Genomic DNA, 71,470 nt, shown 5'->3' on the forward strand with positions numbered 1-71,470 from the left:
ACAGCAAGCGCGTTGCAATAAAAAACACAGTTCCACTCACCAGATGATGATAATTTGAAACTTAACTTCTTGTTGAAAGTTATTCTTGAAAAGGGAGACGCTAACAAATTAGCAACAACATCCTCTTTGATAACAGTTGCTGCAGCTGCTGCAATCCAGCCGACAACAAAAGCTATCTAGCTAAACTGTGGGAAAACTACTGCTCGCTACTGCGTTGGTCTTCAAGAAGGCAGAAGTTTCCATCGGTTTTTGTAAAAACGGTCCCACCCATTAACTCAAAATGTGATTGGTTGATTCCACTGTCACTCCACAAATGTGCCCTAATAAGTGGAATGGCAGATGCCTTTATCTAGCTTCTGATGGTCTAACCAATGGCTGACTTAGCTAGCTATATTTATCAGAACATCATTGAAAATAATAAAGTAATAATTTTATAAATCCTTAGCCCTTCTCTGAAGGAGGAGGCCCATTGTTCCCCACTGGGTTTGGGTTAGTAATAATTTGTAGAGTGGCTCTATTTTCCCTAAGCATGCATTTTTTCACTATTCTGAATGTCTAAAGAATCATTATGTTGTTCTGAAATATGAACACAGAAATACTAGACATTTTGAACTCTTATTATGGTGGTGATTTGACAAAATTACAATCACGGTCTCGAATTGGACTCACATTTTTCTGGTCTCTGTCTTGACTCGGTCTCGGAACCCTTGTCCCCCTCCCGGTCTCGTTCTTGACTCGGTCTCGCTTTGCTCCAGTCTTGGTCCTGAATCGGTCTTTCTTTAGGTGGTCTCGAACACAACACTGCTTCATTCCCTCTCCCCCTGAAAGTAGATATTCTACCTGTGTGCTCTTACGCTGCTCGCTCTCTCAGGTTAAACTTCAAAGGCATCCTCCACACAACAAAACACAAAACTGCTTTTTCATCCTGCTGTACTGTAGATACAAATTCTGAACATGACCTGGGGTGATGGTGGGTGGCACACAGTGGTTGTGGATGAGATGTATTTCCTTAGTAGTAGTAGTAGTAGTAGTAGTAGTAGTAAACATGATACACCACATGACCAAAAGTATGTGGACACCTGCTCGTTCGTGGACCTCGCTTTGTGCACGGGGGTATTGTCATGCTGAAACAGGAAAGGGCCTTCCCCAAACTGTTGCCACAAAGTTGGAAGCACAGAATTATCTAGAATGTCATTGTATGCTGTAGCGTTAAGATTTCCCTTCACTGGAACTAAGGAGCCCGACCCATGAAAAACAGCCCCAGACCATTATTCCTCCTCCACCAAACTTTACAGTTGGCACTATGCATTTGGGCAGGAATTTGACGAACTGACTTGTTGGAAAGGTGGCATCCTATGATGGTGCCACATTGAAAGTCACTGAGCTCTTCAGTAAGGCCATTCTACTGCCAATGTTTGTCTATGGAGATTGCATGGCCATGTACTTGATTTTATGCCTCAACCAATTGGCCATGCTCCCAGCAGGCTTTGCAGTGCCAATGGGAAAAGATGAGCGTCAACCACTTGATGCTTATGTCAATACATCACAGTCAATGGGAAAAGATGAGTGTAAACTAATTTAAGCTTATATCAATACATTGCATTCAATAGGAAAAGATGAGGGTCACAGGGTTGATGCTTATGTCAATACATTACATTCAATAGGAAAAGATGAGGGTCACTTATGTCGATACATTTCCAGTCAATGGGAAAATATGAAAAAATTAGACTCACAGACAGATAGACAGACAGAAACGTCTCTATCGCTCTCTCTCTCTATTCTCTAATCCCCCTCCCTCCCTTTCTTTGCCTCCCTCTGTCTCTTTCTCTACCTCCTCTTTATCCCCCTACTCTTCTCTCTCCCTCCCCCTTTTTTCACCCCCTCCACCCTCTCCCCCTCTCTCTCCCTAATCTCTCTTTCTTTCTCTCCTTCCCTCTCTCTTCTATCTCTCTCTTTCTCTGTCCTATCTCTATCCCCTCCCCTCCCCCTCCCTCCTTCATTCTCTCCTTCTCTTTCCCCTCCCTCCCCCTGCTGTCATCTCTCTTTCTCCCCCGCTCTTCCTCCTCTCTCCCACCTACAATACCAGCCAAAAGTTTGGACACACCTACTCATTCAAGGGTTTTTCTTTATTTGTACTATTTTCTACATTGTAGAATAATATTGAAGACATGAAAACTATAAAATAACACATATGGAATAATGTAGTAACCAAAAAAGTGTTCAGCGAATCAAAATATATGTTATATTTGAGATTCTTCAAATAGCCACCCTTTGCTTTGATGACAGCCTTGCACACTCTTGGCATTCTCTCAACCAGCTTCATCTGGATTGCTTTTCCATCAGTCTTGAAGGAGTTCCCACATTTTCTGAGCACTTGTTGGCTGCTTATCATTCACTCTGCGGTCCGACTCATCCCAAACCATCTCAATTGGGTTGAGGTCGGGGGATTGTGGAGGCCAGGTCATCTGATGCAGCACTCCATCACTCTCCTTCTTGGTAATATAACCCTTACACAGCCTGGAGGTGTGTTGGGTCTTTGTTCTGTTGAAAAACAAATGATAGTCACACTAAGTCCAAACCAGATGGGATGGCGTATCGCTGCAGAATGCTATGGTAGCCATGCTGGTTAAGTGTGCCTTGAATTCTAAATAAATCACAGACAGTGTCACCAGCATAGCACCCCCACACCATGTACAGTTGGAGTCTGAAGTTTACATACACCTTAGCCAAATACTGTACATTTAAACTCAGTTTTTCACAATTCCTGACATTTAATCCTAGTAAAGATTCCCTGTCTTAGGTCAGTTAGGATCACCACTTTATTTTAAGAATGTGAAATGTCAGAATAACAGTAGAGAGAATGATTTATTTCAGCTTTTATTTATTTCATCACATTCCCAGTGGGTCAGAAGTTTACATACACTCAGTTAGTATTTGGTAGCATTGCCTTTAAATTGTTTAACTTGGGTCAAACGTTCCGGGTAGTCTTCCACAAGCTTCCCACAATAAGTTGGGTGAATTTTGGCCCATTCCTCCTGACAGAGCTGGTGTAACTGAGTCAGGTTTGTAGGCCTCCTTGCTCGCACACGCTTTTTCAGTTCTGCCCACACATTTTCTATAGGATTGAGGTCAGGGCTTTGCGATGGCCACTCCAATACCTTGACTTTGTTGTCTTTAAGCCATTTTGACACAACTTTGGAAGTATGCTTGGGGTCATTGTCCATTTGGAAGACCCATTTGCGACCAAGCTTTAACTTCCTGACTGATGTCTTGAGATGTTGCTTCAATATATCCACATAATTTTCCTTCCTCATGATGCCATCTATTTTGTGAAGTGCACCAGTCCCTCCTGCAGCAAAGCACCCCCACAGCATGATGCTGCCACCCCCGTGCTTCACCATTGGGGTGGCGTTCTTCGGCTTGCAAGCCACCCCCTTTTCCCTCCAACCATAACAATGGTCATTATGGCCAAACAGTTCTATTTTTGTTTCATCAGACCAAAGGACTTTTCTCCAAAAAGTATGATCTTTGTCCCCATGTGCAGTTGCAAACCACTCCAATATATTGGTATACCCGTACCAGATTTAGTCAATGTGGAAGGGGGGTCATGGCACAGTCCCCGGAAGGGGAGGTGACATCCAGGACCGCTGAACCAACCACAGAGGGAGGTGCCACATTTACCCGATAGTACCTAGTAAAGGTGCAAGAGGAAGCCCAGCTGGCCGCAGCACAGATATCAGTGAGAGGCATTCCAGTGAGACAAAGAGCTGTTCTGTTTTTCTCACTGACCGTGTCCGCTCCACATAGGCAGCCAGTGCCCACACAGGGCACAGCATGCCGGAGGGAGGCCCAGACTCCCCCGCCACTGCCCGTGGGTCGTAAGCAGACAGGATAAAAGGGATGTTCACATGCCTGTCTGACAGAACCTTCGGGAGGAATGAAGGTTTGGGGAGGAGAGACATACTCCTCCCACCGGGGTTCCCCGGTCTGAGACAGCAGGTCGGGTCTCAGGGGCAGTTGCAAGGTGTCCCAGACAACAGGGACAGGAGAAGGCTGATCCAGGGTCGCCTGGGCCAGTATAGGGCCACCAGCACCAGACGACGCTCCGCCATCCTGGTCCTGTCCAGCACAGCCTGGATCAGGGGAAAAGGGGGGGATGCGTAAAGCCCCAGCCCTGGCCAATCGTGAGCCAGAGCATCCAAGCCCAGAGGCCCTGGTGGCTCCGACATGGAATACCACAGGGGGCAGTGTGCATTGCCCAGGGAGGCAAACAGGTCCACCTGCGCCCCCTCCCAAACTTGTCCTACAGGTGCTGCACCCCCTGGGAATGTAGGCTCCAGTCCCAAGGTGGTGGGCCATCCCTCGAGAGCATATCCGCTGCCACATTCAGGATGCCAGGTACGTACGCTGCGCGTAGAGACACTAGATGTCCCTGAGCCCAGAGAAGGAGCTCCCATGCCATAAGATGGAGACGGTGGGAACTCAGTCCACCCTGATGGTTGAAGTAAGACACCACTGTGGTGTTGTCCATTCTCACCAGGACATGTCTTCCCTTCAGATGTGGAAGGAAAGACCGCAGGGCCAGCAGTACAGCTCGGAGCTCTAGTGTATTGATACGCCTGCCGCTTCAAGGGAGTAGCCAACAGCCGCCGGCCGACCTGCCCATGGTCACACACCCTCAGCCGATCTGGGAGGCGTCTGTGCTGACCAGCTCCCGGCAGCACATCCTCAGCATCTCCACCCCACCTGAGAGAAAGGAGCGACAGCGCCACCTCAACAATACCCTGAGGCACTATGCGGTCACCCGCCTGGCGGAGACGGTGGCACTTCGGGTGCAGCCGTTGGGAGTTGAACCACCGTTGAAGAGGCCGGAGATGGAGCAGGCCCAGGGGAATCAGCAACGAGGCCGCCGTCAGCAAGTCCAACAGGATTTGGCAGGTCAGGGCGGCTACCACTCGCCCCTGCTGAAAGTGGTAGAGGCAAGATAAGATCGCCTGAACCGTTCTGGTGGGTAGGCATGCTCTCATGAGGACTGAGTCCAGTTCCATGGCAATGAAGGCCACCCTCTGGGTGGGCGTCAGACAACTCTTCTTGTTGTTTACAGTAATGCCCAGCCCGCCGATATTGGTCAGGAGCATGTCTTTGTCTGACAGGACCTGGGTCCTGGTCGGGGCAAATCAGCCAATTGTCCAGGTTATTGAGGATTAACAATCCTTGGAACGTGAGAGCCTTTTCTTTTTTTTTCTTCTATTTTTGTGGGGGTAGATCAGCTTAATATTGCTGATGGATTGTAACTTCCATCAATGTAATTGTCTGCATCACTTCCAATCCTCCATGTTTTGTATATATATATATACAGTGAGGGAAAAAAGTATTTGATCCCCTGCTGATTTTGTACCTTTGCCCACTGACAAAGGCATGATCAGTCTATAATTTTAATGGTAGGTTTATTTGAACAGTGAGAGACAGAATAACAACAATAAAATCCAGAGAAACGCATGTCAAAAATGTTATAAATTGATTTAAATTTTAATGAGGGAAATAAGTATTTGACACCTCTGCAAAACATGACTTAGTACTTGGTGGCAAAACCCTTGTTGGCAATCACAGAGGTCAGACCTTTCTTGTAGTTGGCCACCAGGTTTGCACACATCTCAGGAGGGATTTTGTCACACTCCTCTTTGCAGATCTTCTCCAAGTCATTAAGGTTTCGAGGCTGACATTTGGCAACTCGAACCTTCAGCTCCCTCCACAGATTTTCTGTGGGATTATGGTCTGGAGACTGGCTAGGCCACTCCAGGACCTTAATGTGCTTTTCTTGAGCCACTCCTTTGTTGCCTTGGCCATGTATTTTGGGTCATTGTCATGCTGGAATACCCATCCACGACCCATTTTCAATGCCCTGGCTGAGGGAAGGAGATTCTCACCCAAGATTTGACGTTACATGGCCCGTCCATCGTCCCTTTGATGCGTTGAAGGTGTCCTGTCCCCTTAGCAGAAAAACACCCCCAAAGCATAATGTTTCCACCTCCATGTTTGACGGTGGGGATGGTGTTCTTGGGGTCATAGGCAGCATTCCTCCTCCTACAAACACGGCGAGTTGAGTTGATGCCAAAGAGCTCGATTTTGGACTCATCTGACCACAACACTTTCACCCAGTTCTCCTCTGAATCATTCAGATGTTGATTGGCAAACTTCAGACGGGCCTGTATATGTGCTTTCTTGAGCAGGGGGACCTTGCGGGCGCTGCAGGATTTCAGTCCTTCACGGCGTAGTGTGTTACCATTTATTTTCTTGGTGACTATGGTCCCAGCTGCCTTGAGATCATTGACAAGATCCTCCCGTGTAGTTCTGGGCTGATTCCTCACCGTTCTCATGATCATTGCAACTCCAAGAGGTGAGATCTTGCATGGAGCCCCAGGCCGAGGGAGATTGACAGTTATTTTGTGTTTCTTCCATTTGCGAATAATCGCACCAACTGTTGTAACCTTCTCACCAAGCTGCTTGGCGATGGTCTTGTAGCCCATTCCAGCCTTGTGTAGGTCTACAATCTTGTCCCTGACATCCTTGGAGAGCTCTTTGGTCTTGGCCATGGTGGAGAGTTTGGAATCTGATTGATTGATTGCTTCTGTGGACAGGTGTCTTTTATTCAGGTAACAAGCTGAGATTAGGAGCACTCCCTTTAAGAGTGTGCTCCTAATCTCAGCTCATTACCTGTATAAAAGACACCTGGGAGCCAGAAATCTTTCTGATTGAGAGGGGGTCAAATACTTATTTCCATCATTAAAATGCAAATCAATTTATAACATTTCTGACATGCGTTTTTCTGGATTTTGTTGTTGTTATTCTGTCTCTCACTGTTCAAATAAACCTACCATTAAAATTATAGACTGATCATTTCTTTGTCAGTGGGCAAACGTACAAAACCAGCAGGGGATCAAATACTTTTTTCCCTCACTGTATACATATATACATACATATATACACACATACATATATACATACATATATACACACATACATATATATATATATTTATATACATACACATTCACATACATACACACATACACACACACATACATACATACATACAAACACATACATATCCTTAAAAATATATATATATTCCCCTATATTACTTTCCAACCCTGCCACCCTTTCCCCACTTGGAGTAAACTAGTGAACAACAACGCCTAGGCCTCTACTTCCAGCCCATACCCACTATCTACATTTTATGGACACAGTCAATTTTACAGTAATTACATTTTGTTTGTTCTTTCTCCTGAACTTCTTCTACTCTCAACCTCTCCGATCATTTTCATGATGTCCATCCGGTTTGCTTCTATATGCCATATCTTTCTAACTGTGCTCCTTCACAAAAGCTCCCAACCTACAACCCATACACTTATTATGGACACAGCGTGCCTACATTATTAGTTATCTTGTTATTGTTTGTTGTTAGTTGGTATTAGTCCCATCCTTCCATTCCATTCAACACCTCCCATCTATCTTTTAACACCATCCGTATAGGATTTCTATTTGCATATATATTTCAACTGTACTGTGATGTCTTACAAAAGTTCTGAACCTTTCTATTCTCATTGTTTCTACAGATTGTGAATTGAAAATAAACATTTTTGCTAATAGTATTATTATGTTATTGATCGATTGACTATGACTTTTCAGATCACCCAGTAGTGCTATCTGCAGGGTTAGCTCCAGGTAAATATTGCAATCCTTTAGCCATTCCTGGACCTGTGTCCAAAAACAAGCTGCAAATGGACAGTAACAAAACAAATGATCTAATGATTCTGTCTCTTCGCAGCAAGATCTGCAGAGCTGGGAAGATTGTATCCCCCATATAAATAACATTCTATTGTTAGCAAGAATTTTATATAATAATTTAAATTGAAAGATTCTAAGTTTTGAATCCGGTGTCGTTTTGCGTATCAGTTCATAAACACTATGCCATGGGATCGGTACGTCAAAAATCTCTTCCCAACTATTTTGCAATCTATATGGGACGGCTGTCAGTCCTTTGGTCCTTAAATGAAACTGATATACCTTTTTATTTATCACAGTTTTCCTTAACCAATGATGTTCTTTAATGCAAGGCCGACAGACAAGTTCCTTACTTTCTATTTGCATATATATTTCAACTGTACTGTGATGTCTTACAAGAGTTCTGAACCTTTCTATTCTCTTTGTTTCTACAGATTGTGAATTGAAAATAAACATTTTTGCTAATAGTATTATTATGTTATTGATCGATTGACTATGACTTTTCAGATCACCCAGTAGTGCTATCTGCAGGGTTAGCTCCAGGTAAATATTGCAATCCTTTAGCCATTCCTGGACCTGTGTCCAAAAACAAGCTACAAATGGACAGTACCAAAACAAATGATCTAATGATTCTGTCTCTTCGCAGCAAGATCTGCAGAGCTGGGAAGATTGTATCCCCCATATAAATAACTTTTTTATTATCACAGTTTTCCTTAACCAATTATGTTCTTTAATGCAAGGCCGACAGACAAGTTCCTTACTTTCTCCTCCTTCCACTTTCCTCTTCCATTTTTGCGGTAAGGCTGCAATTATTTGGTTGTAATTTTGGGTAGAGCAGACATTTCCATATGTTTTTGTTAGCTGCATGTGCGACATAACTCCACCAGTCCTACCGATGATATAATTTACAAAGATTATAAATTTTTTAAACATTTTGTCCAAAAAAAAAAAATTGGTCAATTAGTATATTTCAGTTTAACCACAATATTTGTTGCATTATTTGTTCTGTTGTTTCTAGAGGATTAAATTGAAATTGCAACCAACTTTCTATGGCTTGTTTTAGAAATAGTGTCACGAGTGTCAGTGTAATGTGGTGGATCGAAGTCAGACGCAGGACACAGAAACTCGTATGAAACATACTTTACTGTAGAAGTAAAGAAAACAATACAAAACACCTCCACACAGGGAGGAACAAACCCACTCACCAACGACACACGAAACGAAAAGGAAACATGCACAAAACACATTGGGAGCCACCGGGTTAAATAGGGAAGGAGTAATCACATAATGGGCAACAGGTGTGTAACAATCAGACAACAGGTGCAACATAGAAACATAGAACATAGATCGGCAGCAGCTAGTATTCCGGTGACGACGAACGCCGAAGCCTGCCCGAGCAAGGAGGAGGGGCAGCCTCGGCAGAATCCGTGACAAATAGTGATATCTGGGAGATGATTTCCTTTTCAAATAACTGAAAGTGAGTGGTTGTAATCTGAATAAAGGGAAAAAGGCCATTCTTGAACATTGGGTGAGACAATCTTACTTCGGATTTAAGTATAATTTTTGTATGACTGAAGCTTTTAGTGATAGGTCTAATGCTTTAATATTTAATAATTTCTGTCCTCCGAATTCATATTCATTATATAAATAGGCCCGTTTAATTTTGTCTGGCTTGCCGTTCCAAATAAAATGGAATATTTTTTTCTCATATTATTTTAAAAAACTGTTCGCTAGGCGTAGGCAAGACCATAAGCAAATAGGTAAACTGGGATAATACTAAAGAGTTAATCAGGGTGATTTTTCTACAAATTGACAGGCACCCGCCTTTCCATGGTAGCAAGATCTTATCTATTTTTGCTAACTTTCTATTATAATTTATTGAAGTGAGATCATTTATTGCATTTGGGATATGTATTCCGAGTATATCCACATCACCATCAGACCATTTTATTGGTAAACTACATGGCAATGTAAAATTTTTATTTTTTATTGATCCAATACGTAATATAGTACATTTGTCATAATTTGGTTGTAATCCAGAGAGGTTAGAAAATATATCTAGATCCTCTATGAGTGTCAGTAGTTCCGATGTGGATGTGGTGGAGGAGTCAGGCGCAGGACACAGAGGATACGTCCAAAAGACTTTAATAGTCCAAAGAGCAACAAACAAAACACAACATAGAAAACAGACGGAGGCGAGGCAATTACGCAAACACGCGTAAACAATAATCCCAAACATGGACAGAGTGCAGACACGCAGCTCTGCACGACAGGCAGAAAATAACAACACACAATCAGACTAATGCAAAACAAGGAACTTATAAGACAAGTAATCAACACACAAATGGACACAGGTGTAAAAGACAGACAAAAGCAATCACACTACGAAACATAGAGCGGTGGCAGCTAGTACTCCGGGGACGGCGAACGCCGAAGCCTGCCTGAACCAGGAGGAGGAGCAGTCTCGGCAGAATCCGTGACAGTACCCCCCCCTTGACGCGCGGCTCCAGCCGTGCGCCGACCCCGGCCTCGGGGACGGCCAGGAGGACGCGGACCCGGGCGCGTGGGATGCCCACGGTGGAACTCAGTCAGGAGGGATGGATCGAGGATGTCCCTCCTGGGCACCCAGCACCGTTCCTCCGGACCGTACCCCTCCCACTCCACGAGATACTGGAGACCACTCATCCGGCGCCTCGAGTCCAAGATGGCCCGGACCCTGTACGCCGGGGCCCCCTCGATGTCCAAAGGGGGCGGAGGGGTCTCTCCTATCTCATCTTCTTGGAGTGGGCCAGCTACCACCGGCCTGAGAAGAGACACATGGAACGAGGGGTTAATATTTTTGTACTCTATAGGCAGTTGTAACCTGTAACACACCTCGTTCAATCTTCTCAGGACTTTGAAGGGCCCCACAAAATGCCGACCCAGCTTCCGGCAGGGCAGGCGGAGGGGCAGGTTTCGAGTCGAGAGCCAGACTCGATCTCCCGGTGCGTACACCGGTCCCTCACTGCGGTGGCGATCGGCGCTCGCCTTTTGTTGACGGATGGCACGCTGCAGATGGACATGGGCAGCGTCCCACGTCTCCTCCGAGTGCCGAATCCACTCGTCCACCGCAGGGGCCTCGATCTGGCTCTCGTGCCATGGTGCCAGGACCGGCTGATAACCTAAAACACACTGGAAAGGTGTTAAATTGGTGGAGGAGTGGCGGAGAGAGTTCTGGGCCATCTCTGCCCAGGGGATGAACCTAGACCACTCCTCCGGCCGGTCCCGGCAATAGGACCTCAAAAACCTACCCACATCCTGGTTGACACGTTCCACCTGCCCATTGCTCTCTGGGTGGTACCCCGAGGTAAGGCTTACCGAGACCCCCCAAGGTTCCCATGAACGCCCCCAAACTCTGGAGGTGAACTGGGGACCTCGGTCAGACACAATATCCTCGGGGACCCCATAGTGCCGGAACACATGGGTAAATAGGGCCTCAGCGGTTTGTAGGGCAGTAGGGAGACCCGGCATTGGAAGGAGACGACAGGCCTTGGAAAACCGATCCACAACGACCAAAATGGTGGTATTCCCCTGTCCTTCTTCTTCACAAAGAAGAAACTCGAGGAAACCGGGGAAGTGGAGGACCGTATGTATCCCTGTGCCAAGGACTCGGCTATGTAAGTCTCCATAGCCGCTGTCTCCTCTTGAGACAGGGGATACACACGACTCCGTGGAAGAGCCGCTCCTGTTTGGAGATTTATCGCACAGTCCCCCTGTCTATGAGGAGGTAGCCGTGTTGCCCTCGATTTGCTGAACACAAGTGCTAAGTCCTCATACTCAGGGGGAATGCGCAGTGCGGGCACTGGGTTCGGACTCTCTAGCGAGGTCGCCCCTACGGAAACACCTAGACATCTCCCTACACACTGGGCAGACCACTCCATAAGAGCCCTCTGTTGCCACGCAATGGTAGGATCATGGGTGCTTAACCAGGGAAGCCCCAACACCACGGGTACGCAGGAGAGTCAATCAGATAAAACTGAATGATCTCCTCATGACCCCCTGCGTCGTCATCGTCAGTGGTGCTGTGACCTCCCTGATCAGGCCCGACCCCAACGGCCGGCTGTCTAAGGCGTGGACAGGAAATGGAGCTTCTACCGGCCGAAGGGGAATTCCTAACCTACAACAAAATGCCCGATCAATAAAGTTCCCAGCTGCGCCTGAATCTACTAGCGCCTTATGCTGGGAATGAGGTGCCACCTGTGGAAATCTCACAGGAATACTCATGTGACCAACAGAAAGCTCTGGGTAAGTGGGGCGCCTACTCACCTGAAATGACTCCCCAGTGCGTGACCTGTTGTCCCCTCTCCCAGGAGACCCTCCCCAGCAATCCTCCACGACCACAGTTGGTGCAGGGGATGGCCCCCCTCGGGTTCTCTCTCCTCCTCTCTCTAGCGCCAGCACTCCCGAGCTCCATGGGAATCGGCTCGGAGGTGCTGGAGGGTGGAATGGACGACCCCCACTCGGGACGTCCGCGGGTAGCCAGCAGGGTGTCTAGACGGATGGAGATGTCCACTAACCGGTTGAACGACAGGTTGGTGTCCCTGCAGGCCAGCTCACGACGAACGTCCTCTCGTAGGCTACACCGGTAGTGGTCGATGAGGGCCCTCTCAATACACCCCGCATCCGCCGCTAGCGTCCGGAACTCCAGTGCGAACTCCTGTGCGCTCCTCTTCCCATGTCGGAGGGAGAACTCCGCGTAGGTGATGGTAGCGGCGTCTATTCCCCTCCATTCGGCGTTGGCCCACTCCAACGCCTTGCCGGATAGACAGGAGATGAGGGCGGAGACGCTCTCGTATCCCGAGGGCGCCGGGTGTATGGTGGCCAGGTAGAGTTCCACCTGCAGGAGGAATCCCTGACACCCGGCTGCAGAACCGTCATATGCCCTCGGGAGCGAGAGCCGAATGCCACTGGGTTCCGGTGCTGAGAGAGGAGGACTGGCCGTTGGTGATGGGATGGTGTAAGAATGCGTGGGCACCTCTCCAGTCACCAACCGGCGCAGAGTGTTGGACACCTCGTCCATGGCGGCCCCAAGTTGCCGGATCATGGTGTCTTGGTAGCTGATCCGGTCTTCCAGGGATTCGGGTGCCGCCGCTGTTCCTGCTGACTCCATAGTTAGGTGTGTTGTTCTGTCAGTAGTTCTGATGTGGATGTGGTGGAGGAGTCAGGCGCAGGACACAGAGGATACGTCCAAAAGACTTTAATAGTCCAAAGAGCAACAAACAAAACACGACATAGAAAACAGACGGAGGCGAGGCAATTACGCAAACACGCGTAAACAATAATCCCAAACATGGACAGAGTGCAGACACGCAGCTCTGCACGACAGGCAGAAAATAACAACACACAATCAGACTAATGCAAAACAAGGAACTTATAAGACAAGTAATCAACACACAAATGGACACAGGTGTAAAAGACAGACAAAAGCAATCACACTACGAAACATAGAGCGGTGGCAGCTAGTACTCCGGGGACGGCGAACGCCGAAGCCTGCCCGAACCAGGAGGAGGAGCAGTCTCGGCAGAATCCGTGACAATGAGGCTGTGGAGTGATTCTAGTTGTGGATTTAAAAGGAAACATGAATCATCAGCGTACAATGACACCTTTGTTTTTAAGCCCTGGATTTCTAATCCCCTGATATTATTGTTGGATCTGATTTTAATAGCTAACATCTCGATGGCCACAATAAATAGATATGCCAATAGTGGACAACCTTGTTTCACTCCTGTTGACAGTTCTAAACTTTCTTAGAAATAGCCATTATTTACTATTTTACACCTAGGGTTACTATACATGATTTTGACCCATTGTATAAGAGATTAACCAAAATTGAAATGCTCCAGGCATTTATATATAAACCCCAGTCGTACTTTATCCAATGCCTTTTCGAAGTCTGCTATGAATAGCAGGCCTGGTTTCTTGCCTTATATTATCTCCAATGTATCTTCCATGTAAAAAAAACCTGTCTGATTAGAATGAATAATATCCGACAATACCTTTTTTATTCTATGCGCTATACATTTTGCTAGAATTTTTGCATCACAACACTGAAGTGTACGGGGCCTCCAATTTTTTTAATGGACTGAATCTTTATACTTGAATTGCTTGCAGGGTTGATAATGTATTATATATATTGTCAAAGAAGTGTGGATCATCATTATTTGGTCCGTAAATGTTAATGAGCCATATCTGTTTATTGTCCAATAACATATTTAAAATAATCCATCTACCTTGCGTATCTATTTGGACAATTTGCACATTCGGATCGAAATTACTATTAATTAATATCATCACCCCTTTTGAATTTATTTGCCCTTGGGAGAAGTATATTCCCCCCTTCCCCCCCCCCACCCCCCATTCCTTTTTCCACGCAACTTCATCTAGAATTGTTGAATGAGTTTCCTGTAAACAATAGATATTATATTCCTTCTCTTTGAGCCATGTAAATATTGTTCTTTTTGTTATTATCAGCTAAGCCATTACAATTATAACTGGCTATACTTATTTCACCATACACCATAATGAGATACAAGTTTCAAGTCTATTTATCATTATATATGTTTGTAAATTTACCATAAAAAAAACCCATAATGGTTGAGTGTCCATATAGCTGTTCCATGATATTTGCATTGCTACTAAGTATCCCTTCAATTGTTCTCCACTAATTCCCTCGCTAAAGCCCCTCCCCATCCCAAGTTGAGCCGTCATCCCAGTGATCGGCATCCCACCCACATCCCTCCGGATCCCTAGGGCCCCGAGAGGCCAGGACCCATCCATCGAAAAACAGCACACAGTGCCACGCACAAAACAGAAGCAGATTAACCGCCAAAAGCATTTCCAATGCTGTCACCTCTATACAGTGAGGGAAAAAAGTATTTGATCCCCTGCTGATTTTGTACGTTTGCCCACTGACAAAGAAATGATCAGTCTATAATTTTAATGGTAGGTTTATTTGAACAGTGAGAGACAGAATAACAACAAAAAAATCCAGAAAAACGCATGTAAAAATTTTTATAAATTGATTTGCATTTTAATGAGGGAAATAAGTATTTGACCCCCTCTCAATCAGAAAGATTTCTGGCTCCCAGGTGTCTTTTATACAGGTAATGAGCTGAGATTAGGAGTATACTCTTAAAGGGAGCGCTCCTAATCTCAGTTTGTTACCTGAATAAAAGACACCTGTCCACAAAAGCAATCAATCAATCAGTTTCCTACTATCCACCAGGGTCAAGACCAAAGAGCTCTCCAAGGATGTCAGGGACAAGATTGTAGACCTACACAAGGCTGGAATGGGCTACAAGACCATCGCCAAGCAGCTTGGTGAGAAGGTGACAACAGTTGGTGCGATTATTCGCAAATGGAAGAAACACAAAAGACCTGTGAGAACGGTGAGGAATCAGCCCAGAACTACACGGGAGGATCTTGTCAATGATCTCAAGCTGGGACCATAGTCACCAAGAAAATAATTTGTAACACACACTACGCCGTGAAGGACTGAAATCCTGCAGCGCCCGCAAGATCCCCCTGCTCAAGAAAGCACATATACAGGCCCGTCTGAAGTTTGCCAATGCACATCTGAATGATTCAGAGGAGAACTGGGTGAAAGTGTCATGGTCAGATGAGACCAAAATCGAGCTCTTTGGCATCAACTCAACTCACCGTGTTTGGAGGAGGAGGAATGCTGCCTATTACCCCAAGATCACCATCCCCACCGTCAAACATGGAGGTGGAAACATTATGCTTTGGGGGTGTTTTTCTGCTAAGGGGACAGGACAACTTCACCACATCAAAGGGACGATAGACGGGGCCATGTACTGTCAAATCTTGGGTGAGAACCTCCTTCCCTCAACCAGGGCATTGAAAATGGGTCGTGGATGGGTATTCCAGCATGACAATGACCCAAAACACACAGCCAAGGCAACAAAGGAGTGGCTCAAGAAGAGGCACATTAAGGTCCTGGAGTGGCCTAGCCAGTCTCCAGACCTTAATCCCATAGAAAATCTGTGGAGGGAGCTGAAGGTTCGAGTTGCCAAACGTCAGCCTCGAAACCTTAATGACTTGGAGAAGATCTGCAAAGAGGAGTGGGACAAAATCCCTCCTGAGATGTGTGCAAACCTGGTGGCCAACTACAAGAAATGTGTGTACCTCAGTGATTGCCAACAAGAGTTTTGCCACCAAGTACTTAGTCATGTTTTGCAGAGGGGTCAAATACTTATTTCCCTCATTAAAATGCAAATCAATGTATAACATTTTTGACATGCGTTCTTCTGGATTTTGTTGTTGTTATTCTGTCTCTCACTGTTCAAATAAACCTACCATTAAAATTATAGACTGATCATGTCTTTGTCAGTGGGCAAGCGTACAAAATCAGCAGGGGATCAAATACTTTTTTCCCTCACTGTATATAACTATTTAAAAATATATATCTATTCAAATATCTTGCATATCTTATTTTCAATCATTATCAATTAATATGCGTAATAATGTCGGCAGTTCATATGTAGGATTTCAACATATAATCCGGATTGCCATTGTATTACATTTAATTTATTGACAAGCAATCATTATCCTAGCCAATAATTACTGTGGTCCATCCCATACCATAGCAAATAATTACCGTGGTCCATCCCATCCCATACCCCCCCCCCGCCCCAACATCACCACCCCCCACAACAGATGCCGGACAAACACACACGCACATACTCACATACTCCAACACACTCATTCCCCCTCCTCCACAATCCACCATAAAATCAGATACTCAATGGTTGTTATATCCCAGATCCCAACTCAAGAAAGGACCTGATTTACGAGTGCACATACAGTTACAGCTGATTGAGAAAGCATGCAAGATTGAGCAGAAATTGACAACAATGTCAGATTTGATTAATCTACTTAATCTATGTCAAGTCCTAGGTGATGGAGATCAGATCCACCCTCCTCACCTGAGACACAAACACTCTGGTCCACCGTTGTAACCATTTGATTTGATTATTTTGTGCCACCTGGGCCACAATGATAAACCTTCTCTGATTGTCCGAGTGTGACCCCCTCCCCATGGGTTACTGCAGCCAGTGTTGCCAGCACTGCCACTACCTGGGTGGGGGTACCCCACCGGAATCCCCACCGGCTAGGTAAAAGTTCGTCAAGGTTCTCATTAGCAGCTTTGAGAATTTCCTTGTATATAATGCTCTCCCATCAGGGGGCTCTGGCTTTGTAGGACCAACCCTGCCAGGCAGGCTCAGAATCTTGAGGGGGCGGTGCTGCTCAAGTAGGTCTCTGACCGCATTTATTTCTCTGTTTAGGCTGCATACTCACAGCAGGTCCATAAAAGAGATGGGAACTTCTCTATGGTGTATGGGTCACTCAGGTGGGTGTCCAGGATATAGGGTTGGGGATCTTTCCATCATGATAGGACAATAAAAAATTAGATTAGATGTATACTATATTTAAAAATGTATATCCCTCATCTACACAAAGTTGAAAGCTTTCTCTCACTACCCCTGCTCATTGACACCCGTCGGCTCTAGGATATGCAACCATTTACCCTCTCACTCAATTAACACCGCACCTTTCCAAACACAAAAATGCACACCACATGGTTGACTGCGGAGGAAATGGGCCGAGCGTGCAAACGCACCCACATCCCACACCTGCTGCAAGGGGGAAAGGACGCCAGTGAGAACACAGTATCAACCGTCTGCCAAAACAACAATTGCCCGCCAAAAAAGCCATGTTCTAATTAGTTGTATTTGAAGATGTATTATTCTGCTTGTTATCTTTTCTTGTTATATGATTTTATCCTTTTTTAAATACTATACTTACTATAAATGTTATTTAATATTCCAATCCCTATCATTGGTAGTATTGGGTGTTCCATTATTCAACTCCTCTATTACAACTTTTAGAATAGCCATGGAGTAGTCTTTATAGTTTATCGACCACAAGTGCCACACGTTTCCCTTTTAATCTATTTTCCTTGAAGACTGGATACAGAACTTTGCGCCTTTCTGCAATCTCCCTCGGGAACTGATCATCCATGCCTATTTTCGTGCCAGCAAGTCTTTTTCCTAGGCTTTTAACCATAGCTTTATCCTTAAAAAATGCAAATTTGGCATCGATTGGGCGATCATATTTCTGTTCTCTTTGTCCGAAATGGTGTACACGTTCGAGTTGGATTTTATCAACAGCCTCGAGTGGTATTTGAAGCGCTGTATGCAGGAAATCCTACATAATATTTTCGGATATTTCTCCCTCCTTTTCCTGAATACCCGTAAGTACTAGATTTTCTCTCATCGATCTAGTTTGGATGTCAAGCCATTCTTTGTCCAGGAGTGAGGAGATCTCCAGCCGCAGGGTTTTCTTCTTCAGGGTGTCGGCCACCGTGGTGACACGAAGGCCCCTGAAGGACGGGGGCCGGCACTGACATTGGAGTCGGTACGCTTCGAGCATTGTGGACAACACCCAGGGGGACTCCACACCCTCCTCCCACTTTGCCCTTTGAGACCGGGAGAAGTGGCCGAAGCCGGGGAAGGGTGTGTCAGGCGTCCTGCTGGGGCCTGCCTTTCCTATGGTGGTGACAGTTGACAGGTTGTTGCTTCACCACACACTGTGCCCCTCCCCGCTGTTGTCCATCAGCATGAGGCGATGGAGCAGGAGAGGGACCCCCCCGGTCGTCCATAAGAACTTATCCATCAGAACTCATCCACCAGAAATCAGCCCATGTTACTCACTACTCACCCTACCTTCACCTTATCACACAAACAGTACAAGTACAACCCAAGTACAACAATACTGTATCCCTCTGTGTCCTAAAGGTTAAGGCAGAGAGAAGAAGAGAGGGGGGACTTACTCTTGCCCTTGCGTCTCCATGGGCCTTGGACCCGGGCCTGAGAAGGCGGCATGAACCGTCTCAGGGTCTCCCGGTCCCTACGCACCTTATCGGTCTGCTCCAGAATGTCATCAACCCCTGGGCCAAACGTCAGCCCTGGGGTGATGGGGAGAGTGGCAAATGTTCTCTGGAGAGCAGCTGGTAGAAGGTATTGGGCCATCCGAGATGTGCCATGGACCGTCCATTGGCGAGGACCACATCCCTCTGGAGCTGGGAAAAAAGGCGAGACACCTCCATCGCTTCCCTGTGGAGCTCCTCTGTGCCCTCCTGCGGCCGGGGCAACAGAGTCTGCAGGTAGGCCTGCAGTAGCATGGCCGCATTGGTAAGGAGGCCAAGAGAGCAGAGGGACCCATATGTGGCTTTCAAGTCTGCATCAAAGACTCTGGGGGGTCCCGGCTTCAGTTGCGGGTTCCACCCTATAATCTCCCGGTCTGGGAGGACCATGGCAGCTATCATGGTGTCCATGGTCGGGTACTCCCGGAGGCCGAGTGACTCCACGCCTGCAACATAACTCCATGGTCCAGTCTCTGCTGTATCAGAAGCGCCCCCTGGCAGAGGCCCAGCTATCCTGGAAGGCCTCGCGGAACAGATAGAGAGTCATCACTGTCCACCAGTTTGATGTCCAGTGTAGTGGCTACCCGAGTGAGTAGGCTGCTCATAGCCTCTCGAGCCGCTGGGGGCGATGAAGCCCCGTTGCCGGCTTCTGATGGTCTGTTAGCCTGGTGGCCCCGCTCATGGTGGTGAACAGTGCCAGCATCGTCACCCAGGAACAGCCTATCACTGGCCAACAGGGAACAGCTGTTGTCGCCACCGAAGCTATCAACCATGCTCCCTCCGTTCAAGGTGGTCCTCCGCGTGGCTCAAACCCAGGCAGTGCATACACGAGGTATGCGGATCACCAGGGGGGATGCCACCATCACACATGTCACAAAGGGAAGCCATAAGCTCAGCCAAGCCAACAAGGCCACAGAGCAGGGGTCTGACGCCCTGGGAGAGCTTATGTCGTGACCCGCTTGGAGGAATAGGAACCCAGTGAGGGATAAATTACTCAGTACCTCTGCAAAAACCGGGGAAGACCTATGTGGGAAAAGCAGGCAGACAAAAAAACTGCAACCAGGTAATGGTTTTGATTTATTCGTTTTTTTGTTTTTGTTTTACGCCAACTGCAATAGTACCTAGCCGGTTTAATATCCAAGCAGTAAACACAGCACCACATGATGGAGTAACTCCATTAAGGAACTCCAAAGTTAATGTCTCAATGTAGTGGAAAGCCCACCACGATACTCTTACACTCTGCAGGGGAAAGAACAACAAAAATAACTGCAGGGTACTTAACAGAGAACCTGCAATATGACGCGGGGAGTAGCATGTTAAGCAATTCACAACACACACATAGAACAAGCCAGTCGGCAAGTTGTGTAAGGTAAATTACAGTTTGCCATACTAATGGATGCACATGGAGTCATAGTGTAATGCTAACGAAACACAAGTACGACAAACCACGTGTGGAAGATACAGATCAACCGAGTGGAGCACTCAAGAGGAGGGGCTGGCCATGTGGCCAGCTGCTCCAGGTCTGCAAACAGCCAGTGAGTATACTTCCACGCAAGATATTACACTTACCAGTGACTTACCAAGCGAACTTCAGAAAGTTTGTACCTCAAACCATACAGACGTCCGCCAAGAAAATGAAAGAAAACGTGTGTCGCGGCCAAGGGGTCTATATATAGGGGCGGACCCCAGCCTTGACAGGTGTACACGGGAGTACATCTGTAAATCCTCACCTCGGATGTATCCCTCCGCCGCGGAGTGATACCAATATATTGGAGTAATCCAATATAGTGAAACATAACACCTCCTCCTCCATGCTTTATGGTGGGAACTACACATGTGGAGATCATCCGTTCACCCACACCACGTCTCACAAAGACACAGCGGTTGGAACTAAAAATCTCCAATTTGGACTCCAGACCAAAGGACAAATTTCCACCGGTCTAATGTCCATTGCTCATGTTTCTTGGCCCAAGCAGGTCTCTTCTTCTTATTGGTGTCCTTTAGTAGTGGTTTCTTTGCAGCAATTCGACCATGAAGGCCTGATTCACACAGTCCCCTCTGAACAGTTGATGTTGAGATGTGTCTGTGACTTGAACTCTGTGAAGCATTTATTTGGGCTGAAATTCCTGAGGCTGGTAACTCTAATGAACGTATCCTCTGCAACAGAGGAAACCCTCGGTCTTCCATTCCTGTGGCGGTCCTCATGAGAGCCAGTTTCATCATAGCGCTTGATGGTTTTTGCGACTGCACTTGAAGAAACTTTCAAAGTTCTTGAAATGTTCTGTATTGACTGACCATCATGTCTTAAAATAATGATGGACGGTCGTTTCTCTTTGCTTATTTGAGCTGTTCTTGCCATAATATGGACTTGGTCTTTTACCAAATAGGGCTATCTTCTGTATAACCCCAGACAGGCATGCAGACAGACAAACAGGCAGGAAGAAAGACGTATACAGACATACAGACAGAAGCATGCAGGCAGGCAGACCGACAGACGCAGACAGACAGACAGGCAGGCAGGCAGGCAGGCACACAGACAGTTTCAAGTGTCAAGTCAATCAAAAGAAAATTGACCAATATCCTCTTCAGAAATTATTCTAACAAGGCTCTTAGCTTCTAGAACTGCCAGACCATTGTGTCCAAAGGAGGTCAAAAATGCTTTTGGGTCGATTGACTTCAAATGTCATATGCCGGGTCTTTGACGGTCCCCCGGTCACAAATATGTACAATTTGGGAAGATTAAACCTTTAAAACCCGTTGAAATTGCCCCTATGATCCCCGATTAAGTCAATTCCTGTAATCGCAGCCTCCTGGGGAAACTCTTTAACAATGCCCGAGTTTCAAGTCTTTAGGTGCCTTTTGGCAAACTCTAAGCGGGCTGTCATGTGCCTTTTACTGAGGAGTGGCTTCCGTCTGGCCACTCTACCATTAAGGCCTGATTGGTGGAGTGCTGCAGAGATGGTTCTCCTTCTGGAAGGTTCTCCCATCTCCACAGAGTAACTCTAGAGCTCTGTCAGAGTGACCATTGGGTTCTTGGTCACCTCCCTGACCAATGCCCTTCTCCCCAGATTGCTCAGTTTGGCTGGGCGGCCAGCTCTAGGAAGAGTGTTGTTGGTTCCAAACTTCTTCCATTTAAGAATGATGGAGGCCACTGTGTTCTTGGGGACCTTCAATGCAACAGAAATGTGTGGCTCAAAACAATACTGTCTCGGAGCTCTACGGACAAATCCTTCGACCTCATGGCTTGGTGTTTACTCTGACATGCACTGTCAACTGTGGGACCTTATATAGACAGGTGTGTGCTTTTCCAAATCATGTCCAATCAATTGAATTTACCACAGGTGGACTCCAATCAAGTTGTAGAAACATCTCAAGGATGATCAATGGAAACAGGATTTACCTGAGCTCAATTTCGAGTCTCATACAAAGGGTCTGAATACTTAAGTAAATAAGGTATTTCTGTTTTTATTTTTAATACATTTGCAAACATTTCTTAAAACCTGTTTTCACTTTGTCATCATGGGGTATTGTATGTAGATTGCTGAGGATATTTTTTAAAAAATTCATTTCAGAATAAGGCTGTAACGTAACAAAATATGGAAAATGTCAAGGGGTCTGAATACTTTCCGAAGGCACTGTATATATATATATATATATATATATATATATATATATATATATATATATATATATATATATATATCCATATTTTGTTACATATATATAGAGTTAGTATACTAAACATTAGGAACACCTTCCTAATATTTAGTTGCACCCACCCTTTTGCCCTCAGAACAGCCTCAATTCGTCAGGTCAGGTCATGGTCACTCTACAAGGTGTCGAAAGCATTCAACAGGGTTGCTGGCCCATGTTGACTCCAATGCTTCCCATAGTTGTGTCAAGTTGGCTGGATGTCCTTTGGGTGGTGGACCGTTCTTGATACACAGGAAACAGTTGAGAGTGAAAAACCCAGCAGCGTTGCAGTTCTTGACACAAACCGGTGCGCCTAGCACCTACTACCATAGCCTGTTCAAATGCACTTAAATCACTTGTCTTGCCCATTCACCCTCTGTATGGCACACATACACAATCAATCACTCTATTGTCTCAAGGCTTAAAGAGAGAGAGAGAGAGAGAGAGAGAGAGAGAGAGAGAGAGAGAGAGAGAGAGAGAGAGAGAGAGAGAGAGAGAGAGAGAGAGAGAGAGAGAGAGAGAGAGAGACGGGTAGAGGGGTTGGGTTAATGCGGAAGACACATTTCAGTTGAATGCATTCAGTTGTACAACAGACTATGTATCCCCCTTTACCTTCGGAAAGTATTCAACCCCTTGACTTTTTCCACATTTTGTTACGTTACAGCCTTATTCTAAAATTGATTAAAATGTTTTTTTTCCCCCATCAATCTACACACAATATATCACATTTACATAAGTATTCAGACCCTTTACTCAGTACTTTGTTGAAGCACCTTTGCCAGCGACTACAGCATTGAGTCTTCTTGGGTATGATGCTACAAGCTTGGCAAACCTGTATTTGGGGAGTTTCTTCCAGAGAGAGAGAGAGAGAGAGAGAGAGAGAGAGAGAGAGAGAGAGAGAGAGAGAGAGAGAGAGAGAGAGAGAGAGAGAGAGAGAGAGAGAGAGAGAGAGAGAGAGAGAGAGAGAGAGAGAGAGAGAGAGAGAGAGAGAGAGAGAGAGAGAGAGAGAGAGAGAGAGAGAGAGAGAGAGAGAGGAGAGAGAAAAGAGAGAAAAGAGAGAGAGAGAGAGAGAGAGAGAGAGAGAGAGAGAGAGAGAGAGAGAGCGGTCTGCCTACGAGTCTTGTATTTTCATATTTTCCCATTGAATACAATGTATTGACATAAGCTTCAACCCAGTGACTATGACACACTCATCTATTCCCATTGAATGCAATGTATTATACAATGGGTGTGTCTAATCCTGAATGCTGATTGGTTAAAACCGCATTCCAGCCAGTGTCTATTCCACAAGTTACCACCGGTTAAATCTATGACGTTAAAATGTCTATTTACTCGGTTCCATCTGACTGCGCAATCCACTGTCACATCAGTACAGCCAAGCAATTTATAAACTCGATCTCCACTATAAAAAGCATCTAGACATTATCTCACATTTCTTTAAGATTAACATTTAGTTTTCAACAGCAGAGATTTGTATAAACCTTGCTCTCTGTCTCTCCGACATTTGCAACATTGTTTAAATATTCAAATTGGATCTCCAGCTGTCCCATAGTAATGAACGTGTAGGGGTCGGGACGAGACAGACAGGCAGCGTTTCTCAGCCAGTCGAAATCATGAATCAGTTGGCATCATTTTTATGGATATATACAAAGAAATGTCAATTGGAAAAAGGTCAAACGAAACGAAGTGCAGCTAGTTTGCAGTCTTTCCAGCTTCAGTTTGAAGTGATTGTGTTAGCTGTGTTGTTGGCTAGCTCCTCTGAACAACAATGTCCTAACGAGAGAGCACATTTTCTATGCCAGACGAAATCATGCCTCATTAGCTCATTGTTATGGATGTATCCGAATAAATAAATAAACTAGAAAACATCTTAAACAAATGCAAATGCAGCTACTGTTGTTATTCTGTCTGCACTGTTTGATGTGACTGTAAGTTAGCCTAGGTTGGCTGGTTAGCAAGCAAGGGCTAAGAACTTTGCCAGCCGGTATGGCAATGGAACATTTAGAACGAACGACTGGGTCGCGTTCATAGATACAGAACAAAAAGACTGAACGACTGGGTCACGTCTCTGGCAACCGAACCGATAGAACGAACGACCAGCCGGCTTGGTTAGCAACCCTAGATTTGTGTCGGGACTATATCTTGTGGAAGGATGAAATAGTATGAATAAATTCATCAAAATATCATTTTTAATGAAAATATGTAAATCATTATTTGAATATGTTGGTAACCCGTTGTATAAAAGTGATAGTGCCCTCGAAGCCGGTGTTTGGAGGATATCGACTTCGTCTCGGGCCTAACAACACCCGTGCCAATATATCCTCCAAACTACGGCTTCACGGGCATTACCACTTAATTGATATAAGCATCAATTGTTTGACACTCATATTTTCCCATTAACTGCGATGTATTGACAGAAGCATCAACTTTGTGACACTCTTCTTTTCCCAACGAATGCAATGTATTAACATAAGGGTCAATTGGATAACACTATCTTTACCCATTGACTGCGGTGTATTGACATAAGAGTCAACCTTGTGACACTCATCTTTTCCCATTGAATGCAATATATTGACAGAACCGTCATTTGGTTGATGTTTCTCTTTTCCCATTCACTGCAATGTATTGACATAAGCATCAACCCTGTGACACTCATCTTTTCCCATTTACTGCCCTGTACTGACATTATCGTCAACCCTTTGACACTCATCTTCTCCCATTGAATGCAATATATTGACGACATAAGCTTCTATTGGTTGACACTCATCTTTTCTCTTTGAATGCAATGTACTGACATAAGCATCAACCCTGTGTCACTCATCTTTTCCCATTGACTGGAATGTATTGTCAGTAGCATCAATTGGTTGATGCTCATCTTTTCCTATTGGCACCGCAAAGCCTGCTGGGAGCATGGCCAGTTGCCATGAGCATCAATTGGTTGAAGCATAACTTTTAGCAAAAACTTGACAGGATGACGTTTTGAGGTTGATAATGGTCTTTAGTAGTAGTAGTAATAGTAGTAGTGATATAGTGTAGTCATAAAGGCTGCTAAATTATGATGGACAGTCAATGTGAACATAATATCACATGTATTAACATTAATGTTATGTGGTCACATCGATAGCTTAGTTGAAAGAGAACTAAGCTAAAATAATACATCCCTCTCTGTGGAATAGCAAAGCTAGTGCGAGAGACAAAATAATAATTCTGCTGCATCATTGAAACCAAACAAGGTGCTATCTAGAACTGAACTTCTACGGGATCAGTGTCCCGTATACGGGACAGTTGAACTAACGTGCGATAATGTGATTAGCATGACTTTTGTAAGTAACAGCAAACTTTCCAGGACATAGACATGACTTATATGGGCAGAAAGCTTAAATTCTTGTTAATCTAACTGCACTGTCCAATTTACAGTAGCTATTACAATGAAAAAATACCATGCTATTGTTTGAGGAGAGTGCACAACAACAAAAAACTTATCACGGTAACTGGTTTGATACATTTACATTTGACATTTTTTTCATTTAGCAGATGCTCTTATCCAGAGAGACTTACAGTTAGTGAGTGCATACATTTTTTTTCATACTCTGAAGGTAAATAATGTACTTACATTCAGTAATCTTGCTCTGATTTGTCATCCTAAGGGTCCTAGAGATAAAATGTAGCATAGTTATGTTTGATCAAATCCATTTTTATATTCAAATGTAGGAACTGAGTTCTACAGTTTGAACCCCTGCTGTCTCTGGCTCCACACCCACCCAGCCCAGCCATCTAGATGTGTGAAAGTTAGTGTATAAGCTAATGATCCAACATGTATGACATTCCTTGGAGTGTGTAAACTTACATTTTGTATTACCATATCATTTTTGTATGTTCTCTATAGTTATGTACTTGAAAATGTATCAATTGACCAATTCGGCACATTTGGGCAGACTTGATACAAAATAGCCCAGTATTGCAATGCTTCACTGGATCAATCTGAAACTTTGCACACACACTGATGCCATCTAGTGGCCAAAATCTAAATTGCGCCTAAACTGCAATATTATATTGTGGCCTTTCTATTGCATTTCAAAGATGATGTAACAAAAAAACAAATAAAGAACGCATGTATTTTTTTGTATTATCTTTTACCAGATCTAATGTGTTACATTCTCCTATATTAGTTTCACATTTCCACAAACTTCAAAGTGTTTCCTTTCAAATGGTATCAAGAATATGCAAATCCATGCTTCAGGTCCTGAGCTACAGGCAGTTAGATTTGGGTATGTCATTTTAGGCGAAAATTGAAAAAAAGGGTCAGATTCTTAGGAGGTTAAAAGGGTTCTTCTGCTATCCCAATAGGAGAACCCTTTGAAGAACCTTGTTTGGTTCTAGGTAGAAACCTTTTGGTTCCAGGTAGAACCCTATTGGTAAATTAGGAGTCAAAGTACGGGTTTGGACTCCTTAACTGCTGTTACTTTTCCGACATAAGTAAAGTACTAGCCAAATGATATGTCTGTGTAGGCTATAGACCTACCTTAAGGTCATCTTTCAGGGTGAATATGTAGTGGCTATAGCAAACACACAAATACACACACACACACACACACACACACAGCTTGTGCTTAAAGCTGCTGATGAGGTACAATTAATCTGACCTAGTAGCCATGATGTCACTGTCAATTGATTTTTTTTTTTTTTTACTGGCAAATTAAGAAAATTCTAATGATTAATGTTGGAGAATTTATAGAGCTTTATTGAGCTATTTCAATATCAAATGTCCCCCTTTATCAGCCAAACATTTGTGGTGAACTGCCAAGGGCATATAAATTAGTATCCAATAGATGTGATTGCTTGAAAATACTACAAACATTTCCTTACAGAAATGTATATAGAGATATTTGACTACAAATGTTAATCAGCTGTACAGGTAGGTGCATAAGAACAGACATTGTAGGCTAGCTGTCACAGTTCCCTCAGCCAGAACCCAGAAGCAGACCAGGACAAGGAGAGTTGAACGAAGGTGAGGGTTTATTTAGATACAACCAAAGGTGCAGAATAATCCAGGGACAGAGCGGGCGGCGTGGATGAGTAGTTGGGGGTGCAGCACAAGGTCCAGTGATGGCTCGGCAGCCGCCGACCATCAGGCAGAGGTGGGGTGAAGGTTCCGGACGTGTGACTGCAGGTGGAACAAAAAACGGAGGTAAGGACACAAAAACTCAACAAAGTACAAAACAACAAAACTCACGCAAGAAACTCTAAACTGATACACAGAACACCTACTGTTCATGGCTAACGATCCGGCAGGAACTGGATGTTTGGCCAGAGCCTAAAAAGGGTGATGATGAGGGCCAGGTGTGCAGATTGCTGACGGGATGCAGGTCGCGGAAAACCAGAGAGCTCCCCGGAGCGTTCCCGAACCCTCGGGAAACAGGAGACTACGAACCCAAAACACTGGTCACCAGACAGGACCCGACTCAGACTGCCGGGATCGTTACAGTACCCCCCTCCGACGAACGCCACCGGGCGGACATCCCGGAGCGCCAGGATGGAGGCGGTAGAAATCCCTGATGAGGTCAGCATCTAGGACCTGTCGCCGCGGAATCCAACTCCTCTCTTCAGGACCATACCCCTCCCAGTCCACGAGATACTGGAAACCCCGGCCCCGCCGTCTGGAATCCATGATGCGACGCACCGTGTAGGCAGGACCACCTCCGATCATCCGAGGAGGAGGAGGAGGAGGCGGAGGAGGCAACAGAGGACTGAGGAAGACAGGCTTGAGGCAGGAGACATGAAAGGTGGGATGGACTCTGAGCGTCCTCGGTAGTTTGAGTCGAACTGCCACCGGATTGATCACCTTCTCCACCACAAACGGACCAATGAACTTCGGTAACAACTTCCTAGACTCAGTCCGTAACGGAAGATCCCGTGTGGCCAACCAAACCCTATCTCCGATGGTATAGGTGGGAGCGGGGATCCGGCGACGATTCGCCTGGAGCTGATACCGATCCGAACCTCTAAGGAGTGCCTTTCTGGCCCGATGCCAGGTCCGGTGGCAACGACGAATATGAGCCTGAACAGAAGGCACTGATAGCTCCCTCTCCTGAGAAGGGAACAGGGGGAGGTTGGTAGCCATACAGGCACTGGAAGGGAGACATCCCAGTGGCAGATGTAGGGGAGAGTATTGTGGGCATACTCAACCCAAGGCAACTGAGAGGCCCAGGAGGTGGGGTTGGAAGAGACCAGACAGCGTAGCGTGGATTCCATCTTCTGGTTGGCTCTCTCCGCCTGACCATTGGATTGGGGGTGAAAACCAGATGTGAGACTGACTGTAGCTCCAATGGCCAAACAGAAGGACTTCCAGACAGCAGAGGTAAACTGAGGGCCACGGTCGGAAACGATATCACTGGGCAAACCGTGGACCCTGAAAACCTCCCTAACCAGGATCTCGGACGTCTCCGAGGCAGAGGGAAGCTTGGCAATAGGCACAAAGTGGGCGAACTTGCTGAATCTGTCCACGATAGTCAGAACGACCGTGTTCCCCTCAGAAGCGGGCAACCCCGTGACGAAGTCCAGGGCCAGATGCGACCATGGACGCCGGGGAATAGGAAGGGGGTGAAGTAGTCCAGAGCTGGGCCGATTGGTACTCTTATTCTGCGCACACACTGGACAGGCAGCAACAAAACCCCGAGTATCCTCGGCCATGGCAGGCCACCAAAAACGTCTGCGAAGAAACGCCATTGTCCGAGCCACGCCAGGGTGACAAGCCATCTTGCTGGCGTGGGACCATTTGAGGACAGCAGGACGAACCGACTCAGGCACAAACAACCGACCGGGTGGACCGCTACCGGACCGGGCTGAGTCCGAAGGGCCGCCAGCACCTCCTCCTCAATCTTCCACATCACTGCTCCCACGACGCAGTTCCGGGGGAGAATAGTCTCGGTCTTGGACCCACTCTCCTCCGTCTTGGAGAACATCCGGGACAAGGCGTCCGCCTTGCCGTTCTTAGATCCAGGTCGGAACGTCAGGACAAACTTGAATCGTCCGAAAAACAACGCCCACCTGGCCTGACGGGGAGTTGAGACGTTTAGCCGATTGCACGTAAGCAAGATTCTTGTGGTCAGTCCAGACAATAAACGGTTGCTCCGCCCCTCCAACCAGTGGCGCCACTCCTCCAAGGCAAGTTTCACCGCGAGAAGCTCCCGGTTACCCACATCGTAATTCCTCTCTGCAGGCGAAAGGCGACGAGAGTAGTAGGCGCAGGGATGGAGTTTACTGTCCGTGGAGCATCGTCTGCGACAGGATGGCGCCAACTCCCACATCAGACGCGTCCACTTCAACGACCGAACTGACGGGCCGTGTCCGGTTGAGAGAGAATCGGTGCGTTGGTGAATCGCCTCTTCAAATCCAGAAACGCTCGATCCGCCTCCGGATTCCACTTGAAGGTCCTGATACTGGAAGTCAAGGCAGTTAATGGAGCGGCCACACGGCTGTAATCCCGGATGAATCTGCGGTAGAAATTCGCAAACCCCAAAAATCTCTGGAGTTGCAATCTCGTACCGGGCTGGGCCCATTCCAGAACCGCTCTAACCTTCTCCTGATCCATCCTAATCTCACCCCTGGAGATGATGTACCCGAGAAAGGATGTAGTGTGGGCGTGAAACTTCGCACTTCTCGGCCTTCACGAACAGGCGATTCTCCAACAATCGCTGCAGAACCTGCCGGACATGCTGGACGTGGTCGGAAGGTTCCTTCGAGAAGATCAGAATGTCATCCAGGTAAACAAACACGAAGAGACCGATCATATCTCTCAGGACGTCGTTCACCATACTCTGGAATACCGCTGGAGCATTGGTCAGTCCAAACGGCATCACCTGATACTCGAAGTGACCCATCGGTGTATTGAAACCCGTCAACCACTCGTCCCCCTCTCTGATCCGGACCAGGTGATACGCATTGCGTAGGTCTAGCTTGGTGAACACCGTAGCACCCTGTAAGGAGTCGAAGGCAGAACTCATCAAGGGCAGGGGATACTTGTTCTTGACCGTGATGTCATTCAACCCCGATAATCAATACACGGTCGAAGAGAGCCATCCTTCTTTCCCACAAAGAAGAATCCTGCCCCCAGGGGTGATGACCGAGGGACGAACGAGACCAGCAGCTAGGGACTCCTTGATGTAGGTCTCCAACGCCTCACGTTCAGGTCGGGAGATACTGTATAACCTTCCCTTGGGGTAGACAGCTCCAGGAACCAGGTTGATGGCACAATCATATGGTCGGTGGGGAGGAAGTGACAGAGCCTTCTGCTTACTGAAAACTTCCCCCAAATCGTGATATGTCTCGGGAACCAGGGACAAATCTGGGGGTTTAGCCTCAATCACCTGACTGGGAACCGAATGGGGGCAGGCAGTCTTGAGACAGTTAGCATGACAATCAAGGCTCCAACTCGTTACCTTGCCCGTCACCCAATCGAACGTGGGATTGTGTTCCTTCAGCCAGGGGTATCCAAGGACCAGAGGAACATGGGAAGACGGCAGAATGAAAAATGAAATCATCTCAGAATGATTCCCCGACAACCGCATCTTAACCGGTTCAGTCCTCATCGTGATACGTGCCAGACTACTGCCGTTCAGAGTGGTCGCTTCAATGGCTTCCGGCAATTGCTCCTTGGAAAGCCCCAGCTGTTCCACCAACTCGGCATCAAGAAAGCTTCCATCGGCACCTGAATCGATAAAGCGTTAAGCGCTAAGCTCTGATTCCTGTTAACAAGGGTAGCCGGGAAGCGGGGTCTGACAGAGGTACTGAGAGGTTGAAACTGGCTCGCTAAAAGTCCTCCCAACTTTAGCGAGCCGGGCAGTTTGACGACCGCCGGGAACAAGTGGAGATGTAATGTCCCGAGCGACCACAGTAGAGGCAGCAGTTGGTCTTACGTCTATGTTGACGCTCCTCCTTGGTTAACCCGTGCCGCCCCACTTGCATGGGTTCAGAATCGGGAGAGAGGTCCTCTCCCCTAATCCTTAGTGGTGGAGAATGATCGACGTGTTCTGGTCCACCACCCGACCCGACTGGGAACTGAGAAGCTGATCGATTGGACGGAACCCATTGCTTCACCCTCCTTCGCTCTCGGACTCGATTATCCACCCGAATAGACAAGGCTACCAAGCTGTCCAGGTCACTAGGCTCCGGATAGGAGATCAACTCATCCTTGAGCTGCTCCGACAGGCCCTGGTAAAAGGCCGCTTGCAAAGACTCCTCGTTCCATCCACTCTCCACAGCCAACGTCTTGAACTCGATCACGAAGTCGGCCACGCTACGAGTTCCTTGGTGAAGAGAAAACAGACGCCTAGCTGCGTCCCTCCCTCGGACGGAATGGTCGAAGAGCTTCCTCATCTCGGCCGTGAACCCCTGGTATGAAGCCATGCAGGGATCCTGTCGTTCCCAAACGGCTGAAGCCCACTCCAGCGCTCGACCACGCAGCAACTCAATCAAAAAGGCTATCCTAGCCTTGTCAGTGGCATAAGAGTAGGGCTGTAGATCGAACACTAATCCACACTGCATAAGGAAGGAACGGCATCTTCCCAGCTCCCCCTCATATTTATCCGGCGCCGGAACCTTGGGCTCACGGAGGGACACAACTTCAGAAGCGGCAGGCGAGATGGGTGAAACCGGTAGTGGGTCCTCCACCGGACACTGGCGTTGGTTCTGGACCTCCGTCAGGCCGGTAGAAAGGTTCCGAACTGACAACGCGATCTCCTGTAGTACCATGCTATGATGGCCCAACGTCTTCTCCTGCTGGGTAATGGCATGGCGAACAGAGTCCAGGTCCGCTGGGTTCATATTTGGCCGGATCGTTCTGTCACAGTTCCCTCAGCCAGAACCCAGAAGCAGACCAGGACAAGGAGAGTTGAACGAAGGTGAGGGTTTATTTAGATACAACCAAAGGTGCAGAATAATCCAGGGACAGAGCGGGCGGCGTGGATGAGTAGTTGGGGGTGCAGCACAAGGTCCAGTGATGGCTCGGCAGCCGCCGACCATCAGGCAGAGGTGGGGTGAAGGTTCCGGACGTGTGACTGCAGGTGGAACAAAAACGGAGGTAAGGACACAAAAACTCAACAAAGTACAAAACAACAAAACTCACGCAAGAAACTCTAAACTGATACACAGAACACCTACTGTTCATGGCTAACGATCCGGCAGGAACTGGATGTTTGGCCAGAGCCTAAAAAGGGTGATGATGAGGGCCAGGTGTGCAGATTGCTGACGGGATGCAGGTGCGGAAAACCAGAGAGCTCCCCGGAGCGTTCCCGAACCCTCGGGAAACAGGAGACTACGAACCCAAAACACTGGTCACCAGACAGGACCCGACTCAGACTGCCGGGATCGTTACACTAGCACAAAGCTAAGTCAGCACTTCAAAGAATCAGTGGAACTACAAAGGGCTGAAATTTGATACTCTTGGAAAAAGCACATATACAGGCCGGTCTGAAGTTTGCCAATGAACATCTGAATGATTCAGAGGAGAACTGGGTGAAAGTGTTGTGGTCAGATGAGACCAAAATCGAGCTCTTTGCCATCAACTCAACTCGCCGTGTTTGGAGGAGGAGGAATGCTGCCCATGACTCTGTAGCTCAATTGGTAGAGCATGGCGCTTGTAACGCCAGGGTAGTGGGTTCGATCCCCGGGACCACCCATACCTAAAAATTTATGCACACATGACTGTAAGTCACTTTGGATAAAAGCGTCTGCTAAAGGGCATATTATTATTATTATAACACCATCCCCACCGTCAAACATGGAGGTGGAAACATTATGCTTTGGGGGTGTTTTTCTGCTAAGGGGACAGGACAACTTCACCGCATCAAAGGGACAATGGACGGGGCCATGTACCGTCAAATCTTGGGTGAGAACCTCCTTCCCTCAGCCAGGGCATTGAAAATGGGTCCTGGATGGGTATTCCATCATGACAATGACCCAAAACACACAGCCAAGGCAACAAAGGAATGGCTCAAGAAGAAGCACATTAAGGTCCTGGAGTGGCCTAGCCAGTCTCCAGACCTTAATCCCATAGAACATCTGTGGAGGGAGCTGAAGGTTCGAGTTGCCAAACGTCAGCCTCAAAACTTTAATGACTTGGAGAAGATCTGCAAAGAGGAGTGGGACAAAATCCCTCCTGAGATGTGTGCAAACCTGGTGGCCAACTACAAGAAACATCTGACCTCTGTGATTGCCAACAAGGGTTTGCCACCAAGTACTAAGTCATGTTTTGCAGAGTGGTCAAATACTTATTTCCCTCATTAAAATGCAAATCAATTTATAACATTCTTGACATGCATTTTTCTGGATTTTTTGTTGTTATTCTGTCTCTCACTGTTCAAATAAACCTACCATTAAAATTATAGACTGATCATGTCTTTGTCAGTGGGCAAACGTACAAAATCAGCAGGGGATGAAATATTTTTTCCCTCACTGTAGATGATTGTATAGCTGATCTTAGTTCATAGCTTTATTGGAAACCCCCTCCCCAGAGGCATTCAATCAGACGCATTCAGTGTCAATTTTTTCAATACTATTTATATGAGAAGAATTGAAGATTCTACCTCTTTTCTGGTTCAATAGCTTGTCCTTTGATGCTGATGGAGACTTCAAGGGTTACAAAGCAGTGTCGTACCCACTGCAGTGTCGTATCCACTGCTGGCCATCAAACTAGTATCTTAATTCACTGCTGAATATAAAGTCATCCAGAGGTCTAACAGAGGGACATAGTTGAGAGGCCTGAGCACAGTATATCCAGACTTACAACAATAATCTACTGAGCCGTCCCAGGTGTGCATCGAAGTGCACCGCTGTGCGCTTATCATGTCTACTCTGTATTTCAAACCTGACTGATCACTCTTGGACTATCCATTATTTCAGTATCTTTTCAGTGATCCAACACACCGTACCCTTTCCTCAAATAGTCTCCACTCCCTCCTGCCACATCTATCTGAATGGGACTCACAGGAAAGCAATGTGAATGAGCACATTTCCTCTCACCCACTCTCTCACTCTCACTGTCTCTCTATCTCTCTGCCTTCCCTCTCACAAAAATGGCAATAAGCTATTGAATGGCAGGGGTGATACCATGTAGCTCAGTTTTTTATTCATACTGAACAAAAATATAAACGCAACATGTAAAGTGTTGGTTCCATGTTTCATGAGGTGAAAGAAAATATCCCAGAATTGTTCCATACGCACAAAAACGTTTTCTCAGATTTTGTGCACAAATTAGTTTACATCCCTGTTAGTGAGCATTTCTCCTTTGCCAAGATAATCCATCGACCTGACAGGTGTGGCATATCAAGAAGCTGATTAAACAGCTTGATCATTACATCTCCACTGTGATATCGTGTGATATAGTGATTAGAGTCATGGCTACAGTAAATGCACATGCATACTGCACGTCTCTAATAGAGATGTGTGGTGACTCTGATTGATGTGACATTCAATGTTGTGCATCACCAGTAGAGATCACTCCATACATATAGTATGCAGACTGTTGGTCTGTAGGGATCTCTGGATTGCATCAACCTTTATTAATGTATGGACAGGGTTGATGATAAGTTTTTCCTAACCACCTGATTTGAAGAAAGTCTCTGGGCCATATGGATCACTGATGAGTGTCACCACAATGAAATGCAGACTAAACATTGTTGAATGTAGCTAACACACTGGCCAGGTAAGTCCTTACCGTTTTTGAGGATCACCAAGCAATGATCTCTATTGCACTGCATGGTAGAACGAGAGCTTGATACTATGATATGAAACAATCGTATCTGCCTCGGGGCTTGGTGTGCTTGGAAAATTACCAGCACACACATCTAGTCCTGACGGATCGCTGCAATAACGGACCCCAGAAAATAAGTAAAAAGAGGAGCAACTCAGGCCTTCCCGCGCAAAGGCCCCTCACTCCCCCTAGTGGTAAATGGAGAGATAGACCTGTCTCATAAAACAAGTATACCTAATAAACTTACTTCAACAACTCATTGTATGTATCTCATGAGATAACCCTTTCAATGGTGAAACATATTTTTACTGGATGTTTTCTTCAATAAAACGGTTGGAATAAAACCCACACGCATTGCCAAGTTGGCATTGCTTGTCTATGCGCCCTACAAACGTCCGCAACCCTGACAGTGGCATTGCGTAATTGTGGTCAACTGTCTGTACTCCCTCCAAACCGAAAACAGAGCGCAGATTCCACAACACAGGGCGTTGCAACCTCTTCTTGGAGGCATCAATTTGGAAAATGAACAAGTATACTTTTTTATATATCCTGTGCATTTTGGTGAGTTGACTATCAACATCTTATTGTTGACATACTCTGTATAGGTTAAACTCATAGATGTTATTATTGTCAGAACCTGGGCTAGCAAAACAAACTCTCACAGCCATATTCGTCAAGTCAGTCAACTCTGCGCTGTGATCAACTCTGCGCTGTAATCTTGCATGGATGAAATACAGTATATACATCTACCAAACACGATGTATAAATATCTGATCTTTTTTATTAATATTTAATCGACAGGTAACACTCTGTAAGATAAGTGTATTTCTATAAACGAAAGTCTAACCTAGTCAAGTTGCTAAACTGTCTGTGCTGAAGTAGTTTCACTTGAGATTTTGACTTGTTGGAACTTGCCATACCAGCCTGGTCTCATAGTAAATTTACGCGAACGTCTAGCGACCCAACGGTTGCGTATTCGAATCTCATCAAGGACAACTTTAGCATTTTAACTAAATACCAACTTTGCAACTTCAACAATCAACAATGGACTAATGAAACAAATACAAGATAGTTTTTGGGTGGAGTTTTCCTTTAAAGGTGCAATATGCAGAAATCTCTCTGCCATTTCCTGGTTGCTAAAATTCTAATAGTTTGCCTAATTTCTGTTTATGTCACAAAACAAGCAAGTATAGTGTAGATAATCATTGTACCATCAACACCACTGTGTGATATATTTTTAATAACCAAAAATATTGTATTTTAAGCTGTTTGAAGCTGGTGTACAAAACCGAAAGTGAAAGATCAAAAACAAAACTTATGAACGGGAAGCATAGCAATAGTGCACATAGAACAGATGCTGCTTCTTAGACTTGCTTTCAATGAGAATGACAGATCTATAACTCATATTTCTATGTGAATTTGGTCAGGTCACCCAAAAAGTTATATATTGCAGCTTTAACCCTAACCTTAACCCCTAACCCTAATCTCTAGCCCAGCTAACTTCAGCCACCTAGCTAACGTTAGTGTTAGCCACCTAGTTAACATCAAATCAAATTGTATTTGTCACATGTGCCAAATACAACATGTGTAGACCTTATCATGAAATGCTTACTTACAAGCCCTTAACCAACAATGCAGTTTTAAGAAAATAGAGTTAAGAAAATATTTACTAAATAAACAACAGTAAAAAAAAAATTAAATAAGAAAAGTAACCCTACAAAATAACAATAATGAGACTATATACAGGGGATATACAGGGGGTACCGGTACCGAGTCAATGTGCGGGGGTACAGGTTAGTCAAGATAATTTGTACATAGTAGGTAGGGGTAAAGTGACTATGCAGAGATAATAAACAGTGAGTAGCAGCAATGTAAAAACGAAGGGGGGGGGGATGTCAATGCAAATAGTCCAGGTGGCCATTTGATTAATTGTTCAGCCACAACAAATTGGAATTCGTAACATATCATACATATGGCACATTTTTTACATATTGTAGGAATTGTAATTCATAACATATCATACGAAATGGATGATGGACATCCACAAATTAATACAGGTTTAACTTTACTATGTTACGTTTACACGCATATGCACTTTTCCTTAATAATAATAATTGATCTTCCAATGTCTCATACTTAAATCACTGATAAGTCTCTCTCTCTCTCTCTCTCTCTCTCTCTCTCTCTCTCTCTCTCTCTCTCTCTCTCTCTCTCTCTCTCTCTCTCTCTCTCTCTCTCTCTCTCTCTCTCTCTCTCTCTCTCTCTCTCTCTCTCTCTCTCTCTCTCTCTCTCTCTCTCTCTCTCTCTCACTCACTCACTCACTCACTCTCACACACAAACACACACACACACAAGTGCGCCTACTGTAACTGCCTACTGCTGTCAGTTTTAATAACACTCCATAATGTCATTGCATTTAACAGTGTATGGTTCGTTTAGCTACACCATTCAAAGCAGAGCGGAGTTCCCAAGACAACTTAATCACTAGCAAATTGCGCACCAAAAGGCAGAGTTGTCAAGATGGCACTTACCAGCATGAGGGAATGGCCTGCTGTCTCTGTGCTGCTGGTAAGCATCTAATGTTTAACATTATCTGTATCGAACTATCTCACATTAGCGTTCTTTTGGTCACCACCATGACAGCACAATAACATTATAATTGCGCAAGCACATTTACATTGGAGGGAGAACTGAAATGTTGATTAATTAACATGCACTTTCCCAGTCAACTCCTGTAAATTGCATGAATAAAATGAATGTATGCTACGTAGGCCTATGTCTTTCCCTCTGATTCTGTCTTGGTACTCTGTGTCCAGGCCAACATCTGAAGAGCCACTGCAGTGTGAGGCCAGAGGATAGGACCTGTGTTTACTGTGAGGCAGACAGGACCTACAACAGTGACCCCAACTCCCTGGACTCCTGTGAGCCCTGCACTTCCTGCGACCCTAAAGGTAGGCCTACACACACAACAGGTAGAACTGACACCTTAAAGGTAGGCCTACCTACTGTAGCAAATTAGGTTCTCTTTTGTTTTCGTAACGGGGTCGCCAAACAACCTATGGGAACTCCTTCCCCTTCACGCGATATGATTGCGATGCTTAATATCAAAGGATGTTTACAGTTACGCCTCACCCTTACTGTACCCACATGACCTGTCACTATAGAAGGCGGTGTGGCATGGCATGCTGTCTTTTGTTCACTGTCTTTTCTTCATTCTCACTTTGTGTTTTACATTACGAGATTATGAAAGTTTGTGTGACCACTGCGCTCAACAGGTGCGTCGGCCAAAAGGTAATAGAATTCCAAATTTGGTTAGCTGGTCCGCATTCAAAAAGGATATTCAATGTTTCATTTTAGTATTTATTTCATTCAGGGGTAGGTAGATAGACAAACGTTTCATCTTAAGCCTTCGTCAGTGTCATTCGCGTCTCCTCTGAAGGTGCGCTTCTTTATTGTGGGCTCGTTAAGGGTAACCACCGACAGGTGCGTTCGTGTGCGCGCTCCTGGAACAGACACACATGTCAATACTGCATCTCAAATATACAATAAACAGATTGCTATTAATCCCCTTCGGATTACTTCTTTACGGAATTAGGATTCTTCAACAAGTCGAGGAGGTGCTGTGAGTAGTTGATTTTGAGCTAATCTTCTCCCCTTCTCTCTCGTTATTGTGCCTATACTAGCTAACTTTTATTGCTTATTGTCAGGTATTTCAATCCATCCGTTGTGTGTTAGCTAGCTAATTAGCTTCGGGTCTGTCCCCTTACCTCAGAAGTTAGCTCGTATCTAGCTAGCGAGCTAAATAAGGCACACATAGCTACCTTAATTAGCTTGTTGTTGGCGCCTGTTGTTGGCACTTGTTTGCCTGCGGTGTCATGCCAGTCCTCTCTTGACTGGCACGTCAGCCTGTTGATCTGGCATTACCACTCGCTCGCTTGGAGATTTGCTGTGATCACAGAGCCCAGCGATGCTGTAGGCTATCAGTCCTCGCTTGACCGAGTCCACCACAGACTGACAGTCCACACTTGACTGTGCCAGTCAGATAACTTTATATAGGAGGGAGTCTCAAGGCCGGACCTTGATACATATTTAGGACGGAGTCTCGACCCCGAAGCACTATGGATCAGAGTCGGCGGTAAGTGTAACTATTCTCTCACCGACACCGAGGCAATCGAAGCAGTGACAGAGACACACAGAGACAAAAAGCTATTTATTTTTATTAGTAACCTTTACTTATGTGAAAATCTGTTCTTTAGCAGATTGATTTATTGCTGTAAACAGGTGTCATTCCACCAGTGTCAACAGTGTGAGAAACAACTCCCAGCCTCGGATGAGCAAAAACAATATTTTCTTGGGAGCTGAACATGCTCAAGCTCTTGAACTCACTGTCAGAAATTCAAACAGAGAGCTTTGAAATCACAACTTGCACGCTTTGGGGCAGAGCCTCCGGACTCCGGAGTCTGTCACACTGATCAATGAGCATAGACCTTCCTTTGCAGATCGTTCCAAGCGCTCCAAGTAGTCTAGCGGTTAAGAGTATTGGACCAGTAACTGAAAGGTCGCTGGTTCGAAATCCCCATGCCGGCGAGGTGGAAAAATCTGCCGTTCTGCCCTTGAGTAACGCAGTTAACCCCCAACAACAACTGCTCCCTGTCAATTAAGGCAGACCCCCCGCACCTCACTGATTCAGAGGGGTTGGGTTAAATGCGGAAGACACATTTCTGTTGAATGCATTCTGTTGTGCAACTGACTAGGTATCCCCCTTCCCTTTCCCTAATGATGGGTCTCACTCCCTTTGTGATCCACCACCCATTAAACACCATTGCTCATCAAAAAAAATAAAAAATAATAATAATCCTCGCCTGGGCACAAATCTCGACTCACTGAGATGCTCAAGGTGATTAAGTCACTGGACAGTCGTATGGCAACCGAGTCTGCCCTCGAACACATCCTGGCCAGGCTTCCCCCGCCGGTACCAACCCTTACCTCTGAACGGAGTGTGGTTGTTGAATCGGGTGACACTGATGTACTGTCCACAAGAACCTCCCACTCTTATGACACAGACTATGAGCACTCTGGTGATGATGATGCTATGCACCACGGCTCTAGCATCGTTCAGTCCCAGCCTGCCGGTCAGGCAGTGACGCTCAACCAGAAAATGTCCTTGTCTGAAAACTTTGAGAAAGCAAGCAGGAACTTCAACATGGAGTATGCCCCTACTGCCATTGCATCCACATCCAACTTTGATGAATTAAGTTCTTCAAAGACTGAGACATCCATCCCATTGTTCAAAGACTTTGTGTGTGAGCTCCAACGCACTTGGAGCATGCAGAATGACAGAACCCCTGCCATGCCTACAGCTCATAGTGCAGATGAGAATGGTTTTTCCCCTACATGGACAAATCATTTGCTTTGCTTGTTCTGCCTACTTCTTTCCATCACAGTTAAGACCAAGAGCTGCCTAACAAACGATGTAGGGCATCTGATCGCTTCCTATGCAGGACACATGACAGCACTGCTTCAGCTGCTAGACTTAGTAATTCAGTAGCGATATTGGCCTTCTATCAGAAGGAGCTGCAGGCATGCCTCTCTGCAAAGTATGATGCTGAGACCATGAAAGAACAGTTTACAGTGACAAACCTGCTCATCCAATGTCTTCAAGGCAATGCTCAGATGGTTGGGAACTCTTTGGCCACACTGTGTGTTGCACGGCACTACCTATGCTCCCATACAAAGAGAAGGTTCCACTCATAAGTGTACCCATATCACCTGGCCAGACATTTGGCCCAGCAGCGACCCACCTCCTTCCAAAGCTAAGAATGCATCAGCCAGAAAACAATTACTCCCGTCCAAGGGCCACAACTGGGATGCCAAGAAACAAGGCTGAGAGTCAAGCTACACCTGCTCAGGAGTGGAGGAACAGACACTCTCAGTCCTACCAAAGAGGTGGAGCGCAGCATTGCCCAAGAGGCAGAGGCACACCATATGCAAGCTGCGTCCCCTCTGCACCGCAGCATTTTCAGTGATCCCCACGCTTCAGGGGTGTCTTGAAAACAACGGCTCGCAGTCCTGCTCAAAAGCAAACACTCTTCTCCTGGAAAAGCATACAATCGAAGAGGTAGAACCAGTGCAAATAAACTGTGGGTTCTACTCAATCTATTTTCTGGTACCAAAAAAGGGTGGAGGCCTTCGTCCGATCCTGGACCTAAGGTGCCTGAATCGTCATCTTTTAGCACTTCCCTTCAAAATGCTGACAACCAGAACCATCCTTCAGTCAGTACAACCAAGCGAATTGTTCACCACAGTGGACCTGAAAGACGCGTACTTTCATATCCCCATTCTACCAGCACACAACCAATTACTGAGATTTGAGTTGTAACATTCGGCCTATCGCTCACTTTCACACTTACACAAAGTGCATAAGCGCAGCATTAGCCCCCCTTCTCCAAGCAGGAGTCAGGGTCCTGAACTACGTAGACGATTGGCTAACATGTGCAGGGTCACAAAGCCAAGCTTTGGCACACACATCCATGGTCTCACATCAACTCTCTGAGTTGGGAATACCAATGAACTTGTAAAAGAGTTATCTGGTCCCCACTCAGTGTGTGTACTTCCTGGGCTTGACACTGGACACTCAAATCATGCGTGCAACACTCTCCAGAAAGAGTGGTATTGTTGACAAATTGTCTTTCAACATTCAAACTGAGAAAACAGGTTCACAACCAGATGACTTTGACCACAGATGCTTCCCTACAGGGATGGGGAGCAGTCTTGAACCAGTCAGGGGTTCATGGTGTATAATCGGCAACATGGACAACAGCTCACATCAACATACTGGAGCTCAAGGCGGTTCACCATGCACTCTAGCACTTCCTCCTAGTGCTGAAAGGACAGACACGGACAGACAACACAACTGTGGTTGCACACATCAACCGCCAGGGCGGACTGAGGTCAATGGCACTGCACCAGGGAGCAAGGGAGCTACTGCTTTGGGCAAACAGACACCTCACATCCCTTAAAGCAATACATCTGTCAGGGGTGGATAATTAGGCAGCAGACCTTCTCTTGAGAGGAGGCCCTCTTCCTTCAGACTGAAGGATACATCCCACGGTAGTGGAGATGATCTGGGCGTGATTCGAAATGGCCATCACCAATCTGTTCTTATCGCAAAACTCAACCCATTGTCGTATGTGGTTTTCAGACCTTGTACAGCTGACAACCTCCCAACCATGGTAACTCCCTTTTTGAGCGGACGTCCTGTCACAAGCAAACGGCACGTTTGGCACCCCAAACCCAGAAGACTGAAGTTATGGGTGTGGCCCCTGAATGTGACCGCCATAGCTGCAGGGTTGACCTCCTTGGAAATTGATACAATAGAGGCAGCCAGGGCATCCTCTACGCGAACCCTGCATTCGTTCAAGTGGAACGTGTTCAGGAAGTGGTGTGTCAACCATGCAGAATCGCCATCTTCCTGCCCAATTTCTGTCATTTTGACTTTCTTCTAGGAGCTTATGGCTGCAGGGAAGTCCCCATCTAAATTGAAAGCGCATATGGCAGTCATCTCTACGAGTCATGGCCAGATTGTGGGTGCATCACCAAGGGCACACCCTCTGGTATCGCAATTCATGAAAAGAGACCGCAGGCTACGGCCCCCCCAAGGCTACTTCAGTACCCTCATGGGAGTTAGATATTGTCCTACGATCACTTATGAGCCCACCATTTGAGCCCCTGTCTTCACTTGAACTACAGTATGTGAGCTGTCAGTCAACTGCCTTTCTATTGGCTATTGTTTCAGCCAAGTGTGTTGGAGAATGACATGCACTTTCTACCTATCCTTCCTGCCTCATTTTAGCAGAAGATGGATATAAGGCAGTGCTTTGGCCAAATCTAGCAGTCTTACCTAAGGTGCTTTCATCATCACATGCTAATATCAGCATTTCACCCGCTTCCCCACTCCACACTGGAGAGCCGTGAGATCCATACATTGAGTGTCTGTGTTGCTTCAACAAGAACTATTCGTCAAACATAACAGCCTTTTGTGTGTTGTGGGGAGAACACCAAAGGTCGCGCTTTCTTGAAGCAGAGACTCGCACATTGGATTACCAATGCAATGTCAAAATCATATGCTGCAGCAGGTAGACCAACTCCAGGAGTATGGACACTTTATGGGCACTGTTCATAGGGGCCTCCCTGGTCTGTGCTGCTGCAAGTTGGGCAACACCCATGACTTTCATGAGGTACTACAGACTCAATCTTATGTCCACACCAGCTGTGTGTACCAGGTGAGTGAGCGTACCATCAACCTTGTACATTCTTACTTATCAACCATCAGTGAGATGGATGTTCTATACAGGGGGCTGTTGCACCAAATTGAAGCCTCTCATGTTTCAAGTTCGAGCTTTCAGCTTGCTTGCGTATACAATTGTATACCACAGTTGAAATCCAAATTGTACATTTCTGAATATACGGTGAGATCCAAAAGTATTGGGACAGTGACACATGTTTTGTTGTTTCTGCTCTGTACTCCAGCACTTTGGAAATGATACAATGACTATGAGGTTAAAGTGCAGACTGTCAGCTTTAATTTGAGGGTATTTTCACATTTTGTACATAGTCCCCCCATTTTAGGGACCAAAGGTATTGGGACAAATTCACTTATATGTGTATTAAAGTAGTCAAAAGTTAAGTATTTGGTCCCATATTCATAGCACGCAATGACTACATCAAGCATGTGACTCTACAAATGTGTTGGATGCATTTGCTGTTTGTTTTGGTTGTGTTGGAAATGGAGCAACTCCCTGGCTCTGCCCCAAAGCGTGCAAGTCGTGATTTCAAAGCTCTCGGTTTGAATTTCTGACAGTGAGTTCAAGAGCTTGAGCATGTTCAGCTCCCAAGAAAATAATGTTTTTGCTCATCCGAGGCTGGGAGTTGTTTCTCACACTGTTGACACTGGTGGAATGACACCTGTTTACAGCACTAAATCAATCTGCTAAAGAACAGATTTTCACATAAGTAAAGATTACTAATAAAAATAAATAGCTTTTTGTCTCTGTGTGTCTCTGTCACTGCTTCGATTGCCTCGGTGTCGGTGAGAGAATAGTTACACTTACCGCCGACTCCGATCCATAGTGCTTCGGGGTCGAGACTCCGTCCTAATGGAAATGAATGGTAAATAATGTATAGTGTCATTTTCGAGTCACTTTTATTGTACATAAGAATATAATATGTTTCTAAACTCTTCAACATTAATGTGGATGCTACCATGATTACGGATAATCCTGAATGAATCTTAAATAATGATGAGTGAGAAAGTTACAGATGCACAAATATGTAGTACAATAAAAGTGACTCCAAAATGACACGGCTCAATCCCTCAAGGGAACTGTGGTAACCCGGATAAGTGTGAAACCTGCGTGCTGCCTAACACCCACTCCAGGGCCAAGCCATTACATTTGACATTTTAGTCATTTAGCAGACGCTCTTATCCAGAGCGACTTACAGTTAGTGAGTGCATACATTTTTCATACTGGCCCCCGGTGGGAATCGAACCCACAACCCTGGCGTTGCAAGCGCCATGCTCTACCAAGTGAACAATATGAGCCACACTCGGAGCAGTTACATCCAAGTGATAAAACCTCACAAAGGTATGTGGGGAACCCCAACTCGCTGCAGCACAGACATCACTAATCGTCATGCCCCTGAACAATGCCCAAGAAACCGCCACAACCCTAGTGGAGTGAGCACGTGCACCGCTAGGCAACCCTTGTCATTTGCTGTCATATGCCAGGGAGTTAGCCTCCACAATCCAATGAAAAAAGACAGTGCTAGAAAGAGGCCTACCCCGAGCTGGATTAGCGAAACAGACAAAAAGCTGGACACAAACACGGATACCCTTGGTCCTATCCATATACGTGCGTAAAGCGCACCGGACACAGGCCATGCAACCTCTGTTCACTGCAAGCAAACAGAGGAGGTGAGAAAGGGAACAGCTCGAAGGCCAGGGACCTGTAAGACATAGGCATAACCTTGGGAGCAAAAGCTGCATGGGGGACGTAACATCACTTCGGAGTCACCAGGCACAAACTCCAAACAGGTGTACTGATAATGTCTGGAGATCCCCAATGCTCTGAGCAGGGTAGCCTTGTAGGAAAGGACCTTCAGGTCCACAGACTCCAATGGTTCAAACGAAGGCTCACACAGAGCGTTCAGGACCAAAGCCAGGTCCCAGGTCGGTGCCATAGGCTTAGACTTGTCTGAGCCGACGCACACCTTTCAGGAACCGCGCCAGAGGATGAGACCCCGGGGTAGAGCTGTCAATCCCTACATGACACACCACATAAACTTTTTATGTGTAAAAAGAAAGGCCCTGCTCAAAAAGCTCTTGCAAGAACATCAAAATGTCCACCAAAGAGCTCTGAAAAGGAGAAACTCCTTTAATCTGACACCAACCCTCAAACGCGTGCCACTTAAATGTATACAACAATGTCATAGAGCATGCATGCGCTGACTGTATAGTCGTAATCACGTTCGAGAGTAAACCCCAAGCCATCAAATTCAACCTTTCAGGGGCCAAACCCAAGGGTGCCAAATTCTCCTGTGCGCTGGGGACAATAGATCCCAACGACACATAACCCTCCGTGGGTCGCTGCCCAACAGGTGGATGATCTCCGGGAACCAGGGTTGTCTGGGCTAACAGGGAGCCACCAGAATCAACAACAGACCCTCCTGACGGAGCCTCTCCATGGTGGCCTGAATCAGGTCCAACCGGAGGAAACGCATAGAGCAGAGTACGAGGCCATTGATACGCAGAAGCATCCATTCCCAACGGAGCGCCTAGATCCCTCATTGAGACGACAATGCAAGTTTTCTCGCCATGCGTAAAGATCTACGTCGGCCCTTTCGAACCGGTCCCACATCTGGGCAACCATGAGGGGTGCAGTCCCCACTCCGTAGAGATAGGACCCCCGGAAAGTAGAGCCGCACACACGTTGAGAGATCCGGGAAGATACGTCGCCCCAAGCGACAGGAAATGCGCACTGCTTCATACGAGCAGATAACGGGCCAGGTTTACGAGAGAGAGAGACCGCGTCCCCCCCTCCCGCTTGTTGATATATGCTACCGCCGTCCTGTCTTCGGACCTTACCAACACATGCTGGCCCTCCAACATCGGAAGGAAACGCCTCAGCGCTATCAAAACAGTCAGTAGCTCTAGGTAATTGATATGTGGTGCCCTTTGCACTGTTTACCAAATCCCCAGAATGGACACATCTGTTGTGATCACCCTGCAGGACACTACCCCGCCCCTGAGAACCCCCTGCAACAGAAGTCGCGGGTCTCTCCAAGGAGTCAACACCCTTAGGCACAACGGAATACCTTGAGCAACGAATGGCAGTGGCGAGGTGCGTCCAGACGCGTAGCAATCACCCAACACTGAAACAGATTCATCAACGGAAGTTCCAGAGGCACCGCAGCTACAGTATCATAGAGGCCATCAGACCTCCACAACCATAGAAAAGGTGCGGGCGATAGGGAGAGCCCGAAAGGCTCTCGTGGTACCACCATTCTGATAACCGGCCTGCACCAGGCCCCCATCGACCGAGTCACTTGGGAGCACTGTTGCCACAGCAAACAGCCAGGATAGTAAACCGGGAAAGACGCAGCGCAAAATCAGCAGTCACACGGATTTCGTAGAGAAACTCTAAAACCGGCTTCCCCGCCTCTACGGTCTTATTCAGCTCCTGCAGCAAATCAATATGGTACATCTGCAGCATTTTGACCACATTCAACGACCGGGCCGCCATACCCTCAGCCTGGTACACTTTGTCCAGCTGATCCGCCAAGAACCTGCACTATTTATTCGGAATCACCGTGCTAGGATTAGCCCCCTTGTTAGCCTCTGGAGCTAAGTAACTTGCCAGCCTTCCATCCACTGGCGGTGTGCCAACGAGCCCCGCCTCCTCCATACCCTCTACATTCATGAACTCGCCATAACCTGCTAGCACCAGCCTGGCTGAATGAGAGGAATCGCAGGTCACCTTTAGCTCATCGGCAAAATCTTTAAACAGGGGTAAGCGACTCTTCACCGCTGCAGGGACAGGAGGTAAATACCTTCCCCCAAACCTGGAGGAACTCCGCTGAGGGGGAAAAGATGGCCAATCCCATCCCCAGGTGATCTGCCGCCCTACAACACAGCTCCATCAAAGGCGCATTAACCACCAATGGTTCACTCTCCCCCTCCGAATCCAACGCCGGGGATTCAGGCTGCCTTGGACTGATGTCATCTGATTCACACTCTGAAAACCCTCCAGAGCCAACCAGGGATAGCATATCATCCCCGGAATCTGGACTCTGAACATTGCCAGAGAAACTGGAATTACCCTCACTCGGCTAAGATGACACCCTCATCATCTCCGACCACCGCTGGTGCTCTCTCCCGGCCTCAGACAACCACATTTCCTAGGTCGCCTCACCGGAAAACCTTTCGCCAGCAGCCCCAATCTTCCTCACAAAGTCAGCCCAACGCCCAATGGAAGTTGAACCCAGCCCGGAGACAATGGTAATGCGAACTGGTCCAAGCCAAGGCCTCTTGAGCGTGTTTCCAACCTAGGCAAACAGGACAGCACTCGTGAGTATCTTTCATTTTCATTGTGAAACCACATGCTCTAGGGCACGATCAGAAGTTCAAACTCGGCTGGTTAGCCTTTTTTTAACTTACTCTTACCACTGGCCATCCTACTCAAGCAAGGAAGCACTGGCTACACAAGCAGAGCAGAAAGCAGTGGGGTTTTAGCAAACACAAATACTACCCAAACAAGGAAGCATAAGCTACACAAGCAGAGCAGAAAGTAGTTAGCTTTTAGCAAACACAAAAACCGATACCAATACCCAAAACTCGCGACATCTAGAGGGACGAGTACTCTCTCCCCACTAACAGACACCTAAGTCAGAGCCGAATCTCATAGCCTTCGTGTGCTTGAAAAGTTAGTAAATTGCGTGACACATTTTTCCTTCAGGCGAGCTGAAGAGCGAAGAATTTAGGAAATGAATGCGAGCCCCGGTATTATAGCCAGGATGGCGGGGCTTCCGAGGGCGGACTCGGCATCCATTGGCCCGTTGGCCGTGTTTTCAGTTTTTTCTTCAGGTGAATAGGATTGGTCGTTGACTCCCCATAATATGTTATACCGAGTGACCACCTGTGTTACCCTGTTGGGTATTTATATTATGTTGCATCCTGTGGTGGATACAAGGATGTCCCAGGTTAAATGGTGAGTTATCCCACTCTGTTGTCCGAACAACCTCTCCCATAGGTTGTTTGGCGACCTGTTACGAAAATTAAAGGGAATGCTGGGTTACGGATATAACCTTGGTTCTCTGAGTAGAGTAAAAGCTTTCATGTCATTCCTCCCCCTCCGTGGGGTTCGAATGAAGTAATAGACAGTATGTCGCGCCATACCGCCTTTTATAGTGACAGGTCATGTGGGTACACTAAGGGTGTGGCGTGACTGTAAACATCTTTGATATTAAGCATATCAATCACATCACGTGAAGGGGAAGGAATTCCCATAGGTCGTTTGGCGACCCATTACACTACTCAGAGAAACAAGGTTACATCCGTAACCCAACCTTTGTAATGTATTGTCACTGTGGTGGTTGTCCTTCGTAGTCAATCTGGAGATGGAGAAAAAATGCACCATCTTCAGGGACTCAGTATGTCGATGCCAGCAGGGCCACTACTGTAACAAGGGGAAGGAGCACTGCAGGGCCTGCTACCCGTGTACCACGTAAGTCCAAGATACTGTAGTGGACATCTTTAACCAAATAGCTATCAAAATACATTGATTTATTGTTTTCTAAAGGTTAAAGACACATTGTTAAATCGGTAACACTTTACTGTAGGTGTCCTTATTCATGCATTCATGAAGTCTTTATAACAGCTATATAACATATAAGCTGTCATACGTCGTTTTGAATACACTGAACAAAAATATAAACGCAATATGTAAAGTGTTGGTCCCATGTTTTAGGAGCTGAAATAAACGATCCCAGAAATGTTCCATATGCACAAAAAGCTTATTTCTCTGATTTTGTTTACATCCCTGTTAGTGGGCATTTCAGTCATTTAGCAGATGCTCTTATCCAGAGCGACTTACAGTTAGTGAGTGCATACATTTTTATTTTATTTTTTCATACTGGCCCCCTGTGGGAAACGAACCCACAACCCTGGCGTTGCAAACGCCATGCTCTACCAACTGAGCTACATCCCTGCCGGCCATTCCCTCCCCTACCCTGGACCAATTGTGCGCCGTCCCATGGGTCTCAGTGTACAGGTGCAGTGATCGGTAAGGTGCTCTGACAACTGATGCTTAAAGTTAGTGAGGGAGATAAGAGTCTCCAGCTTCAGAGATTTTTGCAATTCGTTCCAGTCATTGGCAGCAGAGCAAGTTTCAGCGAAGGGTGCAGAGCTGGTGACCGTGGTAGTGGTAGCCAGGTGGAAAGCATGGCCAGCCGTAGCAAAATGCTTGTTGAAATTCGCGATTATTGTACATTTATCGGTGGTGATAGTGTTTCCTAGCCTCAGTGCAGTGGGCAGCTGGGAGGAGGTGCTCTTATTCTCCATGGACTTTACAGTGTCCCAAAACGTTTTGGAGTTAGTGCTACAGGATGCACATTTCTGTTTGAAAAAGCTAGCCTTTGCTTTCCTAACTGATTGTGTATATTGGTTCCTGACTTCCCTGAAAAGTTGCATATTGTGGGGGCTGTTCGATGCTAATGCAGTACGCCACAGGATGTTTTTGTGCTGGTCAAGGGCAGTCAAGTCTGAGGAGAACCAGGGGCTATATCTGTTATTAGTTCTGAATTTTTTGAACGGGGCATGCTTATTTAAGATTGAAAGGAAAGCACTTTTAAAGAACATCCAGGCATCCTCTACTGACGGAATGAGATCGATATCCATCCAGAATACCTGGGTCAGGTCAATTAGGAAGGCCTGCTCGCTAAAGTGTTTTAGGGAGCGTTTGACAGTGATGAGGGGTGGTCGTTTGACCGCGGACCCGTTACGGACGCAGGCAATAAGGCAGTGATCGCTGAGATCCTGGTTGAAGACAGCGGAGGTGTATTTAGAGGGTAAGTTAGTCAGGATGATATCTATAAGGGTGCCCATGTTTACGGATTTAGGGTTGTACCTGGTAGGTTCCTTGATAATTTGTGTGAGATTGAGGGCATCTAGTTTGGATTGTAGGATGGCCGGGGTGTTAAGCATATCCCAGTTTAGGTCACCAAGCAGTACGAACTCTGAGGATTGATGGGGGGCAATCAATTCACATATGGTGTCCAGGGCACAGCTGGGGGCTGAGGGGGGTCTGTAGCAAGCGGCAACAGGGAGAGACTTATTTCTGGAAAGGTGGATTTTTAGAAGTAGGAGCTCAAACTGTTTGGGCACAGACCTGGATAGTATGATAGAGCTCTGCAGGCTATCTCTACAGTAGATTGCAACTCCACCCCCTTTGGCAGTACTATCTAGACGGAAAATGTTGTAGTTGGGGATGGACATTTCTGAATTTTTGGTGGCCTTCCTAAGCCAGGATTCAGACACTGCTAGAACATCAGGGTTGGCGGAGTGTGCTAACGCAGTGAATAACTCAAATTTAGGGAGGAGGCTTCTGATGCTAACATGCAAAAAGCCAATGCTTTTACGGTTACAGAAGTCAACAAATGATAGCTCCTGGGGAGTAGGAGTGATACTGGGGGCTGCAGGGCCTGGGTTAACCTCTACATCACCAGAGGAACAGAGGAGGACTAGAATAAGGATACGGCTAAAGGCTTTAAGAACTGGTCTTCCAGTGCGTTGGGTACAGAGAGTAAAGGGGGCAGATTTCCGGGCGTTGTAGAATAGGTTCAGGGCATTATGTACAGACAAGGATATGGAAGGATATGAGTACAGTGGAGATAAACCTAAGCGTTGGGTAACAATGAAAGAGATATCATCACTGGAGGCACCGATTGAGCCGGTCTCCGCGTGTATGGGGGGTGGAACAAAGGAGCTATTTGAGGCAGTTTGAGAGGGACTTGGGGCTTTACAGTGAAATTGTATAATAAGAACTAACTGGAACAGCAATAGGCAAGGCATATTGACATGGGAGAGAGGCATAAAGCAATCACAGGTGTTATTCGAGAGAGCTAAGACAACAACTGGTAATGGCGATGAAAGTTTGGGCTGAGGCTAAACAGATAAACAGGACAGGGTATCGTGTAAAGGAACAGTCCAGCAGGCATCAGCTGTGCAGCTGAGTGATCATAAGGTCCAGTGAACAGCAATATGTGAGTCCGAGAGCAGTTCGAATTGGTGCTACAGCACTGGCTAGCAGGAAGCACGGCTGTAGTTTGCGTGTGCTAGCGGGCCGGGGCTAGCAGATGGATCTTCGTGGTCGTCGCAACGGGAAGCCTGTTGAAACCACAGATGATTACGTCGGCAGACCAGTCGTGATGGATCGGCGGGGCTCTGTGTCGACTCTAGGAGGTCCCATCCGGTTGACAGAGAGGTAGATAGCCGGGAGATGGGCCTGACTCGAGGCTAGCTCAAGGCTGATTAGCCAACAACAACATCCATTTGGTTGCAGCTAGCTAGTTGCGATGATCCAGAGTTAAAGGTCCAGTGATTTAGTGATTCCGGCAGAAAAAACGATATGTTCTGGGTCGATAACGTGCTGTGCAGACAGTGCAGACTGGCCGATAATAGTCCAGGCTAGAGCTGGCTGGTAGGTAGTGCAGGCCACGGACAATGGTGAAAAACCGCTAACGGTGGCTAATAGCAAGTAGCTAGTTAGCTGGCTACTCCCGTCCGGTAGACAGATAGGTAGATAGCCGGGATATGGGCCTGGCTCGAGGCTAGCTCAAGGCTAACTGGTGCTTGCTTCGGGGGCAGTGATGATTAGCCAACAGCAACATCCATTCGGTTGCGGCTAGCTAGTTGCGATCCGGTGTTAATGTCCAGTGATTCAGTTATTCCGGCAGAAAATCTGATGTTCTGGGTGAAAACCGCTAACGGTGGCTAATAGCAAGTAGCTAGTTAGCTGGCTAGCTTGTTTCAACTGGAGATTCTAGATAAAAGGAAAGTCAATAATATAATCCGTTCCACATTGAGTGAGGCGGGTTGTAGGAAAGTATATTTAGTAGAAGGATGAAAAGCATGATAGGGAAATATGTACGAAAAATAATAAAGAAATAAAGAAAACTGGCTATTTACACGGACACACACATAGTACACAACCGCACTGCTACGCCATCTTGGAAATCCAATAATTATTTTTTAAAGCCTTGCCAATGCATTTATATTCAAATTATTATTACATTCTTAAATATGTGAGAATAATGTGGACATTGCCTGACTAAATGCATGCATGCCGATTTTTCTGTAGCCTATGTGGCTGACGCAGGCACACATAACAAAGCCATGAATAGCGGTAGCATTAAGCTCACCATTTGAAACTCACCATCGCTGTTTTTATCATCTTTTTTAATGGAAGGATTTGTATGGAATGCCAACTTGAAGCCAGCATTAGCTGTTGTCTTCCTCATAATAACCACATGTGGTTTTACTGCAACAGAGTAGCACAACACCCTTCAATCGAAGCGACGGGAAACAAATTAAAGTGGCCACATCTCTCACAAAAACGGACCAAAAATGAAATCACAGATAATTATAAGGTAACAGGAGAACTTATAAATTGACTACAATAATTACAATAACTTTTTTTGCACCAAATTGAGGAAATGTCTGATTTTAGCTAGGCCTATTCCAGTACTTGAATTTCTGAGCTCCACATTCAAGTTCAAGTAGGCAACTTCAAGCCCCTTGAAGTTGCCTACTTGTTTAAAATAGCAGGTTTAACATGGAAAACAAAACTTATTCGTCAAGTTATTTCATTACCAGATCATATTGTGAATAAGCCCACTAGGCTATGTAATTTGTTGTCATTATATCCAGAATAATTAATAGGAATAGCGTTGGGTGTTGCGCAATAGTCTATCCTACACAATTGCGCACAGTAGACTCGGTGTCCAATCCGAGGCACAAATACATATGAAAACATGAACTCATTACCTTGATGCTTTCTCTGTTAAATCTAACAAGACCCTGCTGTAAATCAAGCAGACAACATCAATTCGCTAGGGATGTTATATCCAACATGGATCCAGGCACAACTGTCTTCACCGGTGTAAAGAATGAAACACCAAAATATTCTGGACATCCCTTGTGAATTTTCTAGCACTTGGGCTGTTGTTGCATCGCATGCCCGATCACAACAGCTGTTCGTCACTTGACTGTCATTCTGAAAATTCCTTCCTGGATCAGATGACAATGTGTGAAAATGTCACGCGTAACTAATCAGCTAGACACCAAATGCCCATGCAACAACTATTATGCATAATTATTGAAGAACCACGTTAATGATAGTATTGATTTAAGTTTGAAGTATCAAGGTAAGGTGACTATTTCGGTTAGAAGCATTCCATTTTGCAATGCATACATTATTTTGGATTTGTGTGCCCATGAAAAGTTTTCACCCCGTAACATAAGGACGAAGTGTTACGTAGTTACACTGCATTTCTGAGATGTCTATACAAAAAAACTGTCCGACAGCTAGATCCAGGATTCTTACAGGGTTCAAGTTCAATGTCTAATTTAACTGATTAGTATATGATATAGCGACAACTTACACTGCCATAAATGCAAGGACAGAAAAGTAATGTTTTATGTCACACGATTTTGGACAAATCCGTCAAGACACCAACCATGATAAAGGATTAAACATAGGTTTTAAATCAACTTGTGAATTTTATTGAATATAGCTATGATCCCCCCTTATATAATAATGTAATGACATTAACAAATTTGGAGGATTATTATCAATGACTTTTCAACAGCTGTAACAAGTTGTCCAGTGTAGGAAATCCTCACTGGTACACTAGTTTATAGAAAGACCCATACCATTTACCAAACTCTGTCACATTATTACAGTGAATGGAATGATGGGTGTCATAACCATGTCATATGCCGTTATAGAGTGTGCACAGACACCTTAAGTAAAGTGACATTAATTTGAGGTGTTATAAAACAGTTATGAATGTGCATAATACCACAGGATGAGTTTATAGTATCACAAAACCATTCAGGATCTCCAAGAAACATGGGCACATACGTAGTTAGGATTATCATTTTTATTTATTACAACAAATGAAACAATAAACTTCTCTGGGGCAGAACAGGATTTGTGACAGCTGTGAAAAAAGGAGGTTGTGCAGGCTACAGTAACAATGACATAAATGGGTAACATGTATCTCTCCAGACATCCTGGTCTCAGAGCATTTCGTATTATTCTGTAAGTAAATCCGAGACACTTCATTTAGTACAATATGTTACATTTTGCATGGTATGTATTAATTTGTGGATGTCCATCACCCATTTCGTATGATATGTTACAAATTACAATTCCTATTATATGTTACGAATTTGCAAAACATACAATATGTTACGAATTTGCAAAAGGAGGAGAGGAAATAGAGGTAGGGAGGTAGGGAAGGAAATGAAGCTGGAAAAGAGGAAAGGAATCGAGGAAAGGATGTGGTCCAATTTGTACAACTCAGCAGTTTATTGTGTCAAAAAAAAAATAATCCTAAATACATCAGTGCTCCAATTTGCCCATGTTTCTTGGAGATCCTAAATGGTTTTGTGGTCCTCAGTAGCTCAATTGGTAGAGCATGGCGCTTGTAACGCCAGGGTAGTGGGTTCGATCCCCGGGACCACCCATACGTAAAAATGTATGCACACATGACTGTAAGTCGCTTTGGATAAAAGCGTCTGCTAAATGGCATATTATTATATTATTATACTCTCAACTCTGTGGTATTAAGAACATTACTGTTTTATAACACCACAAATTAATATCAGTTTACTTAAAGCTGGAATCTTTAATGTTGAAACTAACATGTCCATTTGCGACATTACAACAACAAAGAAGTTACTGCAAACGACAAACACAGATTTTTTTTCCTTTGGACATCATTGCACGTGCGATAGAACAGCAGAAAATGTACAGTTTTTTTGTTTTTTTTTACCACGTAGCTCCTCAACTATGCTTTGTCAACTTAACAAAAACAATAACAATGGCGGTGGAGCGGACAGTGGCGCTGTTTCCACTACTGCAGATTCCATCTTTAAGGTGTTTGTGCACACTCTATAATGGCATATGACATGGTTATGACACCCATCATTCCATTCACTGTAATAATGTGACACAGAGTTTGGTAAATGATGTAACGCATGGTCATAACATCTGGAGTGTAGATACTTATGTAGCATGTAATAACATAAGACATAAGTTGTCAGGCAGACTGTGTAATAGCAGTTGTTATTAACAGTTGACATTAGAGCATATGACAACAGGATGAACAGTCGCCTATAAAGCTTAAAGTATGCTTCCCAGTCTAAACAGGTCAGCTGTTTCGAGCACATTCAATTTTTTCTTGAGGTTAGTCGAAGTTCGGTTGCCGAGGTCTACGCGGTGATTGGTCAACAGTAGGGATTCTTTAATGAAGTGTTTGTTGTCATTCAACGACCTACGACTTGCAAATTTTTTCACTTGAGAAATACTGCACCAAACATCTTAGTTAGTTGTGAAATTGCGTGACTATGACCTCCTTGGCATAAACTTCTAAATTAATTACAGATTTCTTGAGTTATCTTAGAATAATTCTGACTATTTTGAGGAAGTGTACTGGCTTACGGCCACTCAAGAAGGACAAACAGTGATTTTGCTGCTTTTTTATAGTTTTTCAAGCGAAGGTATTTCAGGAGTATGCAATCACAGACATTCACTATGCCTAGGCGAGTTCTGCTAGGAGCATACCGACGCCTTAACACCCATTATAACTAGTGTTATATAATCGTATGCCGTTACTCATGACTGTTTAAAACTACTTATGACATCATATGACAAATGTTGTAATGTGTTATATCAGTGTTTCTTAATCCTGGTCCTGGGGACCCAAAGGGGTGCAAATGTTTGTTTTTGCCTAAGCACTACACACCTGATTCAAATCATCAAAGCTTGATGATGAGTTGATCATTTGAATCAGCTGTTAGGGCAAAAACAAAAATGTGCACCCCTTTGGGTCCCCAAGACCAGGATTAAGATAGACAGGATTAAGAATGCATGAATAAGGACACCTACAGTAAAGTGTTATCATTAAATCTGGTGTAGGCTATAGACTAGAGCGATACCTTTCTGCATCAAATCTTATCATTTCTCTTGAAGATGCGGGGATGAGGGCATCAAGGTAGCCTGTAGCGCCACTAACAACACCATATGCCATGCCGTCAAAGAACAAGGTTTGGGGATTGAGCAAAACCATAACATTTCAATGCATTACAATGATTTGGAAGATGTGCTTTCACTTACAGTATGAATGTTATAAGGTTGTTTTTTAATATAAAAATTAGGTTTTTATTTTAATTTATTGCAGGAGGAAGCACTTTGGCAGCAGTAGTTGTCCTGATTGCTGTTCTTCTTGTCGCTTTGTTTGTGCCTATTTACCTGTGGCGAAAGAAGAAATATTGTTTTGGTAAGCGTTTGGGTCATTCTGCCAGTTGTAGACTATGCTAAATCACCAGAAGGGGGCAGAAGAGGTTATTCTCTAATTTAGTTGGTAAAGCGGTTGAAGAGAGGAGAAGTCTGGCTTGTTGAAAAGCTCTCTTTCCAAAAGTATCTGGTTTTGAGTCGTCCTTGAAATAGCATTGAAATGTCTCTATTTTCCTTTGTTAGGGCCAAATGGTGGTTCGACCGAACTGCCCAACCGGAGTTCAGAGGTAGCGGAGGTAATTATCTTCAGTTTATACAAGGGGTGGGTCTAATCCTGAATGCTGTATACAAGGGGTGGGTCTAATCCTGAATGCTGATTGGTTAAAAGCGCATTCCAACCGGTGTCTATTCCACAAGTTACCACCGGCTAAATCTATGACAGTAAAATGCCTATTTACTCTGTTCCATCTGACTGCACAATCCACTGTCTCATCAGCCCAGCCAGGCAAGTTATAAACTTGATCTCCACTATAAAAAGCATCTAGACATTATCTAACTTTTCTTTTAGACTAACATTTAGTTTTCAATAGCGGAGATTTGTATAAACCTTGCTGTCTGTCTCTCCGACATTTGCAACATTGTTTAAATATTCAAATTGGATCTCCAGCTGTCCCATAGTAATGAACATGTAGGGGTCGGGACGAGACAGACAGGCAGGCAGCGTTTCTCAGCCAGTCGAAATCATGAATCAGCTGGCATAATTTTTATGGATTTATACAAATAAATATCAATTGAAAAAAGGTCAAAAGAAACTAAGTGCAGCTAGTTTGCAGTCTTTCCAGCTTCAGTTTGAAGTGATTGTGTTAGCTGTGTTGTTGGCAAGCTCCTCTAAACAACAGTGTCCTGTTCTATGCCAGGCGAAATCACGCCTCAGTAGCTCATTGTTATGGATGTATCCAAATAAATGCCACTAGAAAACAGCTTAAACATATGCAAATGCAGCTACTGTTGTTATTCTGTCTGCACTGTTTGCCGTGACTGTAAGTTAGCCGTAGTTGGCTAGCTAGCAAGCAAGGGATAAGAACGTTGCCAGCCAGTATGGCAATGGAACATTTAGAACAAACGACTGGGTCGTGTCCATAGATACAGAACAAAAAGACTGAATGACTGGCAACTGAACCGATAGAACGAACGACCAGCCGGCTTGGGTAGCAACCCTATATTTGTGTCGGGACTATATCTTGTGGAAGGATGAAATACTATGAATACATTTATCAAAATAACGTTTTTAATGAAAATATGTCAATCATTATTTGAATATGTTGGTAACCCGTTGTATAAAAGTGAGGAATGTAGATATTTTCAAATACATGCCACTTAAAAGTTTCATATCACGAAATTTCGATTTCAAATCTTTTGGACATCAGAGCAATCTTGAGGAAATCCTATTAGAGTCAGAAAAGGATATTCATTTGAGAGATGAGATATACAAAACCTTGCCGAGAGCCAACTGACGTCTTAGAAAATAATATAAATTGTTGGAACCAAGATATTAAACTTAATCCAGTATAAACTAATGTACAGAATGACCCTGAGTTCTTCATTGTTATGCCATTCTCCTTGTTGCCCTCGAAGCCGGTGTTTGGAGGATATATTGACTTCGTCTCAGGCCTAACAACACCCGTGCCAATATATCCTCCAAACACCGGCTTCTCTGGCATTATCACTTAAGTGTCACACTACTCCACTCTGTCCCTGACTACAGCCACCACTTAAAACACACACATGCATCTCTAGTGCTACATCACTGTTACATATCATGTCATCTATTATAATTAGTGAGTTAAATATCAATAGTGAATGTGTTTTACATGTATTTATTTTTTTACAGGAAATGCATCCACTTAGAGGTAAGAACATCATCAATGTTACTACTGATGTGTGCCATGTGTGCTTATATGACACTTATGTATATAATTTCCAACTAAGATTTACCCATAATCCCTCTTTCTTCTTTGGTTTCAGGTGTTGACCTCAGGCCACACCTCCCAGAAATCGCTAACACCTTGGGGTGGAAGGACATGAAACAGGTGGCCGAGGGCAGCGGGATGAAACATACCGCCATAGAATGCCACCAGCTGGACTTTCCCAATGACTCCCAGCAGCAGTGCTCCAGCCTACTGAGGGCCTGGGTGGAAAAGGAGGGGATGGCCACAGCCTCTGAGAAACTGGTCAATACTCTACACCGCATGAAGAAAAAGGCCAAGGCAGAGGATATCAAGGCTATCATCAGCAGCAAGGAGCATGGCGTCACAGGGGAGAACTCAGGGTTAGAACAGGTGTAGATACTGTATATACAGTAAGGTCAGTGGTACTGTCCCTGCGAGTATTGGCGTGGTGTCTATTTAAAATATATTTTGATTTGTTTAACACTTTTTTGGTTACTACATGATTCCAAATGTGTTCTTTCATAGTGTTGATGTCTTCACTATTATTCTACAATGTAAAAAATAGTAAAAATTAAGAAAAACCCTTGAATGAGTAGGTGTGTCCAAACCTTTGACTGGTAGTGTACAGTGGGGAAAAAAAGTATTTAGTCAGCCACCAATTGTGCAAGTTCTCCCACTTAAAAAGATGAGAGAGGCCTGTAATTTTCATCATAGGTACACGTCAACTATGACAGACAAATTGAGGGAAAAAAATCCAGAAAATCACATTGTAGGATTTTTAATGAATTTATTTGCAAATTATGGTGGAAAATAAGTATTTGGTCACCTACAAACAAGCAAGATTTCTGGTTCTCACAGACCTGTAACTTCTTCTTTAAGAGGCTCCTCTGTCCTCCACTCGTTACCTGTATTAATGGCACCTGTTTGAACTTGTTATCAGTATAAAAGACACCTGTCCACAACCTCAAACAGTCACACTCCAAACTCCACTATGGCCAAGACCAAAGAGCTGTCAAAGGACACCAGAAACAAAATGGTAGACCTGCACCAGGCTGGGAAGACTGAATCTGCAATAGGTAAGCAGCTTGGTTTGAAGAAATCAACTGTGGGAGCAATTATTAGGAAATGGAAGACATACAAGGCCACTGCTAATCTCCCTCGATCTGGGGCTCCACGCAAGATCTCACCCCGTGGGGTCAAAATGATCACAAGAACGGTGAGCAAAAATCCCAGAACCACACGGGGGGACCTAGTGAATGACCTGCAGAGAGCTGGGACCAAAGTAACAAAGCCTACCATCAGTAACACACTACGCCGCCAGGGACTCAAATCCTGCAGTGCCAGACGTGTCCCCCTGCTTAAGCCAGTACATGTCCAGGCCCGTCTGAAGTTTGCTAGAGTGCCTTTGGATGATCCAGAAGAGGATTGGGAGAATGTCATATGGTCAGATGAAACCAAAATATAACTTTTTTGGTAAAAACTCAACTCGTCGTGTTTGGAGGACAAAGAATGCTGAGTTGCATCCAAAGAACACCATACCTACTGTGAAGCATGGGGGTGGAAACATCATGCTTTGGGGCTGTTTTTATGCAAAGGGACCAGGACGACTGATCCGTGTAAAGGAAAGAATGAATGGGGCCATGTATCGTGAGATTTTGAGTGAAAACCTCCTTCCATCAGCAAGGGCATTGAAGATGAAACGTGGCTGGGTCTTTCAGCATGACAATGATCCCAAACACACCGCCCGGGCAACGAAGGAGTGGCTTCGTAAGAAGCATTTCAAGGTCCTGGAGTGGCCTAGCCAGTCTCCAGATCTCAACCCCATAGAAAATCTTTGGAGGGAGTTGAAAGTCCGTGTTGCCCAGCGACAGCCACAAAACATCACTGCTCTAGAGGAGATCTCATGGAGGAATGGGCCAAAATACCAGCAACAGTGTGTGAAAACCTTGTGAAGACTTACAGAAAACGTTTGACCTGTGTCATTGCCAACAAAGGGTATATAACAAAGTATTGAGAAACTTTTGTTATTGACCAAATACTTATTTTCCACCATAATTTGCAAATAAATTCATTAAAAATCCTACAATGTGATTTTCTGGATAAAAAAAATCTCATTTTGTCTGTCATAGTTGACGTGTACCTATGATGAAAATTACAGGCCTCTCTCATCTTTTTAAGTGGGAGAACTTGCACAATTGGTGGCTGACTAAATACTTTTTTTCCCCACTGTATATAACAACAATCCAACCTCGTTTAGCATGATCCATGGCATAATTCCACTATTTGTATTCATTTGTATCACTGTCAATGACATACTTTTATTTTGAAGGCTAACCGCAAATTCCACTATTGTGGCTAATCCTTATTGTGGCTAGCTTCACATAGGTGAAGCCATTAATCAAATAAGAACCGTTTTATAAATTAGGGGTACTTTAGATGATGACACCTAGCTAGATAGTTAGCTAGCTAACCATAGCTACTGAAACAGATTGTCGTTTTGCTATGTTTTTGGGGAAGAACATTGTTTGCATCCATCAGCTAACATTAGCTATCTTTTTTTATGACCAGCACTGTCCAGAGCTTGAGGAAGGGCAGGTGCGCGAGACAAAACTTTACCAGCATCATAGCATACGTATCGATGAGTCGTTGTGACATATGGTGGTCCTCTGTAGCTCAGCTGGTAGAGCACGGCGCTTGTAACGCCAAGGTAGTGGGTTCAATCCCCGGGACCACCCATACACAAAAATGTATGCACGCATGACTGTAAGTCGCTTTGGATAAAAGCGTCTGCTAAATGGCATATTATTATTATGAAATACGAGTGATAGTGTAATCAATGTGTAATAACTCCGTAAAAAATGAATGAATGTGTTAAATTATTATGTCATGTCATATTCAGGTCCTGATTGGTCAACATGCTAATTTGACAGGTCAAATAGTGTAATTTGAGAAGTCAAATAGTGTTATTTGACGTGTATATTTTTTGACATGCAAAGACCCAAACAGCATTCCATATTAGACTCCATTGTCTGTAATTCTCTCAAGGATTATCCCATCCTCGTCGCTAAAATTGTTGTTGTAATTATTCTAATCTAAGGTGAGACTTTTAGATTTCTTCAAAACAATGATACTTTTTTATCGATTAATAACTGCAGTAATGGAGTTGGTCAGTAACCACCCTGGAGGTGATCACTGAGAACTCAGAAAAGAGAACTGAGGTTACAGCCCTTTATAGCAAAGACACATCCTTCTGAATACATGACAAACAGCAGATGTGTGGAATGGGTAAAACAGTACATTGTGCTCTCATGAAACAGACATCAAGATTTACATGGAGCCAAATATCTGTCTCATTTACTGCTTGTTTATACAGAAATACTAATGTAACCTAGAACACTAGGTCATTCCCTCAAATGATTAAGTCTAGTGTTCATCTTCCATATAGGATAAATAAACTGGAGATTGGGTCTCCCTGGCACCGACAGACACTAATCATGGAATGGAATGTTGTCTTATCACCAAGTCATCGCAAATCAGCTGTCAGCGTTTAAATCTCTTAAGGCTCATCTCAGTTCCACACAGACACAGGAGGGCTCCAAAACACCTACTATGCTGCATAAAACAACCATTTGATGCAATAATAGTATTATAACATAATCTTGTAATTTCCCCACCATACCTGTTTGTTGCACTGTAAATAAGAATTCCAAAGCACAGCTCGTGATTTTGTATCCACATTTGTATTGAGACTAGATATGATTCATATATTGTAGAAACAATTTGAATATTGTTTGTTGGCTGATTGATGTGTATGACAATTGGATACATAAGTACGCTCTCATTGGTTTGACCTGTACTTGCACTTTGTAAACCATGTGGTATTATTAGTTGCCAAATCATATTGGGAGACTATTTATTTATCCCCAAACCAAGAGTGTCTGTGTAAATGTCATTCAAGAGTTTTTCTTTATTTTTACTATTTTCTACATTGTAGAATAATAGTGAAGACATCAAAACTATGAAATAACACATATGGAATCATGTAGTAACCAAAAAAGTGTTAAACAAATCAAAATATATTTTGTATTTGAGATTCTTCAAATAGCCACCCTTTGCCTTGATGACAGCTGTAACGCCCTGGCTCCGGGACTCTGAATATTGAGCCAGGGTTGTTCATTCTTTTGGGTGTATTTCTATGTGTTTGGTCAAGTGACTCCCAATCGGAGGTAACGAGTGTCAGCTGTCGGCTCGTTATCTCTGATTGGGAGCCATATTTAATCTGTTTGTTTTCCGTTGGGGGTTGTGGGTTTTTGTTCTATGTTCAGTCGGGTGTACTGAGGACGTTACGGATCGTGTTTTGTTTTGTCGTTATTTCAACATTAAAGTCATCATGTTCACTCCCAACGCTGCGCTTTGGTCCTACTTTATTGGCGATCGTGACAGAAAAACCCACCACAACGAGACCAAGCAGCAGTTGGATAACGAGTGGTGGAGCCAGAAGAGCGAAGGTTGGGAGAGGACTATGGAGGCCTGGTCCACCGAGAGGAGAGACCCCAGAAATTTTTAGGGGGGCTCACGACGTCGGGGCAGAAGGTGTACGGCCCGGAGGAGTGCAAGAGGTTGGCAGATATGGCCGCCAGTTTAAGGGGGCCACTGGTTACGAGGGGATGGAAAGTGTGGAGGCACGGCGAGAGGTACTGGGGGTGTTTCCAGTCCGGTCCGGCCCGTTCCTGATCCCCGTGTAGGGCCAGGGGTGTGTGTCCCCAGTGCGGTTCTGTCTGTCCCTGCTCAACGCACCAAGCCTACGGGGTGCGTCGCCAGCCCAGCTCGGCCTGTTCCTGCGCCCGCACCAAGTCTGTGGTGCGTTTTGCCAGCCCAGCCCGGCCTGTCCCTGCTCCACGCACCAAGGATACGGTGTGCGTCGACAGCCCAGCCCGGCCTGTCCCTGCTCCACGCACCAAGGATACGGTGTGCGCTCGACAGCCCAGCCCGGCCTGTCCCCTGCTCCACGCACCAAGGATACGGTGTGCGTCGACAGCCCTGCCCGGCCTGTTCCTGCTCCACGCACCGAAGGATACGGTGTGCGTCGACAGCCCTGCCCGGCCTGTTCCTGCTCCACGCACCAAGGATACGGTGTGCGTCGACAGCCCTGCCCGGCCTGTTCCGGGCACTCGCACCAGGGATACGGTGCGCGTCGCCAGCCCGACCCGGCCTGTTCCGGCCACTCGCACCAGGGATACGGTGCACGTCGCCAGCCCGGCCCGGCCTGTTCCGCCACTCGCACCAGGGATACGGTGCGCGTCGCCAGCCCGACCCGGCCTGTTCATGCCACTCGCACCAGGGATACGGTGCGCGTCGCCAGCCCGGCCCGGCCTGTTCCTGCCACTCGCACCAAGCCAGGGGCGAGTCGTCAGCCTGGTAAGGCCCATTCCTGTTCCACGCACCAAGCCAGGGGCGCGTGTCGTCAGTCCGGCTCCGGCCAGCGGGGCTAGACAGGACCGGGGGTACTTTGGGGGGGTTGGAGAGGGAGTGGGGATCAGGGCCGGAGCCGGAGCGCCGCCGAGGAGGTGTGCCCACCCAGCCCTCCTTGTGTAGCCCTTGTTGAGGCGCAGTCGCGGTCCGCGCCTTTTAGGGGGGTACTGTAACGCCCTGGCTCCGGGACTCTGAATATTGAGCCAGGGTTGTTCATTCTTTTGGGTGTATTTCTATGTGTTTGGTCAAGTGACTCCCAATCGGAGGTAACGAGTGTCAGCTGTCGGCTCGTTATCTCTGATTGGGAGCCATATTTAATCTGTTTGTTTTCCGTTGGGGGTTGTGGGGTTTTGTTCTATGTTCAGTCGGTGTACTGAGGACGTTACGGATCGTGTTTTGTTTTGTCGTTATTTCAACATTAAAGTCATCATGTTCACTCCCAACGCTGCGCTTTGGTCCTACTTTATTGGCTGATCGTGACAACAGCTTTGCACACTCTTTGCATTCTCTCAACCAGCTTCATGAGGTAGTCACCTGGAATGCATTTCAATGAACAGGTGTGCCTTCTTAAGTTAATTTGTGGAATTTCTATCCAATCAGTTGTGTTGTGAGGGGGGTATACAGAATATAGCCCTATTTGGTAAAAGACCAAGTCCATATTATGGCAAGAACAGCTCAAATAAGCAAAGATAACTTTGAAAGTTTCTTCAAGTGCCGTCGCAAAAACCATCAAGCGCTATAATGAAACTGGCTCTCATGAGGACCACCACAGGAATGGAAGACCCAGAGTTACCTCTGCTGCAGAGGATAAGTTCATTAGAGTTACCAGCCTCAGAAACTGGAGCCCAAATAAATGCTTCACAGAGTTCAAGTAACAGACACATCTCAACATCAACTGTTCAGAGGAGACTGTGTGAATCAGGCCTTCATGGTCGAATTGCTGCAAAGAAACCACTACTAAAGGACAACAATAAGATTACCTTAAGATTGTCCAAAATATTTAAAATCGAATGTATTTGAAAATATCTTCATTGGTCAGTCCAAAATTGCTTTTTAATTCTGTCATGGAAATACATGTATTTCCTATTACCAAGTCACTTATGGTTTCTATGTGGATGAATTTATCGGTGCATTCGGAAAAGCTTTCGAAGGACTGTTCCATAGGGTTTTATTTTTTGGGAGTGATATTGGTTCTTGTAGAATCTGTTTCATTTTCTTCCATATTGTTTTGATGTTCTTAACTATGAAGTTGTTCATTTTCTTAGCTTTATCCTTTGAAAATAGGCACATGAAAAGATTCTGGGGGTGAGCATGCACATCTAATAATTACCCAACAATGCATTTAACAATATGTCTCAAGTAAAAACCTATGTCTCATGGTTAAAACCACCCTCAGACTTCCTTTTTTATTCTATGAGTTTTATTTGCCCATATAATGTCTGTTAATGCAGAGTATACTTTTTTAAAGAATGTCTTCGGTGGGATAATTGGTATTACCAAGAATAAATATACAAACTTTGGGAGCCATGCCATTCTGAAGAGGTTTATTCTACCTGTAAGATTTATGGGAAGATTGTTCCATTTAAATAGATCGGTTTTCATATTGTTGAGTAATGGGATAAAGTTATCTTTATATATTTGTTGTTTGTTGTCACTTATTAAGCATCCTAAGTATTTCATATTTTTTTGTGGTCCACAAAGGATTTCTGTAGATCATGAGTTATTATTTTTCCTATTGCCATTATATCCGTTTTTTCCACGTTAATTGTATATCCTGAGATTTTACAGTATTCTGAAAATATTTTTAGCAAGGGGGACATTGAGTTTTCAATATTGGTCAGGTATATCAGGAGATTAACTGGAAATAAATTGAGTTCTGACCAGATTTCAACTAGAAAAATAAGTCTTTATCATGTTGTATGCCCACTGGGTGGTGTGTGGTTGGAGGCAGTTTATATTTGTCATGAGTCCAGCTATTGCAATTTTGCAAAGGTCTTTGTTGAATTGTTTTCCATTGAGTCCGTGTATTTTGTTTAGACCTATGTAAGTCATGTGATGTATACTGTAGTCATAAAGAGGGGCCCTCTTTTATTGAAAAAGACAACAACTATAGCCTTTAACAGTATTTGAGAACACCGCTTCACATCTCTTGTATTCTTAGAAATGTGCACTGCATTGTAGGCTATTCTGTTGAAATGCAGGCCAAATGATGGAAAATAGCCAAGTAAAGTAAGTAAGTAATGTTGACAGGGTATAGGCCTACAATGTTTATCTCCATTATATTTTTCATGTCTCTACAACTTTCATACCTCATAGTCTTTAGTCTGAAGGAGATTTCAAGGAACAGACTAAATCCACCATTAATTAACAACTTTCATTAGTCAAGTTGACACAACTTCATGGCATTTAGACAGTTGTATCAATGGAAGGCTACATGGGGTTTACAGGGGAAATGCCAAATAGTTGTTCAACATCTCAAAGGCTAAAAGGATTGCATGTGCACTAACAGTTTATTTGGCATTTCACTGTACATGTTTGTGATTTTAGTTACTGTTGAAGTTCTATTAAAAGCTTGGAACATTTTGAAAGGGCCCTTACGTAATTTCCATCCTCTTTATATTGTGGTTCCTTCCTATCTACTGTAAACACAACCAAAATGTTTCATGAAGAAATTACAAGAGTCAAAGTTACATGAACTGTGCAGCTATGTACCCCTTTCAGGACACATCATCTGACCTAATACCGCACTGCAATAGTATTTATCTTTGACTATCATTGACACTAAGTAAAATGAATTGGGAATTTGCCAAATCATTTTGTAAGGCTTTTCCTTGAATAGTTTACTGGAAGCAAATTCTTGACAGATACAATGCAATCAGTGCTATGTTTGGTTATCGGAGAAGGTTGCATTCCCTCAAAAACGCTTTTTCAAAAGGATATCTTACGTCCTTCCATGGCACACAGTTCAATATTGTGTCAACAGTGAGTCACTCTGCTCTCTTTATATTTAGAGGGGCATACTGCTGCCTCAAGAAGGCTCACAGAGTTAACACATGGTTGTGTGTCATGATTCTCCTGAATTACCTTGCAATGTACTGTACACATTACACAAAAGCAATACCCAATAGCAACTTGTTTGAAGAAGTAAAAGAGCTCTCAATCTGAATAGCTATGATATCCAATATAAAAGTTGCAATGACATTTCATAACATATTTTTTATCTATTTGTTCTTCAGGTGTTGGGCTGAGGCATGATCAGAGTCGATGAGATGCTGGTGTGAGGGGTGACACTGTGGTTTTGTATCCTCCCTGAAGCCTAGGGAGCCAGGATGCAGGGGGCCATGGTGTGGGTGTTTCTGGTGGTGGCAGCGGCCATCTTTAACCACCCACTGCTGTTCCCCCAGGAGAACACCACCCTCCCAGAGCAGGACGATGTGCTGCTGGCCCACATGAGGAGAGGCTCGAGCTGGAGCAGGTGCGGCTGGAGCAGGAGCAGCAGGACCCTGGCTCGGAGGACGGCTACGGCTGGTACTTCTGGAGCGCCATCTCACTGGTCATCTTCTTCACTATCGACGTGTGTCGGCAGGATCTGGCAGACATGGAAACTCGAGATGCTGATGATAAGGATTGGTTTGTTGAGGGTGGATCCATCAGTTCCAAGACACTCATGCTCGATAAGGGAGTCCTAAACGGCTTCTGTGAGAAATGCATCCACACCTCGGCCCATGAGAACTGGAGGGTGCAGGAATTTGTTAAGAGCTTCACAGAAGACCTGCTGGAGTCCCTGAGAAGTTTGTGTGACAGGGAGGCTGAGATGGAGGTGGAGGTCTTTGTGGGCGTTGGGAGCATGTTTGAGTCGTGGCGGATGAGCAAGCCCCTGATGTGTGTTCTCATCGTCCCTTTCAACCCACCGGAGCCGTACTCCTTCCAGCTGTGGTGCAGCCCCTCCAGTGATGTGCCCCTGGACATGCAGGGCTGTGGCAGGATCAAGGTGACGAGGATTGGGGAGAATGAGGACGGCTGTCTCTGTGGCTCTGCCAACCTGGGTGAAGACATGCTATGCTTGCTGCATGTCAAAAATTAGAAGCCCAGAGCTGACCACACCCCGGACGACCTTCTGTGCTCCAAGAACACGCCTCATCTGGCCAAGGACCAGGTCATGAAATGGTTCCAGATCTCTGTGACAAAAGCCTGAGGACAGATTTCTCACAAGTACGAGTTTGAGCTCACTTTCCTCAACCTGGATGAAGCTGGAGCCCTGAAGGTCCGATTCCGCTCAAGAAAGGTAGTTGTGATTAACATTATCCCCGTCGTGCAACTAGAGGACACAGATGCTTACTTTGTGTCACACTTCCCCTCTGACAGCAGCACCTATTCAGACACCTACTGGCCCCTCTCATTTGCTGTCTATGAGAGGAATCTGCTCAAACGTGGCTAAAAGCCTGCCTGAAAATTCCTGCCACCTCCACTGCCTTCAGATCGTCACTTTCCTACACAAGAAACAGATGGGTCTAAAGGGTGTACTCTGACAAACTACCACCTGAAAACAACCCTGCTGCACCTGTTGTTGAGTAAGGAGTTGTCTAGCTGGGGCTCTGAGAGTCTGGAGCACCAGCTATGGGACATGCTAGGCTTCCTGCACAGGAGTCTTCAGGAGAACAGACTCTGTCATGCTCTGGTAGGTAACAGCCAAGTTCCACCAGAAGTCCGGGTTCCCGCAACATTCCGCACGGCGGAGACCATCAATCTTTTCTGGCCACTGGTGTTACAGAGAGCGCTTTACGCGGACACGCTTCTGCGTTTCCAGGAGATGCTCAGTCAGGAATGCTCCTGTTCTGATTCAGGAGTACACGTCTCTGTTACAAAATGGTATACAACAACTCACCACAGACTCAACTCAACAGTACAGTCTGAGTAATTGACTGTTTTTTGATGCACTGAAGTGAGTGGAGGTATTCTCCATTATAATTAGTCACAAATTTATGTTACAGCTTTAAGACATTTCTCTAGGCACTGAAAATAAGTGAGGTGAACAATGCTTCTTTGTTATTTTGAGATGGACGTTTTGGTTGGTCTTGCTGTAGCAGCTTCCAAAACCCTCAAGGAAGTTACCAGTGTTCTTATACTGAACAAAAATATGAATGCAACATGCAACAATTTCATTGATTTTACTGAGTTACAGTTTATATGAGGAAATCAGTCAATTGAAATAAATTCATTAGACCCTAATCTATGGATTTCACATGACTGTGACCAACAGATATGAATCTGTTGGTCACAAATACCTTTAAAAAATGGGCCGCACAATGGGCCTCAGGAACTCGTCACGGTATTTTTGTGCATTCAAATTGGCATCGATAAAATGCAATTGGGTTTGTTGTCTGTAGCTTATGTAGTTTATGCCTGCCCATACCATAACCCCACCGCCACCATGGAACACTCTGTTCACAACGTTGACATCAGCAAACCGCTCACCCACACAACGCCAAACACGTGGTCTGCGGTTGTGAGGCCGGTTGGACGTACTGCCAAATTCTCTAAGATGACATTGGAGGCGGCTTATGATAGAGAAATTAACATTCAATTATTAACAGTTCTGGTGGACATTCCTGCAGTCAGCATGCCAATTGCACGCTCCCTCAAAACCTGAGACATCTGTGGCATTGTGTTGTGTGACAAAACTGCACATTTTAGAGTGGCCTTTTATTATCCCCAGCACAAGGTGCACCTGTGTAATGTGCACCTTGTGTAATGATCATGCTGTTTAATCAGTTATTGATATGCCACACCTGTCAGGTGGATGGATTATCTTGATAAATGAGAAATGCTCACTAACAGGGATGTAAACAAATTTGTGCACAACATTTGAGAGAAAAAAGCTTTTTGTGCATGTGGAACATGGGACCAACACTTTACATGTTGCGTTTATATTTTTGTTCAGAGTAGTAACAGTACTCTAACTGCTATTTCAGTATGGCTGTTTCAAAAGTGCAATTATATTTAACTGAATGAAGGTTCTTTACAAAAACAGTTTTTCTCCTCACAAAATTAGAGCAGTATATTTTGATATGAAGAATAGGTATTATTTCTGTATATTTGTATTCTAGAGAAGAGCACATCATACTTTGTAGAATAGTTGTTTTTAAGATAAAGTATTATCAGTTTTAAAATACGTGTCAACAATTGCAAACTGTTCTTGGATGGTTGGGAGAAGTTGCTCTCGGAGGATGTGTTGGTACCATTCTTTATTCAGGTCTGTGTTCTTAGGCATAATTGTGAGTGAGCCCACTCCCTTGGCTGAGAAGCAACCCCACACATGAATGGTCTCAGGATGCTTTACTGTTGGCATGACATAGTAGTGCTCACCTTGTCTTCTCCGGACAAGGTGTTTTCCGGATGCCCCAAACAATCAGAGAAAATGACTTTACCCCAGTCCTCAGCAGTCCAATCCCTGTACCTTTTGCAGAATATCAGTCTGTCCCTGATGTTTTTCCTGGAGAGAAGTGGCTTCTTTGCTGCCCTTCTTGACACCAGGCCATCCTCCAAAAGTATTCGCCTCACTGTGCGTGCAGATTCACACCTGCCTGCTGCCATTCCTGAGCAGGCTCTGCACTGGTGGTGCCCCGATCCCGCAGCTGAATCAACTTTAGGAGACGGTCCTGGCGCTTGCTGGACTTTCTTGGGCGACCTGACGCCTTCTTCACAACAATTGAACCTCTCTCCTTTAAGTTCTTGATGATCCGATAAATGGTTGATTTAGGTGCAATCTTACTAGCAGCAATATCCTTGCCTGTGAAGCCCCTTTTGTGTAAAGCAATGATGACGGCATGTGTTTCCTTGCAGGTAACCATGGTTAACAGAGGAAGAACAATGATTTCAAGCACCTTTTAAAGCTATTGTTATTCTAACTTAATCAGCATGACAGAGTGATCTCCAGCCTTGTCCTCGTCAACACTCTCACCTGTGTTAACGAGAGAATCACTGACATGATGGCAGCTGGTCCTTTTGTGGCAGGGCTGAAATGCAGTGGAAATGTTTTTTGGGGATTAAGTTCATTTTCATGGCAAAGAGGGACTTTGCAATTAATTGCAATTCATCTGATCACTCTTCATGACATTCTGGAGATATGCCATCATCAAGACTGGGGCAGCGGACTTTGTGAGGATTAGTATTTGTGTCGTTCAAGACTTTTGACCATGACTGTGTGTGTATATATATATATACAGTGGGGGAAAAAAGTATTTAGTCAGCCACCAATTGT

The 71,470-nt window shown here is 45.2% G+C and overlaps 1 protein-coding gene and 1 pseudogene across 2 annotated transcripts; both read left to right on the forward strand.

Annotated features, from left to right (window-relative positions):
- Positions 1 to 35,681: 35,681 nt before the first annotated feature.
- On the forward strand, positions 35,682 to 59,235 carry LOC121583109 (tumor necrosis factor receptor superfamily member 6). Of its 2 annotated transcripts, none has more exons than XM_041899323.2 (9): positions 35,682 to 35,771; positions 37,634 to 37,778; positions 38,027 to 38,161; positions 48,874 to 48,991; positions 56,525 to 56,598; positions 56,733 to 56,831; positions 57,032 to 57,084; positions 58,680 to 58,698; positions 58,814 to 59,235. In XM_041899323.2, exons 1-9 carry the CDS (start codon positions 35,733 to 35,735, stop codon positions 59,131 to 59,133), a joined length of 1,002 nt encoding a protein of 333 aa, XP_041755257.2. In that variant the 5' UTR covers positions 35,682 to 35,732; the 3' UTR covers positions 59,134 to 59,235. The 2 variants fall into 2 exon arrangements, with proteins under 2 accessions (XP_041755257.2, XP_041755262.2); XM_041899328.2 differs by having other exon boundaries at positions 35,698 to 35,771; positions 37,650 to 37,778.
- An 8,303-nt stretch (positions 59,236 to 67,538) lies between these two features.
- Positions 67,539 to 69,319, forward strand: LOC121583125 (annotated as a pseudogene).
- The last annotated feature ends 2,151 nt before the right edge of the window (positions 69,320 to 71,470 follow it).

This window comes from Coregonus clupeaformis, chromosome 1 (assembly GCF_020615455.1).
Source record: "Coregonus clupeaformis isolate EN_2021a chromosome 1, ASM2061545v1, whole genome shotgun sequence".
In the NCBI taxonomy this organism is placed as follows: domain Eukaryota; kingdom Metazoa; phylum Chordata; class Actinopteri; order Salmoniformes; family Salmonidae; genus Coregonus; species Coregonus clupeaformis.

Coding starts and splice junctions, on each gene's coding strand:
- LOC121583109 (XM_041899323.2), top strand. CDS start 35,733: ATGAACAAGTATACTTTTTTATATATCCTGTGCATTTTG. Junction 48,992..56,524: donor GCCTGCTACCCGTGTACCAC/GTAAGTCCAAGA, acceptor TTTCTCTTGAAG/ATGCGGGGATGAGGGCATCA. Junction 56,599..56,732: donor CCATGCCGTCAAAGAACAAG/GTTTGGGGATTG, acceptor AATTTATTGCAG/GAGGAAGCACTTTGGCAGCA.